General features: G+C 39.7%; 6 protein-coding genes across 11 annotated transcripts in view; 5 read left to right on the top strand and 1 right to left on the bottom strand.

The window, feature by feature from the left end:
• Positions 1–6,095, top strand: part of LOC131233349 (bifunctional UDP-glucose 4-epimerase and UDP-xylose 4-epimerase 1-like) — a 6,874-nt gene extending 779 nt beyond the window's left edge. The window contains exons 3-9 of the mRNA XM_058230039.1: positions 1,087–1,222; positions 2,359–2,460; positions 2,657–2,884; positions 3,977–4,058; positions 4,159–4,241; positions 5,383–5,474; positions 5,897–6,095. Of these exons, the coding sequence (XP_058086022.1) occupies positions 1,087–1,222; positions 2,359–2,460; positions 2,657–2,884; positions 3,977–4,058; positions 4,159–4,241; positions 5,383–5,474; positions 5,897–5,981 (808 nt within the window). The 3' untranslated portion in view covers positions 5,982–6,095. The remainder of the gene's footprint in view (positions 1–1,086; positions 1,223–2,358; positions 2,461–2,656; positions 2,885–3,976; positions 4,059–4,158; positions 4,242–5,382; positions 5,475–5,896) is intronic.
• Positions 6,096–13,948: 7,853 nt separating this feature from the next.
• LOC131233840 (uncharacterized) lies at positions 13,949–20,494 on the top strand. The gene is made up of 3 exons (XM_058230656.1): positions 13,949–14,232; positions 15,559–15,702; positions 19,941–20,494. Exons 1-3 carry the CDS (start codon positions 13,993–13,995, stop codon positions 20,082–20,084), a joined length of 528 nt encoding a protein of 175 aa, XP_058086639.1. The 5' UTR covers positions 13,949–13,992; the 3' UTR covers positions 20,085–20,494.
• A 13,668-nt stretch (positions 20,495–34,162) lies between these two features.
• Positions 34,163–40,956, top strand: LOC131232475 (uncharacterized). Of its 3 annotated transcripts, XR_009164860.1 has the most exons (3): positions 38,196–38,513; positions 40,364–40,480; positions 40,764–40,956. XR_009164860.1 is itself a non-coding variant. In XM_058228730.1 (2 exons), the coding sequence occupies exons 1-2, from the start codon at positions 34,245–34,247 to the stop codon at positions 40,905–40,907; spliced, it is 381 nt and encodes a 126-aa protein (XP_058084713.1). In that variant the 5' UTR covers positions 34,163–34,244; the 3' UTR covers positions 40,908–40,956. The 3 variants fall into 3 exon arrangements, 2 of the variants coding, with proteins under 2 accessions (XP_058084713.1, XP_058084714.1); XM_058228730.1 differs by lacking the exons at positions 38,196–38,513; positions 40,364–40,480 and adding an exon at positions 34,163–34,481; XM_058228731.1 differs by lacking the exon at positions 40,364–40,480 and having other exon boundaries at positions 38,303–38,513.
• Positions 40,957–45,950: 4,994 nt separating this feature from the next.
• Positions 45,951–54,322, top strand: LOC131232473 (protein phosphatase inhibitor 2-like). 3 transcript variants are annotated; one of them, XM_058228726.1, is made up of 6 exons: positions 45,951–46,104; positions 47,671–47,900; positions 51,281–51,393; positions 51,500–51,676; positions 53,587–54,048; positions 54,081–54,322. In XM_058228726.1, the coding sequence occupies exons 2-5, from the start codon at positions 47,896–47,898 to the stop codon at positions 54,015–54,017; spliced, it is 726 nt and encodes a 241-aa protein (XP_058084709.1). In that variant the 5' UTR covers positions 45,951–46,104; positions 47,671–47,895; the 3' UTR covers positions 54,018–54,048; positions 54,081–54,322. The 3 variants fall into 3 exon arrangements, with proteins under 3 accessions (XP_058084709.1, XP_058084710.1, XP_058084711.1); XM_058228727.1 differs by having other exon boundaries at positions 53,587–54,051; positions 54,083–54,322; XM_058228728.1 differs by lacking the exon at positions 45,951–46,104 and adding an exon at positions 46,188–46,257.
• Positions 54,323–56,084: 1,762 nt separating this feature from the next.
• Positions 56,085–57,219, top strand: LOC131232474 (uncharacterized). The gene has a single exon (XM_058228729.1). The coding sequence runs from the start codon at positions 56,162–56,164 to the stop codon at positions 56,780–56,782; it is 621 nt and encodes a 206-aa protein (XP_058084712.1). The 5' UTR covers positions 56,085–56,161; the 3' UTR covers positions 56,783–57,219.
• A 595-nt stretch (positions 57,220–57,814) lies between these two features.
• Positions 57,815–69,732, bottom strand: LOC131232472 (cell division protein FtsY homolog, chloroplastic). Of its 2 annotated transcripts, none has more exons than XM_058228725.1 (12): positions 69,259–69,732; positions 69,059–69,163; positions 68,763–68,836; positions 68,591–68,649; positions 68,311–68,348; positions 66,203–66,323; positions 65,986–66,054; positions 65,811–65,893; positions 60,756–60,824; positions 58,637–58,699; positions 58,340–58,464; positions 57,815–58,163 (listed from the first exon to the last, which is right to left on the bottom strand). In XM_058228725.1, the coding sequence occupies exons 1-11, from the start codon at positions 69,568–69,570 to the stop codon at positions 58,351–58,353; spliced, it is 1,107 nt and encodes a 368-aa protein (XP_058084708.1). In that variant the 5' UTR covers positions 69,571–69,732; the 3' UTR covers positions 57,815–58,163; positions 58,340–58,350. The 2 variants fall into 2 exon arrangements, with proteins under 2 accessions (XP_058084708.1, XP_058084707.1); XM_058228724.1 differs by having other exon boundaries at positions 57,815–58,245; positions 69,259–69,731.
• Positions 69,733–70,821: the final 1,089 nt, after the last annotated feature.

The raw sequence follows: 70,821 nt of genomic DNA, 5'->3' as shown, positions 1-70,821 counted from the left end.
ATTGTGATTATCATGCTATGGTCCACCTCTTCCACTTCTTGTATTTATTCTTAACATCCAACATGTTGGTGGAAAAGAAATTGCTGTATTGAAAGTTCACATACAGCTGCTGTATTTTATTGTTTCTCTTGAATATTTAGCGCATTGTGTTGCTTACATAAGGACTGGTTTATAGATTGAGGAAAACTATTCAGCACTCGGATCGATTCAAATTTTGATTAAGTTTTGGCAAGTGTTGTGTACACAGGAAGACCACTTTCCATTGATCCAGACCCATTGATCTGTTTGCCACACCTTAGATTGGGTGCTCTGTGAAAATCCTTCTACCAACTTGTTGTAGGTATACAAATGAATTGTATAAGGATGGAATGAATCCAATGTTCCATGGACAATGTAGTCTGTCCATTGTCCATCTATTCTAGAGTCTACTGGAAAGCAGCCTCCTCCTGTACTAAATGCTGATTGTGATGAAAAGGATGCTGGTTTGAACAGAACATTGAAACCATCCACCCGGATTGGTTGATTGGGAGTTGGTGGCTACATTGCGCATTTCTTGGCCTGATCAAGAAAGTTGGTAATTCATGCTAGCAATGTTTCCTTGCTAGAATTAGAATGACTGCATTCAAGGAAACTTAAGAGTAGCACCAATAGGTAATATGATGAGGGAAAGTAGTCTTAGATTGTTTGGACACGTGCAATGGAGACCAAGAACTTCCCTAGTTAATAGGTGGTTTGGTAGAAGTCGAAGGCTCTAGAAAAGTAAGCAACGGCCCAAAAGGACGTGGGTGGAGGTAGTAAGAAAAGACTTGACCTATGGTCTAACTGAACTGGCCCTTGATAGAGTAGAATGGCAGAATGTGATCCATGTAGCTGACCCCAATTAATTGGGATAAGGCTTAGATGATGATTGTGGTGATGAATCACACCATAAAAATTCCCCCCCTTTTTATTTCTTTCATTTAGCTTTTTGAAGATGGATTATCTGCTACTATTCTAATGACATTACCCACTACCCACTATGCATTATGTCAATTTGGTTTCAAATGTTTTGATAATCACGAAGGTGACTTTATTAAAATGTGACAGATTCGATGCTGTAATCCATTTTGCTGGCCTGAAGGCTGTTGGGGAGAGCGTTGCAAAGCCATTACGTTACTATGACAACAATTTGATTGGCACCTTGAATCTGATTGAGTTCATGTTGAACTATGGCTGTAAAAAGGTTTGTTACTATATATATATATATATATATTCATACTACTTGATGGTTCTTCCATTTTTTGCTTGTATCTTTTTGTTCATTTAAATAAAATTTGTTCACTTCCTAAAAGAAAAGGGAAAAAATGTAAATACAGTTAAGGAGATGTATATTGATTAAAAAGAAAAGAAAAGAAAAGAAAAGAAAACCTTCCTTTAATTAATGATCAAGAAAGTTTGCTTACAATTGCCCATCACATTTCATTTCCAAAATTTGTTAGCCCATCCAATAAGGAACTTTCCTTCTGAGTGCCGTTGAGTATAGTGGGAGAGGCTGTGGAAGATGCCTCTGAAAAACTTTAAGAAATATCTTATGATGGGAAACACCTATATGGACTGGCTGTGTTTGTGATTCCACCATCCTTACCTTTAAGACATCTTAGACAATGCAATAGCTGTTTTTTGTGGGATTTTAGGAGTTGGTACAACTAAACACAGCAATGGTGAAATGATGAATGCAGTCGCTCCACATCTATGTTTCCCACTGTAAGTAACACTATTACAATTTTACATAACAATGGAACTGCACTACTTTAATTTCTAGTCCATGTTAGGATGAAGTGACAAGCAAAAAGAGGTCATGTGCATGGAGCTAACTGTTGTGCCATTCAAAGGTCTGGAACAGTCCCACATAAACCAAATACAAAGCAACTGCATCGTATGATTCTTGGAGAAATTTCACTGTATGAATATCCATTAGGGAGCTAGATTCTTTTGTTTTGGTATTTGTTTGTATGTTATTTTCCATGTAGAGAAGTTTTTGCTTGTCTTACAGTCATTTTGATACAAAATGTTTGTGACTTCGATTTCTCTAATTTTTCCTCCCCCCTTTTCAAAGTCAAGCATTAATGGCTCTCAGATAATTGTTTCAGCATAATGATTTTCGTTTCAAATAAGTTCGAGTATTTTTTTTTCTTGAAATTTGGTATGTCTATGGTAGAAGGTTTTCAAAGAGGAAGGAAGCTTGTATTGATTTTCTCTTTACAGTCTTTTATCCTACAAAATTGCACTTATATCATTTATTTGGTGTTTTAAACCATATTCAGGAATATTTATGATCTTAACCGTTGTGTCTTGCATCTTGCTACTTTGTCTACTTAGCTGGTGTTCTCTTCATCTGCAACTGTTTATGGTCAACCTGAAAAAATCCCATGTGTTGAGGACTTTGAGTTGAAGGCAATGAACCCATATGGGCGGACAAAGGTATGTTCACAGTTGTTTATTCCTTAACAGAATTCTTTTCTTTAATTTCTCATCGTTCTTTTCTTTTTCACTCGTTCTTTCTTTCTTTCTTTCTTTCTTTTTTGTTTACTTGTTGAGTTTAGCATTTTGCTATGTACATCTTTTCACCCAAATTAGTAAAGCTTTTAATTCTCCATTTTAATTTTCGTCTTACTAGCTTTTCCTTGAAGAGATTGCACGTGATGTTCAAAAAGCAGATCCAGAATGGAGAATTATACTACTCAGATACTTCAACCCTGTTGGAGCCCACATCAGTGGTCAAATTGGTGAAGATCCAAAGGGTATTCCAAATAATCTCATGCCTTATATCCAGCAAGTGGCCGTTGGCAGATTGCCTGAGTTGAATATTTTTGGTCATGATTATCCAACAAAGGATGGTAGTGCGGTATGTGATTTTTTCCTATGCCCTTCATCACTATCTATTGTGGCTGCCTTCCCTTTCCCTGAAAGAGGCATGTCACTGTTAAAATCTACTACTGAATCCTTTCTGTGCTCAATTTTCTTTTGAAGATTTCTCCAGATTGGATGGCATTGATCCAGCCTGGAGAATATTTGTTAATTTTGATTGCTCTGCTTCCACTAACATTAACCAGATCTATATGAGTCTCTCAGCATGCTGTTATCTTTGCTGGAAAACCATACTCTAGTTCCATATGGGGTTACCCTTTAGGATGTTAGATGTTCAACCCAATTTAATTGCTATAATTTAATTCGATAAAGAGTAAATGACCAAAGCCCCATGCCGTTCTTGACATGGGATAATAGCTAACATCAAATCCAAACTTCATACACCAGACCAAACAACCATATTACTTTCTCATGTATATGGCTTGATGTTAATGAATACCTGAGGTTTGGAAACTCATTTTTGATGTGTACTAGAAGTGTATTGTTATGCATGAGATAATAGTTCAAAACAACTGTGTTAGATATGGCTCTGCAGGTAACTATTCGCAGGATGTTGCATGATGGATCTAAGTAGTCATGTTGCCTGAGATTTTGTTTTTCCTGGCAGTTAATCCTATTAAATACACCCAGTAAATCTGTTTGACATTCAACATATTTTCCTGTAATTTTTCTGGATTTTGATTGCTCAGTATCTAAGTTAATATTTTATTTGCGTGGAAAGCCGTAACAGGAATTCTCATATTTGATTTCTTTCACAAAACTGGAAAAGAGACATGTAAGTTGTAAATGTCTACAGCTTGTGCCACTTTATTCATATAGGAATTTGAAGATGATGTTAAAATTGTACCATTTCCACTTTAAGAAATTTCTACAACGAGTAGACATTCCATAAAAACAAATACTTTTTCTCCAAATGTTGCCTAAAATTTTGGTATGATTTAATTTGTTCTAGATGGATATGTATGAGTAACTGTTCATTGTAAGAAAAATAACTTGTATCAGTTGACAATGGTGACTGATTGATTTTTATTTTTATTTTTTTAATAGTTATGAATCTTTTGATGAACAGATTCGAGACTACATCCATGTTATGGACCTAGCTGATGGCCATATAGCTGCTCTTCGGAAGATATTCACAGCGGATGATATAGGTTTGTCACATTAAAATGGAAAATAAACTCTGCACAAGATTTACTGCAAAAAGACCCAGCTTTATGGTAATGATATTATTTGAGTTTTAATGGGTGCCAGGTTGTACTGCCTACAATTTGGGCACTGGATGTGGCACATCTGTGTTTGAAATGGTCGCTGCATTTGAGAAGGCTTCAGGAAAAGTGAGTCCCCTTCGCGTTAAATGAGGATTTCTGGTTGTTTATTTGTAAAGAATTTTGCTACCTGTTCACTATTTGCTGCTCTCCCTGTGTTGCTTGCTACTTGTGCCTTGCCATATGATGGTCCAGACATTTTCGTCTGGTAACTGCAAAATGAGCAATCATCATCATCATTGCTTTGTCCAGCTATTTGGGGCCGGTTTTATTAATCTGTTTTGCCAATCATATTCGAATCAAGAAAATTCGTGATTTTTTGGCAAAAGTTGTAAGATCTATTGCCCATGTTACAATGGGACGTGGATTGCGTCCTACCCCCGCCCGGACGGCAATCCGTCCATGCAGGGCTCTGTGGGGTCCACTGTAATGTAAGTATTTTACCCACACCGTTCATCACTTTTCTCAGATCATTTTAAGGTATTATACAAAAAAATGAAGCAGATATACATCTCCAGTGGACCACATCAAAGGAAGCTGCAGTGATAATGACACCCACGGTTGAAACCTTTCTAAGGGCCACCGTGATGTTTTTTTACCACCCAACCTATTAATAAGGTCATGCAGACTTGGATGAACTGAAAACACAAATTTCAGCTTGATCTGACACTTCTCCAGGTCCCAAGAAGTTTTTAATGGTGGACGTTCAATCCCCACTTTGTGGTCCACTTAAGCCCTGAAACTACCTCAATTTTTGGCTCATACCTTAAAATAATCATATAAAAATGATTAACTGTGTGGATAAAATACTTACATCACTGTGGGCCCCACAGAGCCCTGCCCGGACGGATTACCGTCCGGGCGGGGGTAGGACGCAATCAGCGTCCCTTACAATGACATAACCCTTTCCTGGGTTTGGTACGCGCCGGCTTATTTCTTCTAGACAGGGTTTCCATGTCCAAGATGCCATGCTAAAAAGTCCCATTGGTCAGTGATTCTCAATTTCCATAGAGAGTTATCATCCTCCTTTTTGTTGACAGTGTAGATCTTAATTTCATCAGCAGCCCATCCATGGTGGGACCTACTAGATGGATGATTTTTCTGGATCACCATGTGACCGAGCACAGGAGGCAACCAACAAGAATAAGCTATGGCAGAAACTTCCCTAATAAATATTTAGTTATTCACTGAGTATTCTTTCCAACTCCAGAAAATACCTATCAAATTATGCCCAAGGAGGCCAGGAGACGCCACAGCCGTTTATGCTTCTACTGAGAAGGCCGAAAAGGAACTTGGTTGGAAGTAAGTTTACACTACTCTAGCTCAACTTACACATACCACCCTTCCTTACCTGCCACCCTGTCACATGTACAGGACAAGCCGTGCAAACAATGTGTGACACACCTGATGTAGAAATCAGGGGACTTTGAGTCAGACCATTGGATGCCCATTTTCAATAGTGTGACTGCCCATTATCTGGATTAGCTTGATTTTCACCAGGCCAGCTTCATGGTGTTGCCCACCTTTTGCACGGTTTGGATGTTCTCTACACAGACTAACCACTATCTGATTGGTGTTGATAAAAAAAACTTGTAAAACCAATAACTTCATACTAGAGCAAGTTGTTGTATTAATCTTTGGCTTGTTTTGGTATCGATATATAGTCTTTGATTCTCAAGTGACCACAAGAAAAAAATAAAAATAAAAAAAATCTTGATTTTCAGGGCAAGATATGGCGTAGAGGAGATGTGCAGAGACCAATGGAATTGGGCAAGCAAAAACCCTTGGGGGTACCATTCCCAACCTTGAACCGAATTTATGGTAAATGCATAGAATAGAAATTCATGGGCATCTATTGAACTCTTATCTTATGGAACTTATAATTATCTTTTAAATGGAAAATAAAGCTTTTTGAGTTTTTTACCCTCTTGATTTTTTTTTATTTTTTTATTTTTTTTTATTTTTTACCCTTTTAAACGAAATCAAACTCATATCTGTGTGACATGACTGTTGATATACTGTTGAATGGATGGTTGGCTGTCATTTTGTCTTTTGACGTTTTCATATATTAGATGGCCAATGATGGTGGCCCCATTGGACTTAGGGCCAGCAATGGCTGGGTCAGCTTACGGTCCTGGCTTGATGCTGCATATGCTTGTAAATAAATGCCGAGAGGCTCTTGGAAGCTACATGGGGCCCATTGATATGTCTGAGAAATCCAGCCTGTCCATCAGCTTCTCTATCTCATTTTAGGACATGACCCCAAAAATGAGGCAGTTCCAAAAACTCATACTGTGGACCACACCACAGGAAACAAGTGGGGATGGAAATGCACACCAACCGTCCGGGACAGTGGGATGAACTGGAAGCACAAATATTATCCTGATCTTAAATTTCTGTCTCCCCATTAACGTTTTGACAGTAGGCATACCATCCCCACTGTTTTCTGTTGTGTGGTCCACTTAGAATTTTGGATCTGCCTCATTTTGGGATCACGTCTTAACGTGAGCTGGAGAAACTGATGGACATTTTGGTATTCTCACAAACATCTTGGTGGGCCCCATGTAGCTTCCTGGGATGGGGGCAGCCATAAATTCCCTAGGACGTTGCCTGGACCTGATTGATAAACAGGTTGGCCCTACGTAGTAGAAGATTCTGGCCCAAGGTTGGGAACAGACCCTGTTTAAGACACTAATAGGTCTGAAACTGAAGGCCCACTTAATGAACAGTCTGGGCCTACATCTGACTTTAGGATTGATTACAAAGTAGGCCACTATAATCATACTTTTGGATGCTGAATTGAGGATTATAACCAATTATTTGAGTTGGACGAATCTGCATCAGTGCTTTCACTGAAATCTGAAGGCGAATTTATTTATTCTTTTTGGGGTTTGTATGGCCTACTGATGAGAGTGTCTGTGACGTCCAGCTGTTTTTAAAAGTTGGGCCCCACCATGAATGTCAAATGGCAGAAAAATGGGCCAAGACACTGATAAATGTGCCATGCATGTGCTTTGGATAAGATCGGTGGTTGTAAATGATTGTCTTCTATATATTATACTTGAGACGGAATGAGTAAGGTGGGACCGGCCTCACCCAACACCGTGAGGCCCTGACTATGTGGCCCACCTTGATTTATATGTAGCATCCGTTTTTCCAGAACATTTTAGGGAATGAGACCAAAAATGAAGCGGGTTCCAATCTCAGGAAGACCACACTATAGGAAATAGTAAATAGTGGTGATTTACATCAAAAACTTATTATGGACCACCAGAGTTTTGGATCAAGCTGATATTTGTTTTTTTCATCCAGGTCCATGTGACCTTATTAACAGGTTAGATGGGCTCAAAAGTTTTTAATGGTGAGCATTCAATCGTCACTTTTTTCCTGTAGTGTGGTCCACCTTAGATTTGGATCTGCTTCAATTTTTTTGGGCTCATGCCATAAAATGAGCTTTAAAAACGGATGGACGATGTGCATATACTACACATGAATCAAAGTGGGGCCTCACGGTCAGGGCCGCACCTAATCCCACAACTTATTTTATTTTTATTTTTATTCCTGTTGGATGCTAAAGTGCAAAGGGTCGGATTCCAATCTTGGTCATGCCTTGAAAGCCCCGTAAAGCCAGCATCGATCTACTTTTGGATTCCTAATCAATTTGTTTTGGAAGTATGACCCATCTGCAGTCAGTCACACGGTTGAGGCGTTCAAATCAAATTAGGTGTACACCTTTACAATTTACCAATGTGTGTACATGTATAGAGTCTTGGGCGTGCTTTAATCTTTCACAGCTCAATCCAAACCGAATGCCTTGACCCCGAGCACAAAGATAGATAAAGGAACTGAGCAGTTGCTAATGATCAATAACTGAAGTAATTCCATTGTATGAGTAAGCGCAATCAAGTGATCTTAGAGGCTTCTAGTAAGTTCTTTTTGCCTCCTAAGCGAAACAACTTGTTCTCACCGTGATAATAGAGATGAACCATTGTATAACATATGAGGAAAAGAAACTCAATTGCATTGATGAAGTAAAAGATGGCATGCAAAAAGATGATTTCTCTGAATCTAAGTCTTCTTGGTACAAAGTCAGTCCAACATAGCAGCATAAACAGACAAGAATATAATTCTCATGGTATAAAATCAATCTAGTGTAGCAGCTTATGTTATACTAAAATAAGATAAAATATAAAATTAATATGCAGCATTGTGTTGTAAATCTGATTTAATATGTGTTGAGTTGACGAGGACCTAGAACTCTTCAATCTTCCTTCCATTTATAAATGACTACGATGAGAGATGTTTTTATTTATAGATGATTGCGATGAGAGATCTTTATAGTCACTTCTCATGTCCGTTGATATGGAGATAACTATCTAGACCCATATACAGTAGCGGTATATCAAATGACGACGAGTGAAGTGGTTGTTTGTATAGGTTGGCAATCAATTGCGTGCACCTCATATCCTCACTACGTGGATGATAGTCTCTCTAATTAAGCCACCACATGTGGTGATAATCATCTACCTGTTTTCATGATCGTAAATAAAATGTCATGATATTAGATCATGTTAGCATAATCACCATTCCATGTTCTAGATATCTTTCAGCCGTAGGAACCACACAACCTATCACGGTGGATTTGCTAAATTTGTCGCCGGTCATGACTACGTTCCAGTTGTAATCAGTCCTCAATCACAAGGCTTTTGCAGTAAACAGGCTTTTCCTAATATACTGGATATATGACGCATGTATTCTGATTTCTTTCAACGGTTAAAGTAGGCAAAGAAATTTTTTCTTTCTCCTGCAGAGATCTTGCTACCATACGGTATTGTGGACTACTGCAGTAATGGGTGTAAAATTCACGTCATTGTATCTTACTAATATTGCCAACTTGTCAAATCATATTTTTTGCTTTGAGATCACCAAAGACATGAATGGGCTAAAGTCAATTTAGGTGGCATAATTTTGTAGGCCCTACTATGATGAATATGTTATATCTATATCGTCCATCTATCTTGCATGATCATTTTATGGAATGAGATAAAAAAACCCCATGCAAATCCAAGCATAAATGTACCACACCACAGCTAGAAGTGGGGATTAAACAATCGCAGTGTGGTCCACTTGAGCTTTCAATCTTCTACTTTTTTGGGAAATACCCTGAAATGATATCCCAAAATGGATGGGCGGTATAGATATAACATATATAGACTAAATTACATCCTAAGTAAATCTAACCAGGGAAAGTACTTTACATTTTCAAAGGCCAGTGGGAGATGAATATTTGTGTACAGTCCCTCAATGATAATTAATACTCGTTTATCATCCATTATAGCATATTACGGCTGTAATCAGTAAACAAAACAGGCCCTAAGTAGGTAGATCGAATGCATGCGCATTGACCTTCTGACAAGGTAGAGTATCTAATAACTGCACTTGACCACGAGGCTCCCAATATTAATGTGGTCCACTCATCATGTGAGTCACTGTGTTTAAAAGCAATCAGCTGGCCAAAATTGGTCAAACATGCTATTGGTCATCCGTTTGTTTTTTTAAAAATTAAAAAAAAATAAAAAAAAAATAAAAAAAAAATCAAACTGCTGCTGCCTGATAAGTGGACCGACTTTATTTTTGTGCAAGGAATCTACGCAGTAGGACACGTCAAGGATAAGTGGCATGTAGCTCAAAAATCCTATCCATTTGAACTATAGTGAATATAAATTTGTTAACGGTCAAGAGAAAGCTACGGGAAATGAAATAAAAGTGACAGATGTGATCATCTAATTAGTATAGTTTTTGTTATGGGAAAATGCAATCCGACCACTTTTGAAGTCAGCTTGGCTCGACGAACACCCAACCTGTTCCCATGTCACCTCACGAATAGAAGTTGGCATCCACTCCCATGGCTACATTCTTCGGTAGAGCATGATCCCAAGTTTCTTCCCGCTTGCGCCCACCAAAGGACTGAATAATTCGGTAAGGTAAAGGGACCATCGAGAATAGATAGACCCAGTGAAGGATCAGTTCCGATCTACAGCTCGGATTGATTTAGTCAGCTCAGATCGTCTTCAGTCGACCAATAGAGCTCAGCTCGGATTATCTCCTATCAATCGGCATAGCTCGGATTAGATCAGCTTGGGTCAGGATCCCCTTTAGTAGCACATGATTCGAAAATAACCACCTGCGCCCACCTCTTGTGTAACCCTCCTTCGCATGATCCAAAGGTAACTGCCCACATTCATTACTCGTGCACGTCCCACCCAACGGCTAAGATCGTGCCTAAATTGACATACTACCCTACCCTATAAAACTATAAATAAGTGGAACATCGACATGGGAAGGTTTGCAAATCTCTCACACTAAACCTCCCAACAAGACTAGACCCAGATCCCTAGCCTGACTTTGACATCAAAGGATCTCCTGCTCTAGCCAAGGTCTCCTTTGTCTTCTTCCTATCTAGGTCTTGGAGGTTGGAGGAGAGTAGTCCAAATTTTTGCATTAATAGTTTTTTTATTTTATTTTTATTTTTTTAAGACCATCCATAATAAGGTCCGTTGGTTGGATAGTCTTAGATTGAGTGTAGACAAGATGGCTTAGCCATTATTCGATTCCTCTGGCTCCACCTCACAGGATATCTGGTGGCCATAGAGCACCGTCCAATAGCAACTAGCTTCTGACAGAGTCAATTGCTAGGACGGTTCTTTGTGAGTCTCATCATAATGTATGTGGTTTATCCATGCTATTCATCTATGTTTTAAATTATTTCACGGGATGATCCAAAAAATAAAGAGATTTAGATACCGAGTGGACTCCAACACAGAAAGAAGTTGTGATAAAATGGCTACCATTGGAACTTTTTTGAAGGCAAATAAGGATTACAGTTGACGTTAGGAAGTTTATTATTATTATTATGAAGTTGGCTAGTCAATCACCACTGTTTTCTATTTGTGGTCCACCTAAGATTTAGATCTACCTCTCTTTTTAGTGATCATACCATAAAATTAGCTAAAAAATGGATGAACAGTATAGATAAAACACATACATCATGGTATGGCCCACAGAGCACCGTCGAGTAGATAACGCCAGCCTCAGTAGGCAATCCGCGTCCCTCATCAACTTGTGCGGAGGATACCTCAGCTATTGATGATGGGGCAGGTGAAAAAGTGGTTACCATTAAGGTGATGGCAGTGAGGTAAAAATCTGGATCGCTCGCTTGCCAAAGGCTTACATAAAGCCCTCGATCGTTGTGAAGGGTAAATTCCTTTCTTCTCTTCTCATAACCGAAGCTCCCGACACATCCAAGAAATCTGGCCTAACCTAATCCATAACCCATCGTCTTCCGACTGACCTAACCCATCATCTTATGTCCACATGTGGTTGCCACACCTTCATTGTCCTTCATTAGTAGTCATTTATCTTGCCTGAGATGGCATGCCTTGGCCATTGGATTTTCTCTTAGTTTCAATGATCAAAACCATAGAGTGGGTATTTTGTTTCAGGATATTATAAAAGTTGGATCATTTTATTTGGCCCGGTTGATGCACTATATTGCCGAATTGGGTTGGACTGGGATAAATACGAGCTCAACTCATTTATCTAAATGGAATAGTTTCTTTTACCCAAGCCTATCTCAGCTTAGCCCAAACCTAGATTTATTTGCCATCCAACTTATTTTAAGGTCACAAGAACTCATCTAAAAGAAAAATGGAAATATCAACCTGATCCAAAACTTATTTAATCACCAGTACCACACTTGATCTCTGGATGGCCATTTCCTAAAATGAGCTGGCAAAATGGATGGAAGACATGGATAAAACACATACATCATCTCAGTGGGCCCCACAATGATGGACACCAGCGATATGACTCTTTTCAGTTCAGCGTGGATTACATATTCCTACCCTGCCAGTCTCCAGTTGGGAACGGGCAGGAGCTTTGAGTGGCCACCGTAATGTATGGGTCTTATCCACACCGGCCATCCACTTTTCCTATCATTTTAGGATATGAACCCAAAACTTAGGAAGATCTAGGTCTCAAGTGAACCACACCACAGGAAGCAGTGGTAATAATGATTCTTACAGTCGAAACTTTTCTAGGGCTCACCATGATATTTATTTGTCATCCAACATATTCATAAAATTACATAAACCTGAATGAAGAGAAAACAGAAACACAAATATTAGGCAATCCGCACAGCTATCTGAACGTGACCAATGAATGCTCACGACATGGTAGCATTTTCTGCCTAGACAGCCGGGTGGTGGTACCATAATAGGTGTTACCATGTTAGTAGGTGTTTCTTTGACTGTGGGGCCCACCTTCTTATTGTATGTGTTTTATATCCATGCAGTCCATTAGTTTTTTCAACTTAATTTAGGACATGGTCCCAACAAGGAAGTAATGTAAGAATCTTATAAAGTAGGCCTTGTTGATCAAGGTTCTAGATTTACCTAAATATTGGATAGTATGATCACATGCACCAGTGGGCCTTACTAAGTTGTGATACTCTGAAATTCATATAAGAGGTGGAGTTCTACAACTGTGATATCACACGCACACGGTATTTCAAAAGAACTGGGATTACCAATTCTACAGTAATCACATGTAGGTAAGCCATGTACCTCCCTTTGATCTCCATTATCTATTGCACACAAGATCCTATTAGTATTTCCACATCATGTTCTAACAAGTAAATCCTAATCTTTAGTGGTCACTGAACTTCCACTATTAAAAACTTCCTAACGCCCCCACCTTATGGGCCTGTTTGATTTCGAGGGAATAGGAAAGTACCATTAGGTCATTATTAGCTTTTCCCGTTTGAATTTTCAAGTGCATTTGTTTTTCTGGAAATTGGTCCGAAAAAGTTAACTTACATTTGTAGACCCGCTATGATGTGCATGACATATCCACACCATCCATCTATTTTATCAGAAGATTTTAGGGCCTAAGTCTAAACTTGAGATAAATGCAATGCTCAAGTGACCCATGTCACAGGAAACAATGGCCTTAAATGTTTGCCATTAAAAGTTAATTTGTTTATTGGGCCCATATTAATGTTTATATATCATCTAACCTGTTCACGAGGTCATAAAAACATTGATAAAGGGTAAACACAAATATCAGCTTCAGCCAAAACTTCCATGGGCCACATAAATTTTTATACGACAGGCATTTATTTTCCACTGTTTCCTATGGTGTGGTCCACTAGAGCTTGGATCTGCCTCTTTTTAGGATTCATAGTCTAAATCAGGATAACATATAAGATGAACGGTGTTGATACGTCAGGTACATTACTGTGGCCCATATATTTATTTGGCCGCCATCCTTGAATTTAACCTCAAAAAGCCAAGCAATCAATGCTGGCGCAGCAATCGATGGGTTAATTCTCGGTAAGTAATTATTACTTATTTACCCGATAATTATCATTTCCTTCAAAAATCAAACAAGCTCTTAATGTTTATTTCCCATCCAACTTGTTGATTAGTTCAAGCGTACCGGAATTGATGGACAACACAAATATCGATCTAAAACTTTGGTGGGCTCAAAAAGTTTTTAATGGTAGTCATTCAATCCCTACTGTGTGGTCCACTATAAATTTGGGTCTGCTTCAGTTGGCTTAGAATGAGCTAGAAAAAAAATGATGGACGGCGTGGATTTACACCACATGCATCAAGGTGGGCCCGACGGTCAAAGAAACACCTGCTCACTGCCATAGCCACACGTGACGTACATACGCGTGTGGAATCAGCCAACCTCACGAGCCCGCTACATAATCTCTCTTCTTTCACTAACATAACAAGGCCCAGGCCACCGAGAAATGGCGAAACTCCCCTCGGACGGAGAATCTGCATCTCCTCCTCCAAGCAAGCAGCAGATGCAGGCACTGGTTTCTACTACAGCGACTTTCTTGCAGACGCTGGGGCTCGATGAGGACATTCCTGAAGATACCAACAAGAAGGGTGCATACGATAAAATGATGGTCCGAGGTCTACTGAAGGTGGATCGTATCGAACGCGGCCGAATTACCTGTGTTTTCACTGTCAAGCCCTCACTCACGGCAAGTTTTCTGTTCATCCATTTGCTCTCCTCTCTCGTTTTTTCCTTTTTTTTTTGGTAACGGATTGGCTACTCCCCCTGCCACCAGGGCCGCACCATGATGTATGTGTTTCATCCATTCCGTTCATTCATTTTTACAGATCATTTTGGAGATTTAAAATGAGAGGGATATAGATCTCAGGTGGACCACACCACAGGAAAACAATGGATATCCACCATTAAAATTCTCCTGAGGCCCAGTGTCCTGTTGATTTGACATCCAATCTGTTGATTAGGTCAGACAGACCCAGATGAAGGGAAAAAAAAAAAGATCAGTTTGATCCAAAACTTTTTATGGTCCCGCTAGAGAAATAGATGGACGGCATGGATGAAACACATACATTATGGTGTGGCCCACAGAGCACCTACCACCAGCCATTGGCTGGTGGCAGGGGGAGTAGGCAATCCGTTCTTTATGCGGATTAGGTACGACCACCGATCCAGACAGGTGGATGCGGAGCTGACCATGGGGCCTACCTCGAAGTATTGTTGTATATCCACGCCGTCCATCAGTTTTTTTAGCTCATTTTAGAGAACGATACGAAAATCAACGCAGATACAAATCTCAGGTGGACCACACCACGGGAAACAGTGTTCATTGGATGCGCACCGTTAAAAACTTCCTAAGGTCCACCGTAATGTTCATTTGCCAGTCAACCTGTTTATAAGTTTACACGGACAGGAAAAACAAAATAACAACTTTATCCAAAACTTTTGTGACTCCCTACAAAATATTAATGGTGGTAATTCAATCCGTACTATGTGGTCCACCTGATATTTGTATCTTCTTAAATTTTGGAACCATGCCTTAAAATCAGCTTGCAAAACCGATGGACCGCGTGGATATTCAACACATGCATCGAGGTGGACCTCTCACCGTTAGGGCCTTACCCATCAGCCAGGATCCGGGGTCGCACCTAACCCGCGTTCCTCATTTGTATCGACGCTGATTGCCTACCCCCACCCGTCTCCAGCTGGGAACGGGCAGGAGCGTTGAGTGGCCACTGTGATGTATGGGTCTTATCCACACCGTCCATCCATTTTTTTCCCTATCATTTTAGGCTATAAGCCCAAAAATGAGGCAGATCTAAGCATCCACTGACACGGTAAAATGGTCATTTAAAACAACATGACGGCTGAAATAAAGGGCAATTCTTTTGGTGGAATGTATCCGCAAACTGGGGGGAGGTGTTTTTTACAATTTCAGAAAACAACGGGCGGATAGTTACAATTATCGCCTGATTTTTATACTTAATTTTTAACGTTTTTCGTGTGGTGAGGAATGCAGAACCCATACAATACGCTGCACGGAGGGGTAGTGGCAGCTTTAACAGAAGCTATGGGGTTGGCATGCGCGGGAAGCGTTGCTGGTGACAAGGACTTCTTTCTGGGAGAACTGGCCATGTCCTATCTGTCCGCGGCCCGAGTAAACGTGAGTTGAGCTTTTTTTCACAATGGAGAGATTCATAGCATTCTCGGTTTTTAGTTTGTGCAACTGGGGCCATCGTTCAGTGATATTGCCTGTTGATCTGATTTACGGATTTGGAAATACCGTGAAAAAATCCGTGTGTACAAGACTGTAAGATATACTGGCAATCCTACTCTTGGAATTTCTTTGGTTGAATGTGGTTTCTTCTCTTAACCGTACATTCTCTGTCCACCAATATCCACTAATCCGACTAACCGTCTGTGTCACTGGAGCATGGTCCCGACTTGTAAAAAAGAATTGAATTCTTAATACCCCTACGAGCTGTTTTTTTCCGCTCATAGGACAATCGACCAATTGGTGGTCCACACTTGAGAAAACACGGAAGGCCAATTGATTCACAAGACAGTACACGGTTTGACCTACTTGATGATAGGATCCTTTAATATCTTTGCTGATAGCTCACCTTGTTAACTTTGAGGTATTTGATGGTGTAGATTAAACTACCTCTTGCATTTAACTATTCATAAATTGATGGTTTGGAGTGAGGTGGGATTTGAAATTTGATATTGATTTGTTATTTGATCAAATTAAGCTAGACTTATATAGTTTCTCGTTCTCTTAATTTCGATTGATGTATGGGGAGGAAAACCTGATCTAGTCGAAGTTTACGTCTCTCCCAACTTAAGTAGCACTATTGAATCTGCGAATATCTCTGAAAAGATCTCTTATTTTAGTAGGATGAGAGATGGCTTCACTGATAATATTATTACTAGATATGTGATTAGATGTATTTTTTCAACTAATATTTTTATAGTCGTACCTCATTAATTGAATACGATAAATGTGACCACGTGACATATGGCGATCCATCTCATTAGTGTCATATATGTAATGGTAACAAATATAACAAAATGCATAACACTAAAAGGAAGATCAATTGAAGCTCTCTTCATATGCGAGTGCAACTTCTACGTGTGCCAAACATATAATGTTATCATGTGGTCATTTTTATTGAACCATGTCATGCGTATGTAAACAGCACCAAATATGATGAAATATTTAAATTGATTAAACATGAAATTGTTATCAGAAATATCATTAAATATAATAATATTTAGTAAGTAAGATGTCATCATTGCATATCCCAGTGCATATAATAACCTTGCAATTTCATGTCAGTGCCTTGAGAAGGAAAATGGAACATTTTCCAAGGTGGATATTTATTAGCTATTGTCTAAAACAAGGTAGCAGAAGTAACAAAAGGCTTAACACATGTTCTAGAGTTTTGCCCAGTACGCGAGCATGTGCTGTAAAGCTCAGTTGTACAACATGAGTATACTAGCATGGCATGATAAGTACGAGATTCATTTCATTCGTTCTAGAACGGTGCCGCTATACTGATAACCTATCCCAAGTCAGGTTGATCAACTGATCAGGTAGAGCACAATTTGCAAAACAAATCTATAACTTCGAGAAACTAGGCCAAAGTTTTCTAACTCATTCAACGGTTTCCAATATTGGAGGCCATATGCTGGTTAGACCAGATTTTACTTTTGGAAAAACATATACGAGGTTGAGCCAACGTGATGAATGGATTAGATCTCACACTTATGTGCCATGATAACACGTGTGCTCACATGTACATGAGCTTTTTAAACACGCTTGTGTGTATAGCAAAGCTCTAGGCCTTGCATTGGTAAAAATGCAAGTGCTGACAAAAGGCAAGGGTCTAGACTATTATAATCGACATCATCATTTAAATTCTTCCCGTGACGCTTGTATTGCTTGCACCCTTATTTAGACCATTGCAAAATGCACACCAGAATCCATCTCTCTATCTACGTCTTGATTAATTAACATTAACATTTAGATACCACCAAATAAGTTACTTTTTCTACTTATAATGGTAGTAAGTAAATTATTTGGGAAAAGTTATAAATTTGATTTATGATTAATTATAAGTAACTTTTTTTTACTTACAATTATTTAATCACTTTAACTTAATAAATAAAAATCAAGATAAGTTATTCGAGATATAAGTAGCCTATCTTAAGTAACTTCTGATCCAAATGCTCTCTAAGAGTTTAAACTATAGTTCTGGGTTTCAAAACATAATTCAAATTGTCACTTTAACTTAATAAATAAAAATCAAGATAAGTTATTCGAGATATAAGTAGCTTATCTTAAGTAACTTCTGATCCAAATGCTCTCTAAGAGTTTAAACTATAGTTCTGGGTTTCAAAACATAATTCAAATTGTCAATAATGGTGCAAATTGAAAAAAAAAGAAAAGAAAAGGAAAAAAGTATGTTTGTTGGCAATTTAGATGACCTTGGTTTTTATATTTTCTTTTATTATTATTATTATTTACAAACATGTCATGTCCATCACCTATGGGTACTCAAACCCTTGACCAGGGGTTGAAACCCTGAGAGTCTACCACCGGAGCAAGAGCAAGGATCTGACCTTTTTATTTTTATTTTTATTTTTTTAATTTTTGTTGCACACCCGCCCCACCCACGCCTAGGGAGATTTCACCGCCTATAAATTTCGAATCCGAGAACTCGTGTTGAAACTCCACATAGACTACCATTCGGGCAAGGACAGGAACCCAGGACCCAACAACCTTGGTTTCAATGGTTAACGTGGATTGCTTTTCTAGGCATCGGCGTTGACCCGGGTCTTTAAAAATTAATATTTAATTGATCATCGGTCGCATCTTACAAGGCAGTCCTATTTATCAAAATTTATTCACTGTGTCTTACCGAGCTTGGACATCCATCAGATGGTTTAGATTATTGAGTTTACGCGTATCTTCAACCATTTCCACGGTAGGAGAGTTAAAGAGGAATCGGATTTGGTATTGACCCCTCCGGTACTGGTTGGTGCTGTGGGCCCCACAATGATGTAAATATTTTATCCATGCTGTCCATCCATTTTGCCAGCTCATTTTAGGGCTTTATCCAAAAAAGGTGAGGCAAATCTAAATCTTAGTTGGAACACACCCAAGAAACAGTGGTGATTGAATACCCACCGTTAAAAGCTTCTTGGGAGACACAAAAGTTTTGTATCAAGCTGGTATTTTTGTTTTCCCTTCATCCGGGACCGTGTGACCTAATCAACAGGTTGGATGGCAAATAAACATTACAATGGGCTTTAGGAGCTTTTTAATGATGGGTGTTCAAATAACCACTGTTTTTTTAGTGATGGGTGTTCAAATAACCACTGTTTCATGTGGTGTATGTGTTTCACCTGATATTTGGATCTACCTCAATTTTTGATCCATGCCCTAAAATGAGCTGGAAAAATGGATGAACAGCTTGGATAAAAAACATACATTATCGTGAGGACCACACAGCTTTTCTAGCACCGACCAGGAGTGACTACTGAATCCGAATCCAGTTAGGGACGCTCACACATGATAAGGCATCTTGGCACCTGTACCGTTGGGTAGGTGGTTAGGGTAGATGAGAGAAAAACTCTGTTGCTCTGACTGAGTGTGATGATGATATGCAGGCAGGAAACGTTACCCGTGGCCTGCAAGCAGACCTTAAACCATCCAAGACTTCGCCCTAACTTATGTGGTCCACAAAATTTATACTGTTTTAGAGTCATGACTTATGATTTGTAGGCTTTTAATGGACGGTTGAAATTAGAGTACAGTTGATGAATTCTACAAAGAGAGATGAGCCGGTGCTCCGAGAGCACTAAACTTATATAGTCCTCATAGTTCTAGTTACATTGAAACAGTCCAATTGATTGATCTAGACTGTCCATTAGGTCCAGCACACATTTCATGGGCTAACATGCAAATATCAGACTGATCTGATGATCTTAACCATCTGATCAGTGGCCTCCAATATGAACGATCAAGATCATTTATACAAAAAATGATCTAACCAATGATTTGATCCATCTATTTTCCATTTAAACCCTCGCTTAAATTGTCAAGGGAGCTTATCTGAGCGTGACTTACCTCAACCAAGCCATTCAAATCCTGGGCCTCATTATGGCTGGGGCATGATCCAAAAATTTAAATTGAAAATCGGATCCTAACCATCCGATTGTTGATCATTAAATGGGCGGTTAAAGTTTAGAATAGGCAAATGTCGAAATTATACCACCAAAATAAGTCTAACAAATGAAATTTCATTTTCTTCTGAGTTTTTGAAGCACTATAAAATTTTCTTGGAAGATGTTTTTCAGTCGCAGCAAATATGATATGAAATCGTTTGTTTGCAGGAGGAAGTAGAAGTGGACGGATGCATCGTAAGGCATGGAAGAAAAGTGATTGTAACATCCATAGAATTTAGGATGAAACAGAGCAGGAAGCTGGTGTATGGAGGCCGTGCTACCTTCTACATGATGCCTGTGGCCAACCTGTGAAAACCACATTGTGCAAGTTTGTAGCTTATCTCGTTCATTGGAATAAATCAAAACCATCATTGGCGTTCCAAAAGACTCGATTCAAAACACGGCTGAGTCAACTCGACTCGGTAAGATTCCAACTGAGACACCCAGTACTGGGAATGACTCGGCTCTGGACACTGAGCCTTGAATCGAGTCACCCACCTTATGAGAGTGAGATTTGAAACCCATCTTAACCATGCACCATCAATTTCAAGCCCTGAAATCCGATTACTGAGTTAGCACCCTTAGACCTAATTCTTAGACCTGAAATTGGAGTTGCAACTCGTACACTGTGTACATAATTTCATCAATTGAATGGTTTATTCAGGAGCAAATATTATATCCATTCTTAGTTCCATTCAAATTCAATTATCATCATCCATATACATTGATTTAACACTAATCATCCATGGACTTTCAACAATAAAAACCATTCCAACCATAACCATTAGGTATCAGCAAGCAAAGCAACTTACTATCTGAAACTTATTTTAAATCTAAGCAAACCAGTAATTGAATCTTAGAATTCAATGCCAGCATGCAACATAAATTGTTGCAAAAAATATTGATTTTTAAATATATTTTAAATAAAATATAATATATGTATTATATAAAAGTTTTGAAAAAAACTTTTTGGGAGGTTTTTAAGAATCGTCCCACATGAGAAAGGGAAGAGAAGTTTTTGTGGTTTAAATGAAAACAGTGGAGTATTATAATATTTAATTGCCTAGTCCAAGGACTATGGACCTTGCGTGTTCCAGTGTCATGTGTTCACGCTCGGGCTCGGGCACGGGCTCAATATCGGTCACGGTCACGGACTCGGTGCGAGGGCGCGGGCATGTGAGGCAATGTGTCTGTAAAGGTGCTAGTAGCGCACTTTGCACTTCGCACGTCCGCAGCAAGTCGCGGTGTGACTAAGTGACTAAGGCAAATGGCTAGGGATGAAGACAATCTAGAGGACTGACTGAGAGTCCCTCTGAATATATAGAGAGCTGGAAAAAGAGCTGTTGCAGCAAATCTGTAACAGCTTTGCCATTAGTGTAGGGTCCAGCAGTAATTGCTGCATGACTAGCCTAACAGCTAGAAAATGACTAATTGCTGTCTCACAACAGTCAGCATGTAGCAGCTTAATGGCCCATGCACAACAGTCAGAAAATGGCCATAAAACGGCTAGTTTTCTCCAATAGCTAGAAAACAGTCATGAAATTTAATTCCCTGGACCATAACCTGCAGCCACCATAGCCTATAAAAGGAGGGCCTGGATGGGTTTCCAAATAATCTCTCAACCCACTCCAGCAGACCTATACGAACTAAGATAGTCCTCCACTCCTCTTCAGTAATTCCAGCAAGACAGCAAGGGTTGAACCTTTGCTTGAAAAACAGACCAACGGTGTGGTCTAGAACGATTCGACTGAACCAGTGGCTGAAGACTTGACCAGTGCGGTGGTCTAAATCACATATTTTCTTCTCTTCTTTCTTCTAGGATTTTTCTTTTATTGTATTTCTGCCAAATTGAGTGTAACAAAGTTCCAATAGGTAAGCCTTCGTGTTTGCTGAACGCAGACCCACACCAGGCTCGTCGTATCCTAGAAGTGGTTTGCTTGTAACCTATCAGCATACTCAATTCACTTGAGTAGGGGCAAATAACGCTTTAAGGACAGCGTTTCAGACATGCTTCAGCCTATTGAAGCTAATTTTATTTTTTGGTTTTCATATTATACAGAAATTATATTAATCTGTATAATTTTCAACATAAATTAGTCAAAATAATCCTTTCAAGAGAAGTTGAAAATAATAATCAGGGACGGTCCACTGCAGCTAGTTTCTCTTTTATCAGGTATGGTCATATCTCACGTGGGTGGTGTTCGAGCTCAACGACATTTTCTAGTTTTTGCGTCAACTCAGTTGCTATTCTTTCACCTGTACAATATTTTCATTATTGAAAATATAAATTAATCGGGCTTAGTGAGAAAATCTAGTATGGTTCATGTACATTAAAATTAAAATAGTAAAGAACATATAATGCAAAATGGTTTGAATATACATGATGTATGAATGTATCAAATGTGATGATCGTCCATTTATTTGGGTTGGATAATCATCAACTCACATCCACCCTTCGGGTAGGCTTCCCCCTTTCGATAAGCATGGATATGGCCTGCATCTGCTAACGATTCTATTAGAATTATCATTCATCTAGAGAGGTCTCCTAAGATCGACAATGCAATATGTTTATGTAGTGGATGATGTATGGTTTCACCATTTCATAAAATATTTATCTTAATCCGAATATAAGCATGTGAATTCAATGTACAAATTATCATGATTTAAGCAATTAAAATGAGAGCATAGATTAACCTGTGACACACAATTGCATACATTAACATCAGTCAAATCAATAACATCGCAACAATACATCAATCAATCAACAATACAAACAATTCTATTTTAGTTTCAATGAACATGAAACACGTTTGGATCATTCACCTGTGTTTGATAAAGAGGAATCCACACAATATTCAGATTGGTTTGACTTTAGGTTCCCTAATCATCATATAAACTAAGTTATTGTTTGGTCTGATTAATTTACACAGTGGACCAACTCTTGATTGAACCAAGGTGACTAAGCCTAATCATAAGCAATCTACAGTATATAAACTATGTGTATTATAAGCTCATTAATCCAATTACTGAGGTTCAACTTTTGACAATTTGATCTAGGAGTTTATTGAGTGAACCCATAAATCAATCGATTCTAATCGAAAGGCCTTCGATCGAATTGAGCATTGATCGATCAAATTGAAAAAATAGGAATTTAAACAATTTGGTCACTGGACCATTTTCGGCATCATTGATCTAACATTTTGATTGATCGAGTCCGATCAATGATCCATCGATCGAATCGAAGAATTCAAAAAATCATAGTGGTCATTGGACAAATTTTGATCCCTTCGATCGACTGAAGCCCGATCAAAGGTCAAATCAACATGTGATAATTTGACCTAATCTTTATAGTTCGACTTGAAAATTTGAGAGTTTTTCTTATTCGATGATTAATTGACAACCCCAAATGCAGGGCTATTATGCATTAATAACTTAGTTAGACTAAGGTTGATCCATAAGGAATGTGAGAACACAACTAAAGCTAATTTAAAATTAAGTATAAGATAATGAATTCCAACAGATTATTAAGGGTTAAAAAGAATAATAACAAAATATTATGGATCCAGGGATCTACTTCTAACAATTACAAAGCCTAGTTCATCAATTTACTTTGACAACTTAACCAGAATTGAATTCCAATTTATTCGAACATGAAAATCAAATAGTTAACCCAATTTACAAACATCCAGCAATATATGAATTTAATCAAATGATTCTCTCATGAATCACTTGGACCTCAATCTTAAGGGGAATTCAATCATTATTGTGCTTGGAGTTCATTAGATTTTACATATCGATCAATAGATTATAGGATTTTACATATCGATTCCTTCTTTAATCATTTATTGTTGAGGGCGTTGTTTCTGACCATAGAAGGCATATTGCGGAGTTTGAGAGGAGGCTCCGAACAAGGTTTGTCTTTGTTCATATCCGCGTTGTTTCTGGCCATAGAAGGCATATTTTGGAGTTTGAGAGGAGGCTCCAAACAAGGTCTGTCTTTGTTTATATCCTTGAAGGAGAGATACTAACTCGGTATAGCTTGGACGTGGATGTTTGAGCATCGTAGTGGCAAAGGTCTCATAGTTTGGACCAAGACTTGTGAGCAGAGAAAAAACCTTGACCTTGTCCGTCACTGGGCAACTAATAGCAGTAAGGCTATTACACAGACTTTTGAATTTACGAAGATGTTCAGCCAGAGAGACAGTCTCATCTTTGCGAAGATATGTGAGTTGCTGATGAAGAGTATACTCCCTTTCTTGAGAGTCCTGTGCGTAGGCCTCCTTGAGAGCATCCCAGACAACTTGTGAAGTCTCTAAACTAATGACTAAACCGAGAGCTTGCTCAATAAGAGTGCCTAAGAGCCAAGCTCGGAGTAGCCTATCAAATTTTCGCCAAGCAATGAATTCTTTTGTAAGATCAGTTGATGGTGATGGTTTGAATTTGGTAGGAGCTACTGTTGCACATGTGAGATGTCCGACCAGATCCTAGCTTTTAGCTAGAGTAAGGGCATGCTCACGCCATAATGGGTAGTTTTCTTGGGAGAGTTTGAGGGTGATGAAGTTTTTTACGTTGAGTGAAAGGGACGTCATTGAAATTTGTGCGTAGTGGGCTCTGGGTACTCACATAGCTCTGATACCAACAAGAAAAATAGAATAAAGGCTAAAGTGTAAAACCTTTCTTATTAATGATGAAAGTGAACGTGAGTACAAGATCCATATGCTTTTCTTATTTATAGGATGTCAGTACAAGATATTTTTTAGATAGTCAGAGTGAATAGCGGAAGTCTTCCAGGATCTTCCAGGATAGACGTTCGCATTACGTCTCTCCTTTTTTTGGTCACTTGATAATTCTTTAATTGGTCATTTGAGCTGTGCTTCTTTATATAATTGCAATCTGACTGGTGAAAATCCTTTATTTGGTTGCTCGAGCTGTTGATTACCTGTCATACTCCTTGCAGATTTTGTAAGGTTGTACTTCCTTATTTCTCCATCCATCTTCATCGCTGAAGCTGTTGATGAGTCACACTGAAGCTATAACACGTGGGCTTCTTGGGAGGAATCACGCTAGTCATTATGTTCATGTTTTGACATGTTAACAAGAAGGCTATCATAACCAGCTGCACTATTATAGCTGGAGTTCCAAGAATAGGACTCCCCAGTTGTCTCTAAAGAGAGGGTGCACCAACATGTGGCGTTGCCCCATCCAACACTACAGGACTGCGACCTGAGCTTTACCCACCTAACAACACTATAAGGACTATGACGAACCTGAATAATTAAGTTTAATTGGACTATGGCAAGGATATAAAGAGATCATCTTGGAGAGAAGGTAACATAGCGGGTGCATAGAGAAAGAGGAGATTACCCCATTCTTCTTGAGAATAGTAAACCCCAAAAATTTTAATTTACCACTTTTTGAAATGGTATTTAAAAAAAATAGTAAATTTACTATATCTAAACTGACATAAACTCTCTCTCATCACTCATATAGTTACTTTAAGCTCTTTGTAACACTTCAAACCCTAAAATATATTGAAATAGCTAGAACTTACTTGAAAAAGTAATTTTTAACTTGAAACTAAAAGAAATGACCTAAAATGAGTTATTTTTGGAAAATGATTTTGGCCTTTGACATTCGTTGAAATGTAGAGCTCGCAAATAACTTTACAATGACATATCATATGCATGAAATGAAAAATTAGTCTCAAAATAATGGTCGTTGGAAGCTATAATCACGTTAGACCCTTAGATCAAACTTTCACTACCTATTTCTTTAAATCCTAATTGTCCATGTGATTATCCTTGACTTTGTCTTACATTAGATGTAGGAGGAAATTGAGAGAATAACGTCAATCCAACGTGTCATTCCATCAATGATATTAGGGCGTGTTTGGCCAATCCAATTCCATGGGATTCAAAGGGATGGAATTACTAAAACACAATCATTGCAAGATGTCAGTGGATATCCCAAGATTGCTAAGAACATCGATTTGTAGATGACTTGTTTGGATTAGTGAAGTTATTAGAGAGATCAGAGATTTTCATGCCATGTCATGTTTGAATTGCTCATAGGAATTTACAAATCCTATCGGCTCAGGGACTGTACACGTTTGGCGTGGATGTGGGTTTCAGTCGAATCACATGGATATGGAATATGACTATTTGGAAGGGTTGATAATCTGGGACGTTAAAAAGGTGTCTCTCCACATGGAGTGCAGCCAACGTAATTTCAAGAGACTAATATTGATCTGCATCCTTGTTCCCAAATGAATTAAAACCTGTTATATTTTCAAGTAAGATTGGGTCTATTAACTCTTAAAATTTCAAATTTTCTCGATAGGATCGTAGATATTATGGGAAAATATAACCCAAATCACCTTCAAGGTCAGATCGGCCAGACAAACGATTGTTCCTGAGATCTCAACAGAATGAGATCTCAAACTACTGGACGCTCACACTTGCTGAGAACTAGATGATCTAATTTGACCAAAGGACCGTCAAAGAATAGCCAAAGCCAACGAACAAGTTAGGTATGAGCCATAACTTGGGCTGAGATAGGCGCGGTTGGATCAGCTCGAACCATCTTCAGCTAAGTGACCAAGTCAAGTTTTGATGAGCCTAGCCTGAGTTGTCCTTGATCGATCAACAGAGCTCGACTCAGAGGAGCTCGGCTCAAATCGTCTTTGCTCGACCAGGAGAGTTCGACCAGATAAGCTAGGTGCACCATCTCCTCTAGTAACGTTGACAAAAATAACCGCTTGACCTACGATTCTTGGATAACCGGCGACATCATCACCCACGCACGTATCGCCTAATGGCTGAGATCGTGCCTAAGATGACGGGCCGCCCTGTCCTATGAATAGTATAAATAAGGGACTGACCTACAGGAAGAGGTACGCAAAATCCCTCACCCAAAACCCCCCTACCCTATCAAACCCAGATTCTGAGACTGATTTTAGCATTAGAGGTTCCCCTGCTCTAGCCAAGGTCTCCTTTGTTCTTCTCTTATGCAGGTGCTCAGAGATTGGCTAGGGTGAACCAGAGTTTTACATCAACATCAACAGTAGACATTTTTAATGGAACTGAAGAAACAATCCAACAAGTAAACCCTGAAATTTGAGTTCTTATATAAGATTCTAAGCCCCATCAAGATAGGAGTCTGAGTCCCATCACCGTTCCCTTCTCAATCAATCACCAGAGAAGGGTCCATTGATCGATTGACATGAGACACTCATATTTTTTATAAATCTAAATTAAAAAGTTGAATGAAAATCAAATCACTGTTGTCCACCAATCAATTGGTTTGATTAGATAATTAAGGATCTTATGTAGTTTAATCACCGCTATTTTATGGACTGATATGATCAGATTGAGTCTCACATGTCCAAGGAATTCAGCACAATTTACAATTCATAATAAATCTAACATGTGATTCAGATCGTTTTGTCCCACCTAATGATCTGATCATCCAAATATTTGAGTTCTAGATATGTTTTGACCCTGGTAGCTGGATGAACGGTGTGGATCTCATCCTCCACATCCTGGTGACCCATCCCGATCCCAAAAGACAAAATCCCTTATGTAGGAATTCGGATTCTTTTTATTATACATTACAGACCTGTCAATGCAACAAGTGTACGGCCGATCTAGTACGTACAAGAAATCTCTGAGTAAGGAATACATTAAAGATTCCACTCTCTCTCTCTCTCTCTCTCTCTCTCTCTCTCTCTCATATTATATGAGCAACATAAGTATGGAGAGGCTGCTTGCATAAAGCTTATAGAAACTAAGCTTTACATGTAAGCACAAAGTGGAGAGGGTGAGAAACCGTTTCATATCTAGAAATAGTACGTGTGTTTCAATATGTATACCAGTCCACCACCACAGCACCCGAAGCCTTGTAGTTCAGCACATCCATTGATAATCCTTGTCTAAAGTCCCTTGCTACACAATCCCAGCAAGGCCTAGGGCTTTTTTGGGTGGCCACTGGAAACAAATTTGAAATTAACTTGTCGGAAAAAACATAAAACAAAAATCAAGATTGTGACATTATCTGACCATCAGATTGGTGGATATTCATTGAATGGTTAAAATTGCAAAAATCTAACAAACAACTATACATGAATCCAAGGTTAGGACTGTTCAAAAAATTGGATTTGGACCATGATTGATCAACTCTGGGTTTGAAAATTTTATTTAGCTTGAGTTGATGTCTGACACATACAATTTGAAGTGTCTACATACATTTTGAGCTTCATGCACAGCTGTAGTATCAAATGACTCCAAAAGGTTTTTTTTTTTTTTTTTTTTTTTTTTTAAAAAAAAAAAACAAAGTAATAGGATAAGGCACAGGTGGACGTGGAGTGCATGGTGACTCTGCTGCCACGGACCTATGTGATGACCGGACATGGTGGGATTTTATTGAGCGACATACTGTTGTTAGATAAGGTGCAGTTGAATATGTATTCAATATAAAAACTCTTCAATATGCTTTGCATGGGCCTTATCCTTGACAGCAGCATGTGACCCAATTAAATCCTGCCACATCAGAACACTATAGAGATCCGTGGTGGCAGGATTACCATGCAATCTGCGTCCAGCGCAGTGAGGTAAAAGCACTTCTAAGCAAAGCAAATTAGGAAGGGAAAAAAAAAGGCTTTGAAAGTGAAAATAGATTTGTTAACATATATATATATATATATATAAACTCTGATTGTCGAATTTCAAGAAACAGGCACGCCTGACTCAGGAGTTAGGATGCTTCCAACCCATCTAGCTTTTGTAATGTTACTTAGAAATAATGGATTCTATCATTTAATCGACTGGATTTCAGTTAATATACGTCACATGTTCATTAACTATCTGCGTATCAAAATCATCCACCACCTATAACTCCGACAAAGGCCACTTGCGCCCATCCTATTCTAAAGTTCCAGTAGGGTCTCAATGGGCCAGGTTAGCTCATCGGCTCTGGGGCTTGGTTGGTTAGGGCTAGGCTTGGGCTGAAATACTAGGCCAAGGGCCGGACCCAGGACTAAAATTTAAGCCTAAATGGGCCGGACTTGGGCTGGATCTAAGAGCCCGTCAACCTGACCCTGGCCAGCCTAAGGTTTGAAGTATGTTTTTTTCTTACGTCCTGCATGAAAGATGGTGGCTGTTCTTTGGCTCCAGACGAACTCACATCGAGGCCATGCAATACTCATCATGTCCGAGCTCAGGCCTGGGCCAGACTCAGGCTTAGGATATACTTTGGGCTTGAGCAGACCTCAGGCCAACCTGCACTAGGCCCATTGACAGCCCTAATTAGGAAATGCTTTGCATACGTGGAGTAAGTGCCTAAGAGGGTAACTCTTTCTAACGTGGGGAACCACTGCAGCCATAAGGTTCAACACCCCTTGGTTGGCCTCGATCCCAAAATCAGGCTATTCAGCATGATTAGGTAGGCCCATTGAGTTTAAAATTAGACAAAATGCTGATAGTACAGGCCACTTGAGTTTTGGAATTCTGGGATTTCTGGGTAATCCTTTCATCCTCACGAGGCACACTAGATGAATGGATTTGATGGCATAGAAACCCCACCATGGGCCCTATACAAAACTAACGGTCAACATCGCATCCCAAATGTCCCCAACGGTGTTGCACCGAGCTCATCGTTGTTATTGGCTTCCAGGATGAGTATGACGCGGCTTACATGATGGACAGGTGGGCTCGTTAAGTTTTATGTGGCGCTCTGTTAGCGGTAGGAGAGGTGAGTTACCTGATGCAAAGCATAGGCATGATAGTGCAGTTTTACCAAATGATTTTCCAAGCCTATTTTTTTTTTGTTTTTCATCAACCCACTGTAACACAAGCAGGGATTACCCAATCGACATTATCCATTAATTTTGTTAGATTATTTTCGGGTATGAGCCCCGAAGAATGAGCGTATCCAAAGTTTAGATGGACCACACCATAGAAAGCAATGGGGATTGAACATATACTGTTGTGGGGAAATCCAACTCAACAAGTCAAGCTAGCTATGGACCTTGGAGCTCGGAGGGGAGACCTCGGAAATGTATGAAGGATAAGTAGGGCCGAGTCCTCTCTCGGCCCATCTCGGCTCCGAGCCGACAACGTTTAAGAACTCAGCAAAACGGTCAACTTATGTACCAGTCTTAGTCCGAGGCTTGGAACCAAGGCCATCTTAGTCCAAGGCCCAGAGCCGAAGCAAAGGGTATGCGACCAATCTCGACTACTAGCATTCGGCCTCAAGTTGGATGAGGTCGAGGCTAAGGCTAGATGAGGATATTCTAAGTGTCGAACTAGGAAACTATTTAAACGTAGACATAACTGGAGATCTTGCACAAGGATACGTGCCCTTAAGACATGATACACCGTACAACTCAAAGATTGCGGATAATATCTCCACGATCACAATATCCGCGTGATTGAGTAAATCGTGTTGAGATCAACGGACGCGATCCTCTCTACCCATAGGTATAAATACCGGGGGACTCCATTGCCATAGGTACACAATATATCGCACTCTCTCTATACATTACGTGACTTAGATGTAAATTCCCCAGCCTGACTTAAGCATCGGAAGGTCCCCCGACTAAGTCAGGGTCTCCTTTGCTCACCCATTTGTGCAGGACAAGGGTTTGTTGGAGGTTTGCAGCATCACATCTAGTGGAGGGCGGTTCAGATTTTGACCTCAACAGGACTAGCAAAATGCTGGTTGGGGGTTGTGTTGAGGGTCAAATATTGCATATTAGACCCAGTTATTGCATAGATTTACAATCATTGATACCGTTTAATAGCCTGATTTAATCGTGTTTGTGATGCAGAGTGTATTTACAAGCATGAACTGAAAAAGGGTGCTTAAACCATGGATTTGACGCTCTGATGACACCCAAGGCAAGGGACGGATTCCAGGGGACCAAGATCGATGGAATTACACACCAGGGATCCGAGAAAATCAAGTTATTCACGTTAAAGAGGCCCGAAATTGGTGAAAAATGCAAGATCACATAGTTCTCGTCATCTGATTGGCTCAAAACTTTATACATGGCCTGGGGGCCATAAATTAACCGTACATATCAAATTTCAGCCCTTGGATCACTCTGGAAGTACCCCAACTGACAGATCAGCCCATAAACCGTTGATTCTGGGCCCACCTGATCTCTGGATACTCCTCATCTTCGGTCTCAACGCCTTAAATCATGAGAAGAATAAGATGGATGGTGTGGATTTCTCATAATCATCATACAGTGTACATAGTACACTTTTTGCACTAAGACTGCATGGCAACACGTCTTCTTCTCCAACTCAAACACGGACAGCGTACTCACGCCGTCCGCCGGTTCCATGCAGTGGGGCCTAGTTTGCATCCAAATCATAAATCTGGACCGTCCATTGAATCCAGAGGGAGGGCGTGACTCTCACCTAGGTGGAATTTTCCGGAAAAGTAACGTGGATCGGATTTTAACAGTCTAAAAGCAGGACGGACGGTAGGGAGAAAAATCTATGGACCGCACCAACGGACGGCAAAAACCATACCTTCCTGACCGAAATTCCGAGGGGAATCTGGTGGATGGAGTGGATTTCCCAAAAGTTATCTTGAGTGGGCCCCACCAGTACATCAGCGTAAGCCGATTTACGCAGGCCCTGTTGTGCGCGCGACCAAAGTTCCGGGCCGTTTTTGCAACCGTGGCGAAGATCGGTCTGACCATATGAACGGCTCGAATCACTCCTGTGGTGTGGCCGATCAGAGATATGAAGACTGAACGAAGCAGATCGTCCGTTCATATCATTACACGGCGTCAGAACAGGGACGTGCGTTCCTGACCGCGTAAACTGATTCACACAAGGAACTATGCACATCTACAGCAGGACTCTCTCCATGCCTCCAAGTCCTGATAAAAGGGGAAAAGAAAGGGAGCTGGGGGATGGGGGAAGAGGCTGGAAAAGCTTTGGAGCTTCAACGTGGAACGTGAGAGAGAGAGAAATATATTAGTTTTTTTCTTTTCTTTTCTTCTTCTTTTTGTTTTGTTTTTGGTTTAAGGGATCCAGTCCATTCATGTTGGGCTGAACCTCTTAGCTAGGGCTAAGAGGTGAAGCCTGTAGCGAGATGGGAGATCCTACTTTGTGCCTTTAATTTAAACTGAACTGATGTTGATTTTATTTTAATTAAGGGAATGCTTTTGGTTTTGAATGATGTCATGTTGAAATTACAATGGGTCTGATGGCTTTGAGTATTTCTTTTCCTTATTTTGATTATGACGTCGAAGCCCTGTTGTTCGCCATCGCTCTCCTGGGCCTGGTTGGATGGCGGTACCCTTCTTAACCTTCATAATCATCCGATTGGTTGGTAATTAGTTTAATTATTTTGTTTCTGTCTCCTGGGTATGGTTTGATGATGGAATCCATTCTCGATTCATATTCCTTTCATCTCGTGAAGACTAAATCAAGTAAGTTCATTTGATTTCCATGATTCTTAATGCAGCATAAGATCTCCCGATCTCTACAAGTGGATCCTCTGAATCCCTAGTTTCCCTTCCCTGAATTGTTTAAAGTTTTAGATAATCATTCCACAATTATTCCTTAAATTCTATTTGGTTTAGATTACATCTTAGTCTAATTCTAGTTCTACTTGGTTTCAGATAACGTACAGGTATCAGTCCCTGTGGATTCGACCTCGGTCTTACCGAGTTTATTACTACATCACAACCCTATACGTGGGGAGTGAACAATGTGTATTGAGCTCTTAAGTAAGGCCCATGGTGTTGTATATTAGGCCCTTGTGCGAGCCATGGGTCCACTATATTTTTTTGGCTCATGACTTAAAATGATCTCTTTAAATGAATGTGTGAGGTGAATATAACATATACATCATGGTGGGACCCACATAATTTGGTGACGTCCACATGACTTGGATCCTTACTCTTGCTCGGGTGGTAGGCTCTCACGAGTTTCAACACCCGGTCAAGGGTTCAAGTATCATGGTGAAATTTCACTACGGCGTGAGTGTGTGGTGGTGTGTGTGCGAGGTATCTCCACTCACTCTGCCAGTTAGCTATGGATCTGGGTTATTTTTTTTTTTTTAAAATTCACTGACCAATCAAATTCTGGAACGCCCACTCCGTGCGGAATGGTACCGCCCAATTTGAGTGGACTGGAGACCTCCATTTGAGCCTTCTTGCCTGGGTGCGTGGCATGATGAAATTTTATCGGACAATAAGTCACCATCGGAGATGAGATGAGAGATGGGGCGGTGTGAATGTTTACGTCTGACAGCAGCCCTATGTGAAATCAAAGCCGGCGGAGGGAGGGAGGGAGCTGGTGCACTTAGCAGCAATCCTCAATCCATGCCGAGGAAGTACCCAAAACATGTCCCACCCATATGCATCCATCTACAAAGCTTTGCAGAGGGTCAGTGGACTATAATCAGGTGGTGTTGCCTAGTGGTAGTGTTGGGATATGTTGGGCACTGTGGGCCCACCATGATGTGTTATCCATGCCGTCCATCCATTTTGCAAGTTGATTTTAGGACGTGAACCAAAAAATGAAGCATATCCAAAGGTTGAGTGGAACACACCACAGAAAACTGTAGAAATAATGATACCACTATTGAAACCGCTATAGGACTATGTTATGTTTATTTGCCATCTAACTTGTTAGATAAATTGACGCTGTCCCTGCTGAAGGGAAAACTCAAATATCAGCTTGATAAATCTTTTGTAGCTGGTGGGGCGTTAAATCATTACTTTTTTCCTTGGTGTGGTCTACTTTAGCTTCAAATCTATGTGAATTTTGGTTCATATCTTAAAATTGGATCGCAAAACGGATGAACGGCGTGGATATAAAAGATATAGACGAATATGGCGCCCAAGCGCCCAGCACATCACAACACGGCAGGGTGTTTTTGGCAACACCACCTTATCCGCGTCCAGGATCGACTGGTGCGCAAAGGGATAGCTTTTATTTTTACCTATTTTTTAAAGTTATTAGAGCTTTGCTAAGCCGACACGCGTGTGCAGTAAATCTTATGTACACACAACATATGTCCCAGCATGGAAAAATAGGCTGGGATCCATTCCATCCATCAGCACAGAACCACTACATTTATACCCGAAACCAATAATCAGATTTATCCACTCAGCATATGGGCCACAGTTTTCAAAATAAATATACGGTTCTAAAAATCTTTGGCTGAATTTTCAAGCCCATTCACATGTTTCAATATTGGGGCCCACATATGACCAGATTTTATTTTTATGAGTTCGGAACAAACCTTATGGATGGATTAGATCTCACATGTATGTGCCATGCTGGCACATGTACACGAGTTTGATTTCACACGCGTGTGCGCTCGGCAAAGCTCGGGCAGGGAAATAATTATTGATAAACCCACAAAGGGCGTAATAATGTGAAAAAAATCATTCAGCGAAACATCGCACGCCTTTCCCTTTCGAGCCCCTCAGGCCGCAGAGAGATGGTGAAATTCCCATCGGATGGAGATTCCTCATCTCCTTCTTCGAATGAGCAGCAGCAGGCATGGATTTCTAATACCTGGACGTTCTTGAAGAGGATGGGTATCGAGGATAACATTCCTGTTGTTACCAAGGAGAAAGGTGTCTACGATAGAATCATGATCCGCGGTTTACTGAAGGTGAATCGCATCGAACGCGGCCGCATCACCTGCGTTTTCACCGTAAAGGCCGCACTCACGGCAAGGCTCTCTCTCTCTCTCTCTCTCTCTCTCTCTCTCTCTTGTAGGAATCGGATTTGGTATGACCCTACAGTCGGTAATGGTCGGTTGTCCGTGGGACCCACCATGATGTGTGTGTTTTATCCACGCCGTTCATCCATTTCTCCAAGCTCATTTAGGGCATGAGTCCAAAAATGAAGCAGATCCAACTTTCAGGTGGACTACGCCACAGGAAACACTGGTGATCGACCGCTCACCATTAAATGGTCTGCCTGAGCTTTGGATCTGTCCCGTTCGTGCCCCAAAATGATTTCGGAAAATGTATGGACAGTGGGGATATAACACATACATCATGGTGGGACCCACATAACTTGGTGACGTCAACACACCACCGAGGTTGGTAGTGTGTAGCACACCACGCAATCCACTTCCTTGCAGCAACCACTACCGAATCCGAGTCCCAGTTAGTAGTTCGCTGGTTACACACGCGTGTAGAACCGTACACATCCACAATCTGGCACACGTAACGTGAGTGAGATCAGAGCTTTTCATGAGGTAAGACATACCGCGAAGATCTTTTACCTGGATCAGACAATTTCACTCTTCACGTGGGCCACAGGTTAAAAACTAAATTATCTGTTGAGATTTTTGGTTTAAAAATAAAAAAGAAAATATTTTCTATATATATATTTTTAAAAAAATCACCTTTCCCAACAAACTTTTGATAAAAAACAAAGAAATCAAAGTTTTCTTAGTCCTGCATCTCATTGTACGAGAAACTTTTGGTTTATAAACTACTAAATATTCTTATTTGAAAATGGCTTGGATTACTTTACACTTCGGACATGCTCGTGTGAAGAATGAGGGGTGGCTTGACTTTATAAACTGGTGGGAACGGTCGTTATTAAGTACAGCTATTAGCCTTGATGATTAAAATGGTCCGAAGCTGCCAACGATCATCTAAGTCCAACCAAATAAATCAGAATATGGTTTGAGCTCTAAAAACCAATTTTCTTTTTTAAGATAACTCATAAATAAGCTGAGTTGCTCAAATTTCGAGTCACTGAGTTCGAGCACTCAACGAGTTTGCCAGAGTCATGAACGGTGTCAACGAGTTCTCATGGAGGTCTCTTCGTAATTGTTGCACGCAGAACCTTATGAAGGCTTCACATATCTTGGAAGCGATTTGCTTATAACCATGTCAGCGTTCTCAATTCTGATGGGGTTTTTCCTCAGTTCAGAGGAGAGATGGAGCAGCGGGTTGAAAAATTGGAGTAGTTCACCGCGCTGCTCGACCGGTCGTGGGTGGCGCTTGACCAGTCGAGTGGGGCTCGACTCAAAGTCCAGCAACCATCCAATGTTTTTTCTCAGAGGTGCTCGACCAGTCGAGGGAGGTGCTCGACCGGTCGAGGAATCGGCTCAACCAGTTGATGTTACGTAGATTCGATTCCGGATCTTGTGCGGACTGAGAAAATTTGAGGCCTTTCGCGACATGGTGTGGAAGGGAGTTTCCTAAACTGTAAATAGGGGTGCCTGCGGTTTTTCTAGGTAATGCAAGAGGGTTTCTTAAAGCTTTACAAGGGTTTAGGGCTATCAAAGGGGTGTGTGTGTGTGTGTGTGAGAGAGAGAGAGAGAGAGAGAGAGAGAGAGAGAGAGAGAGAGCTTGTGGAAGGGAGGTTATGCTCATGGAGGTGATCTACTATGCAATCAACATCTCAGCGCTTCTACGTCCTCGTGATCGGTGAGATCTCTCCGTTTTTCTTTTATTATCTTATTGTTTATCCACTCCTGCGTGGGTGAAGAAGGTTGTAACGTTCTACTTCATAGTACGAGGTCCCATGGTTTTTACCTCTTTAAGGGTTTTCCACGTAAAAATCTCCTGTGTGGTATGGTTTGTACTTTGATTTATTTCATTGCTTTATTATCCCATAATTCTGGTGTTTTAGGAGGCTAAATCCTAAGATTTTGTGCAACAACCCCTAACAAAGTGGTATCAAAGCTAAGTTCATTAAACGGAGTGGGATAGATTTTGAATTATGGAAGGTGGCTCATCGAGGATGATCAGCCTCAATGGTTCGAACTGGATCATATGGAAGACTAATATGGAGGACTTGCTTTATTGCAAGGACTTATATTCTCCAATTTTAGGCATATCAGCAAAATCCAAGGATATGTCTGATGATGATTGGAAGAAGATGGACCAGAAGGCGGTGGAGTTTATTAGACAATGGTTGGATGATTCTGTATTCCACTATGTGTTTACGGAGACCTCAGCTGCTAGCCTATGGTTGAAATTGGAAGGGTTGTATGAGAGGAAGACAGCCGGTAGTAAAATCTTCATGATAAGACGACTTGTGAATCTCAGGTTTAAAGATGATGGTTCTGTGGCCGAGCACATCAATGAGGTCAGCAATATAGTGAACCAACTCTCCGCTATGAAGATGGTCCTGGATAATGAATTGTAGGTTTTGTTATTGCTTAGTTCATTGCCTGACAGTTGGGAGACATTGGTGGTGTTTCTAAGTAACTCCGCATCAGACCAAAAGGTATCCATGAAACAGATAACTAGCTGTTTCTTCAATGAGGAGACAATGAGAAAATCTTAGGAGTCTACTCAGCAAGAAGCCCTTGTGACATAGGAATGGGGGAGAGGAAACAACAGAAAGGGCGTGAAGGCCCGAGATAAATCAAGAGACAAGTCGAGTACCAGGAAGGATAGTGAATGCTGGAATTGTGGCAAGAAGGGCCACTATAAGCATGAATGTCGTAAAAATAAAAATGACTAAAAAGGAAAAAGGAAGGGAGAAGGAAGATGAATCAGATTCTACTGCGGTCGCTTCAGATGACGACGTTATAGTTATTCTTTGAGCAGATCACGATGTATGTGTGTGTGTGTGTGTGTGTGTGTGTGTATATATATAAAGATGAAGAAGATGAAGCCTTTTGATCATGTGTACCCTAACACGAGCATGCCCAGATTCAAAAAGGAAATTGGATTGCACACTGAGTTACTCGGTATGCTTTTATCGTACTGAGTTAACTCTCTTGGGCCGACCATGAACCTACCGTCCGTTTTTCCATCTCATTTTAAGAGTTGACCACAAAATTGAAGCATATCTTAAGCTAAAGTGTAAACTACCATGGAAATATTGATTTCCACCATCGAAGCCTTCCTAGGGCAAGGCCTTATAGTGATGTTTATTTGTCATCCAACCTATTTATAAAATCACATGGACATGGATGAAGGTAAAACACAAATATCAACTTGATCCATAAAAAACAGATATCAAAACTTATGTGGCCTTCAAGAAAATTTCAATGGTAGACATTCAATTCATTCTGTTTCCTTATCCATTCAATTCATACTGTTTTCTGTGATGTGGTCTACTTGAACTTTGGACACGTTTATTTTTTGGCTCAAGCTCTAAAATTATTTGGTAAAATGGATGGACAGAGGGATTAAAATAAATAAATCACGGTAGGCAGAATTTACTCCGTACGCAGTTAGCTTCCTTGGTCAGCGCACTCATGAGGTGGACTACACACATACGAGTAAAGTGGACAGTTAACAAAACCCACCAATGACTTGGGTCCGTATTTAAATGTCCAAATGGAATGCCAATCTCTAGGGCCGTGTATATACGTGGACCCTGGATGAATGGCTTGGATCTAGCAGAGTGCACATGTGGACCCGAAGCATCTACATCGACGCTCTTGAGTAGCCATAGTATCTCGAAATTCATCTGAAAGGCACACGTATAAAAATTTTAATTCCCATAATGAATACAGCTACATCACCTCGCACGATGTACACGGGTCACCAACGCTAACTAGCAGGGTCCATACAGAAGAAATACGAAATCCAGACCGTTGTTTATTGTCTGACTTTCTCCGATGATGGGAATGCAGAACCGATACAACACGTTGCACGGAGGGGTGGTGGCAACGATAGCAGAAACAATGGCGCTGGCTTGCGTAAAAAGCGTTGCTGGGGATAAGGACTTCTTTCTTGGAGAAATGGCCACGACCTTTCTGTCTGCCACCCGAGTCAACGTGAGTGGAACTTTTTCTTTAACAGAGTTGCATACCATCCTCGGCTTTTCTGTTTGTCGCAACCGGGGCCCATTGTGCAGTGATACTGATCGTTGATCTTATGTATCGACTTGTATATCCTGGCCATCCGATTTTTGGCTTGCCTTCGATTGACTGTAGAGGGTTGCTCTGTTTCTTCTCTTAGCCGTCCATTTACAGTCTACCAATCGAAGGGAATGGTCCATTCACGATAGGGCGCATCAGAATAATGATCTGGATCGCTGCAAATGGCCCCCACTTATTAAAAAAAAAAGAAGAAGAAAGAACAAGAATTCAACTCTTTTGTTTCAAGAATATCATAAAATTTCCTTTTACCATGTTCATATATGCCTACATGCCAGTAATGCATCTGAGCCGTAAAAAACGTTGGCCCAGCCATGAAATTCCGTGGGCGCTCCACCAATTAGTAGGTCACACTGTAGAAAACACTCACAGCTAATTCGTTTACACGAGAATATCGTGTGTGGCCTACCTGACGAGTGGAGCCACCTGATATTTCTACCAATGATCATAAAGTTAAGATACCAACCTCCTCAATGGCTTGGATAGCAATTTGAAGAATGTAGGTATTTGCCCCAGTTCAAAAAATGGTTAGATATTAATTATGATAAAGAATGTTAGATATTAGAGATTTGGACAATCCATCAGTTGGGGTTCACTTTTGATTGTGCATCACTTTCAAAAGATACTTTGATCAAGTGGTCTTAACCATTCTGTTGGTGTCTAGAAAATTAGACAATTCATGTTGGTGATAGTAGAGGAGGTCTGGTGATTAAGCTGTGTTGTCCGGGTGGAGTTTGCCTTTGATTGTCAATCCCTCATAAAAGATAACTTTGATTCGATCATCCTCGCCATCCTATCATCATATAGAAAATATAGATTGTCCATGGTAATTATAAGGAGTTTGTGCAAATAACTATCTAGATGATAAAGCATTTGCAAATATCAACATAAAATAATATATTTACAAATAATTATAAGGAGTTTGTGCAAATAACTATCTAGATGATAAAGCATTTGCAAATATCAACATAAAATAATATATTTACAAATAAACACATAGCTAATTCGTGGTTATTACAAATACTTACTTTTGGTTAGTTTCTCCTAGGGCTGTACACGAGTCAAGCTAGCTCGAAAAGCTCGCTCGACTCGGCTCGACTTAGCTCAGTTTGACTTGGCTTGAAAGGCCGACTCAAGGCAAGTCAAGCTTGTTTAGTTCAAGCCAAGTTCGACCATGGTGTATTTCAACTCGACTCGAACTCGACTTGACTCGAAGCTCGAGCTCGAGCTCGACTCGGCTCGAGTAATATATTTTAATAATATATATTATATTAATATTAAATATATATAATATATATATTTAAGTTTTTTTTTAAAAAAAAGTTAAAACTTAAAAGTTTTTACTAAAAAATCCTACCCGACCCTACCTGTCCCCATTCCTTTTTCTTTCCCTTACCCTACTGAGGTAAACTCGACTTGACTCGACTCGAACCACGAACTCGACTCGAAAGCTTTGGCAAACAAGCCAAGCTTCAATGTTGAGCTCAAGGCTGAGCTCGAGCTCGAGTATAGCATGGACGAGTCAAGCCGAGCTTGGCCCACCTCGACTCGACTTGGCTCGATGTACAGCGCCTACAGTTGTTAACCTTTTTGAAATATTTTAAGATAAAGATGAAACTACCCATACTCTTAAAACTTAAAACCTCTCTCCAACCAAGGGGAAAAAAGAAAACGAAAAAACATAATTTAAATTATTTTGTGGCATAGTCCATGTGGAGAAGAATTAAAGGGTTTATTTTCTTCTCAAGGAGGAGAATTTTGCAGGGCTAAACCAACCTCAGAAAGAACTATTTTAAGATGCATCTCTCTTTAGTTATGCGCAGAGCTAAAAATTGGCAACAGAAGTTATGAAAAACTAGCGAAATGTAAGTATTTGCAATAATAATGAATAAAGAGTGTGGTTATTTGCAAATTGTATGATGTTACATGGGTATTTGTAAATTCCCTTTGTTGGGCATTGGAACCACTTCAAAATCCTGGACTTTGGAAGCCCGAGGCTTGGCCAAGGCCTGGGACATTGGAATCCATGTCCCAGAGAAGTAACAAATGGACTTCCACTCTCCCTAGTATTTGAAGCACTATGTATACAGTTTCATTGCAGATGTTGCTCTGTCGCAGCATATATGATATGCAATCCTTTGTTTGCAGGAGGAAGTGGAAGTGGACGGATGCATCAAAAGGCATGGAAGAAACGTGATTGTAACATCAGTAGAATTTAGGAAGAAGAAAACGAGGCAGCTGGTCTACAGCGGTCGTGGCATCTACCACAGCATGCCTGTGGCAAGCTTGTGAAAACCACATTCTCCAAGTTTGTAGCTCGCCCTCCCTCTGTAAGAGTAAAGGCACTGTGGGTAATAAAGCTATTTACACTGCACTGAATTGCAATTTTACTGAATGCCATTCCTCCCAGTCTGTTTACATTCTCGGAAGAATAGTGATTCCTTGTGTCAGTCTTTAAGAACTTGAAGATCTGACATAGGATCGGCCAGATTAATCCTGTCGAATTGCCTCAATCTATTGGTATAACCAAGAACTTGCGTGGTGTATCATCAAGAGAGGCTTTACCTCTACGCTCCCAAGGGCTGTTTGGATTCATAGAAAGGAAAATGAATTGATTCTTGTGAAGTCCTTTTTGTGGGATTCTGTGAGAGTAGAAATTTTCTGCTTTTTTTTTTTTTTTTTTAAATTTTAAAAATCATTAAATTATTTTTTTTCACCTCCATTTCTAAGAAAGACATTTTCCCATGAAAAGGGAAAAATGAGTTTTCATGAGTTAAAACCCAAATGTCCATCCACTTGTGATAGTTTTACATGTGCCACATTTGCCAATGTAACCCTAACATGATATGGTCCTTGTAATTTGGCCAATGTCACATGCACCAATGTGCAATTTACTACCTATAACCCCTCCATTTGTCAGTCCTTGTAATGGCATGAAGATAGACATGCCACTACAAGTAACATGATTTAGACAATGCCATTACAACATCACATGCATCAACACGTTATTTCATCCGTTTTACCCCTTGCATTTGGTAGTCATTGCAATGGCACGAAGATGGACATTGCCATTACAAATTGTATGATTTAGATAATGCTATTACGGTCCATTACAAATTATGTGATTTAGATAATGCTATTACACATCACATGCACCAATGTGCTATTTGATCTCTGTAACTCCTACATTTGGCAATCCTTGCAATGGCATGAAAATGGACATTGCCAATATAAGTAACATGATTTGGATAATGCCATTACAACATCCCATGCGCCAACCTGCCTTTTAGTCTCCATGACCCCTACATTTGACAGTCCTTATAGTGTCACGAAGATGAACATTGCCATTACAAGTTCTGTGATTTGGGCAATGCCACTACAACATCATATGCTCCAATGTACTATTTGATCCTAGTAACCCCAATCTTTGTAACGGCGCAGAGATGTACATTGCCATTATAAGTTATGTGATTTGTGCAATGCCACCATAACATCACATGCGCTAATATACCATTTGGCCCTTGTAACCTTTGCATTTGACTGTCCTTATAATTGCATAAAGATGGATATTGCCATTACAAATTACGTAATTTGGATAATGTCATTACAATGTCACATGGCGCCAATATGCCATTTGGTCCTTGTAACCCTGCATTTGGCAATCCTTGTAAATTGTAATAGCATAAAGACAGAAAATGCGATTATACAAATTACGTAATTTGGACAATGATATTATAGCATCACATGTGTCAACGTTCCATTTGATCCTTGTACCTTTGTATACATGATTAACCTACACATTGTAGTCACCATGGGCCATCGTAAACATCTTTCTTCATTTCCTCAGCATTTCTCGGACTGTTTAAAGCATCAAACAAAAGCACGTATGTGATCATGGCACACATTGGGTGATTTGGGATACTCATCTAACTGGAGCCACTGTGACATGACCTAACCTAAAATCAAGCCTATCTAATCATCAGGTGTGCTACGCATGTGCTGAGCCGAGACAGTCATTTTGTTGGGCCACTGACTTGCTCAAGTTTAAGTTAGTTCACTCATCAGGTGGGCTACTCAATGCACTTTGAATAGAAACTGTTCATCATCCATTTCAAACTATCCATTATGCGAGTGTGGTCAAATTGCGAGTAAGAGTTGCTTGATTTTTTGAGAACGCTCAAATTGGCCCACCCCATGAATGGTGCCATGAGTGGCATCTTCAGTATCTCCTCATGCGAGTCACCTTATGCTTCGCTTTCTTGGAGTTTTTTTATATGGTGCATCTTATCATATATGAGGCAGCAATGGGTCGTGTTGGGGAACACGGATTAGGTGGTCAGGCCTGTACCACCCTCAGAGGTGGTGTGGTGACATGGCGAGATGTGTTTGGTGGGGTAGTACGTTGTCGGAGATGGGCTGAACACATACTCAGCCGAAACACCTCAAAAAAGACCCATGCACATTTTTGACGGTGTACCCCACCAATCACATCTCACCACGTCACAAACTGCTGAAGGTGACATCGGTCAACTACCCAATCTGAGTCTTGCATTGGGGTGGGGTTGGGTTGGGTGCAGTTAGGAGCAACATATATATCAATGGGACAAGGATTCAAACCTAACACTTGTAAAATGCAAGAAAAGCTCAACTCATTCACTATATTGATCTATAATAAATAAATAAATAAATAAAGAGTTTGTGGCCCAAGCAGAATCGTTATTTGTACTCAAATGGGGCTAGTTATGGGCCCATGAGTCTATTTAAAAGGCTTAATAGATTTCAATTATTATTTTTTCCTTTTATTTGGGTTCCCATGGTGGGACCACATAAAAAGCTCTAACCCCGGTCATGCACTAGAAGAGAAGGCTACCATCACGAGCTGCACTATTATAGCTGGAGTTCCAAGAATGGGACTCTCCGGTTGTCCCTAAAGAGAGGGTCCACCCTCCCTAGTTCAGGTGGCAACATGCTCCGTTGCCCCATCCAACACTACTTGACCATGGCCTGAGCTTTACGTTTAATTAGACTAAGGCCGGGATACAAAGAGATCATCTTGGAGAGAAGGTACCGGAGTGGGTGCATAGAGAAAGAGGAGAGATTACATCATTCTTCTTGAGAATAGCCCTTTAAATCATAAGGATAGAAATCTATAAAAATAAGAAATAAAATTGATATTGTTAATGAAAGTAAGTTGATAAAAGCATTTTATATGACTTAAATAAACTCCAAACTTTAAAGTTTACAACTTTATGAAATGCAAAAAATTTTCAAAATAGTAAATTTACTAAAGCTAAACTAACTCAAATTCTTTCTCATAATTTAAACAAGTACTTTAAGCCCTTTTGAGACACTTCAAACCCTAAAACAAATTGAAATAGCTAGAATTTACTGAAAAAAGTAATTTTCAACTTAAAACTAAAAGAAATTACCTAAAATGGGTTAATTTTGGAAAATCATTTTGGCCTTTTGACATTCGCCAAAATGTAGAGCTCCGGAATAGCTTTTAAAGAGAACCTTGGACACTCACTCCCTAGGCACGTGGAAAAGGAGGAGAGAGAGAGAGAGAGAGAGAGAGAGAGAGAGAGAGAGTGTGTGTGTGTGTGTGTGTGGAAACTTCATCTCCATCTCCATTATCTTCTTCCTTGGCATGTGTTATCGTGTGGTCCACCATTGTGAATGGTGTTTGTCGACCTTGACACCTACAAGAAAATCCATAGTGTGTTTTTTCACCTCTCCACACTGGGTTAGATGAGAGAGAAGCCTCTTGGGTTGGAGGACCGTCGGCACAATGATCTTACATCTCAGTCAATTTTTGCAACAAGTGATTTAAACCCTTCTTATTTAGATTACTTCGAAATTTAACATGATCTTATACTGGTGGTCTTGGATAGACGAATTGGGCTTGATTCACTAGAGAAAAGTTTGATTTCGTTGTGCACTTTATTAAAACCTACACTTTATTAAAACCCATCAGATCTATCGTAGATGAGAAGTGGAGAAAACCTCCCATACATCCCTATAATTGGACTAAGGACTTGTGACCAGAGTCGTTTATTAGGTGGACCCTGCATGTACGGATGTATGGATGGAAGAGGAGTGAGGAGAAGAATATGATACCTACGTAATATAAAATTTATCATTATAGTACCTTCGTTAATGGAAGTTGGCATCGACCTTGCGGGTAAACGGGTCAATGACTGAGGCAGGCTCCATCATGATGTTTATATGAAATCCACATAACTAGCAGGTGTGTCACCCAATGTTAAGGCTTAGGGACCAAAAATCAGCCCCATCCATATTTCAGGTGGACCACATGTTTGGAAATAGTGCATGCGGCCACCTGTATCCTCTAAATTGTTTCCCCTGATGTGGCCCACTTGAATCATGAATAGGCTTAATTTTTTAGACCATGCTAAATTTGATGTTACATGTAATTGTTGGAGTGGAGATTTCAAATAATCATTCACAATGGACCTTATAAAAGTCAAGAGTGGACGTCTCTCTCATAACTATTTCCTTTGGTGTAGCCTACTTCAATCACATGTTAGTTTTATTATTATTATTATTATTATTTTATTTAGGCTTAACATGGGATTACACATCTAATGATAGGAGTGGATCTTACATACACATCACGGTGGGCCCGACCAAAACTCAAGGGTTGGTGTCCCATAAAATTTCCTTAATATATTAGCAAAACTTGGCAACAATTAAGAGAGGTACCCCACCTTTGAATTTTTTTAAGGGCCCACGGTGAAGTGTATGTGAAAGTCACTCTTAACTTAGACTCAAAGCCAAAAAATTGAAAAAAAATTGGAGAGAGATGTCAACCTTTGATTATTTATTTATTTTTTTCACTGGGCACTATAATAATTACAAAAAATTTACTCGAACCATTGGATGCCACGCGAAAATTTATGCGATGCCATGCGAAAATTTATGCTTGGAGCATAAAAATCTTTAATTTAGGTGGACCACATTAAGGGAAGCAATTTGAAGGGTGAGCATCTATTTCCAATAGTGCAGTCCACTTAAATCAGGAATGAGTCTGAATTTTTAGTTTTAGGAACAAAATTGGTGAAACACCTAGCGGTCCAAGTGGATTTCACATAAACATTATGGTGGGGCCCACTAGCCCGGACCCCTTCGCTCTAGAGAACCTCCAGTGATAAATAATTAAGTTAATGAGGTAGCTTATTGAAAGCTATTTTAAATAATGTACCCGAATATTCTATATTAAGTTGGGTTGTTATTATTATTATTATTAATCTTAAATTGCATATCAAGAAACGAAAGGGTAGGTTGGATATTACGGTTAAAAGCAGGGTCTGTTTGGACAGCTTAAGTTGAAATACGAAAATGATGGTCCGTGCGCCCTGCATCGCTTTCTTTATTCCTTACCTCTTTGGGAATTACCCTCTCGTTGCTCTCTCGAATCTCTCCCAATCCGAGTATCCTCATCTCGCTCGATCGACAGATATCAATTCATGTTATACTTTTATCCAAAGTTTTTAATTTCTTCTTTTTTTTCAGTTATCTCATTTATATTGTACTGGTTCTTCTCCCTTGAAGGGTTTTCTATCATTAAAAAATCTGTCTTTGATTTTCTTTTCTTTTCCCCTTTTGGGATGTGAAAGTGCTGGTAATTTTCATTTCATGCTTTGGAAATAATATCTGTTGTTTTTATTTTATCCATTCCTTCTTTTCTTTTCTTTTTTATAATAAAAGCTGACATTATTATTTATTTTATTCTCATATTTATTTGCATTTTCATTCCTGGGAAATGGGTTTGGTTCTTTATCGCTTATTATTGAATTCCAGATGTTATAAGTAAGCATTTATCCGGGTTATCATGTCCTCGCTCGGGAAATTTTTGTTTACTGGATTTGGATAGCTGAATATGCCTTTCCTTTTCTGTTTTTTGGTGAATTAGTATGTTTGAAATTGTAGGGTTTCTATGAACGCTTGCAAGTGGTAGGGATCTTACTGCCTGCTAGTCATTGTACGAACTGTGTTTTTTTTTTTTTTCCTGTTGCTAATTTTCCTCAATTTGGAATGTATATGCTTTTGTAAGGAAGCTGTAATCTTTATGTTTGTTTATTTGTTTGTTTTAATGGAAATAGGAATCCGAGTTTGTTTTGTTTGAGTTGTTTGGAAAATTTGAGATTCTTGCATATGAGGTAGGGATACATTGTGGTATGAGTTTTCTGCTGTTTTTGAAATGATAGCAATCTGTTCCATAGTGCTCTAGCCATACATGCATATGGATCCATTTGAGGTCACACGAATGGGATATTCTTAACCATTTTTTTTCCCCATAGAATTTGTGTTGTAGACCATTTTTATTCCAAACCATCCAGTTGATGGGCCAGTAATTGGCAAGTGGGGATTGTTGTTATTAGTTGTTTTTGTGGGCTATATTCCAAACCATCTGAAAAGAGGTTCACCATTTGAATGGTCTGGATTGACATACATGTATGCTGCATGTATTGTTGGACAGTTTGCTGCCTCACAAATGGTCACGGTGGTAATCTAGGGGAGCAAACTTTGGCAGGGTATTTCAGTTCTTGTTTTCACAATTATTCTAGGAGAGAAACTTTTTTTATTATTATTATTATTATTTTTTATTTTTTTTGGTGATAAGTAATGGGATACTTTTAAATAAGAGGCAGTGAAGAGAACTTGGGCAGCTTCTATTTACAATATGATTTTCTTTTTCTTCATTCATCACTTACCTTGAAAATCTTTGTTTATTTATTTATTTTAAATCAACAACACCATTTTCCATTTACTCAGTTTTTTCTCTAAGACAGCCTCAAGTCTTTTTCTTTTTTTTTCACCATTCCCTATTTTGCCTTTTCACTTGATGAAGCCATGATCTTTTGTTGTGTGGCTTTCCAGGGACTGTTGCTTTCCTTTTTTAATTAGATCTTTTGTTCATATATCAGTGTTTTTTTTTTTTTTTTTTTTTTTTTTTGAGCTGATTGTAAGTAGGTGGGACAAGGCTCTGATGATGGCCATGTGAATTAACATTTTTGCTGTTGTATTGTTGCAGGTCAGACATTAAGGTTTCTCTGCCTCGACTCTTTTGTAGTTTGATCATAATCCAGCAAACGTTTGAACTTAGTAATCTGATATATCTGTTGCCATTTCTGTAATTCTACGAGAATACAATCATTACCCAGGTAATCTGGATTATCGGTCAGTGGTTTCTTTTTCCTGAAGGAAGGTCCGTTTGCTGAGGGTGCTTTGGTCCTTTAATGCGATATTTGCTTTAAAAATGAGGTAATTCATGCCATTTACTAGAAAAGTGTGTTCTTTCTTATTTATTTATTTCTAATCATCTGCCTTATCCCAACTAATTGGGATCGGCAACATGAATACTGTTCCACTTCCACCATTCCACTCATCATCTTCTTCGTTTAGTTTTCAAATTATGCTGATTATATTTGCAATCCTAATTCTTTTCTGCCTTTTTACTTGAACTTCTTAATGAAACTGATACACTAACTGAATAGATGGGTTAATGGCATAATTAAATTGAGGGAATCGTTAAATGATCTTATTGCATAAATGAAAATGAAGGGCTAATAAAATTGCCTTTACTGATAAAAACAGGAGCCAATGTATTTACGTATGCACTTCCTAGTAGACAATGTTTTTAGCATAAATCATGCTTTATATTATATATGCACTGTTTGATAGAGCAATGTGAAAAGTCCAAATCCAAATCATGCTTTATTTATTATATTGACTCAACAGTTGGTCAGTTTAGGTGCAAAAGATGGGTGTGGCTCATTATCAAATACAACTTAACACACTGAAGTTTGGGTAAATATGTCAAACAAGTGATCCTGGGACATAAAAATGTTTTCTTTCTTGTGTAAGGACTGTACTGGTATTGAAATTTTTTTTTAATGGTGCAAAAAAATGGAAGGCTAAAAATCAGTTGCCTCCCCTGCTCTATTTAAACACTGGTGGTGTTTAGATCATAACTTTTCACTCTTGAAGTCGGATTTGCTTGAACTTGTTTGTTCAAAGCTTATACAATAGGCTATCTGAGGGTTTTGGTTTTGTTCTGAAGTGTCAACCATTGGTCCATCAATTTTTTAAAGTTTCAAGGATGAATTCATTGTCAGACTGGGAATTCTGGATGTATACATTTTCAAGTAGCTGGATTTTGATGTGATTGTGGTGTTTTCTTATAACTAGATTTTCCTAAATTGTCTTTTTTTAAGCTTGACAAAAAGGTTAATCCTTGCCCGAAGTGAGTAATGCGGTCCTAAATTTATCATATAAGCAGTTCAGTTTTGACCCTATTGATGGAATTTAGAGGCTAAGCGGGCTACAGTGGAATCTCAGATAGAGCTCCAAGGGGTTACTGTTTGGGGTTCTAAGTTCCATATTAGAGGTTTGAGCATTTTGGTATTTAGGAGAGAGGGTGCCTCCTATGAAACTTGGATCCGAAAGAGGAACACCAGAGTTGGATGCTAGGATAAGGGGTCCATATCCTATTTGCTAGGATTTGGAATACTAGAAGTTTGTAGTGAATCATGCTAATTGGGCAGGAAATCAAATTCTTGATATTGTTAATGAACTATTTCAACGTGGTTTTACTTATCTACAAGTGCTTGCTCCCTATAGGTGAGGGTTCGATTCCCCTCCTTGGCTGTACCCGATACACGTGGTTGTGGGTGATTGCGTGTATCCGTAGGGATTAGTCTCACTTCAAAAACGAGGTGGAGACCCTGTGTCTTCAAAAAAAAAAAAGGTTCCTCTCTTGGAAGTGCTCCTGAAAGAAACAAGAGTTTTTGTGATTGTTCAGCTGGATTGGAAGAATTCATTAATGAATTGGCTTTAATTGCGAACAGTTCAATGGTTGTTTGGGTTTGGATCTCTTAATGGATCAAGGCTTGGTGAATGATAATGGTGTGATTTGTAAAAAATATATTTCCACAAGCAGTCCAGCATTGGCTGGAGGCTTTATGTTTGCACCTCCTCCTCTGGCAACCCCAGGGCATTCCATTTTACGTGGAATTCTTACAGCTCAGGGATTCTAGTAGGGTCATTGATGATTAAAGATAATGTTTCTAGGCCCTGCAGGTGCTCAATATTGTACTGCAGTGGAATCTACGGTTCTTAGAAAAGGGCTCCCTGCATTTTTGTGCTTCGCTTTCTGGCCCCATTTGTATTAGAAAGTGATGCAAAGAATGTGTATTTCTTAGTTAAAGGAAGCGTATTTAGAATCATAGCTACCTGCCTTTGATGAATTAGAGAGTTGTCTTCGAGGTTGAACATTTCATTTTCTCATGTGTCTATATTTTAGAGAAGCTCATTCTGTTATCAGAACTCATGCTATGAAGGCATCATCAGTTATCACTTTGAGTGGAGACCTTATTCCTGCTTTCCTAATTTTGTTTCCTCTTTTATTTTTTAGCGGATAGCATGAAAAGAATTTGTAAGGAATGGGGTCCACAGATGATTATTATTCGAGCTTCTTGTCAAGTTTCCTCTAGTTAGCCCATTCAAATTGGGGTGTGCAACACCCAAGGACCCTTCATCATGTCAAGTGCTTCACTGCTACACTACAATGACTTGACAACATTTGATTTATGACCTGCATAGTTGTCAAAATCCTATGATTTGCAACTTACAATTTGAGTTGAATCTTAAGCACAACGATTTGAATCCCACCTCATATCCCTTTTTAGATGAATCCTGTGATTCTACGATTTCAATCCTACAATTTCGATTCAAATTGCACTTGTTATTTTCTTTTTAATTTAGGCTTTCATTTTATGTTTTAAATTGGTGGGGGCTTTAAGAATCGTTTAAAAAAAGTCAATTATTTTTTATTTTATTCTTTATAAGAAAGAAAAGCTATGTGTTTTGATATTGAAAAAACCCCAACCAAAGAAATGAAAGCATTTTTGACTTTGGTCAACAAAATCAAGTGATCCTACACTCAATAAAGGTATTAATGGACAATTGTATATTTTTTAAGGTAGTTTTCTTGAAAAAAAAAATCATAAAGGAAAAACAAGTCTTTTTTTCTTCTTTTTTTTACACGTGCACTTACACCCCCCACACACTCGCACCAGTGGATTTTCACCACAATGGCTACTCGAACCCATGACCTAGTGTTGAAACTCGTGTGAGTCCTACCACTGAGTAAAAACAAGTTCTTGAACTCTATCATGATAAGCAGATCGTATACAAGCTCTCAATTGCCAGTATCATGACATATATAACTTTTCATGATGCAAATTGATGGGAAATAGATTATTGATGTGTTCTTAATTTTTCTGATTTTTCAATATTTTAAGAGAATCAGAAAAAATATTATGATTTGCGATTTGTTATGATTCAGCCTAGTATGATTTGCGATTGGATATAAGTTCTCAATTGCATATCATTACATGTATTACTTTTCATGGTGCAAATTGATGGGAAATAGATGATTGATGTGATTTTAACTTTTTCTGATTTATTTATATTTTTTCGGATTTTTCAATATTTTAAGAAAATCAGAAAAAATCTTATCATTTGTGATACGATACAATTCAACCTCTATTACGATTTGTGATATGATAACGATTTCAAGAACGTTGACCTGTGACATTTTTTTTTTATCCTAATGACTTTTCATGCTCATTTGCTATTAGTGGCCGTGTAAGGTGGAATGAGGCTAACTTAGACGAAATTGAGGCAAATAAACCTGTAAGGCAGAAAATCACTGAGCCTAAGACTCCATATCACCGTATGATTGATGAAGATGGTAATTTGACGTGGTCTTTCATCATGCTATTTCATGTCCTTTGCATTTGTCAATTGTATCGAGCAAGCACAATCACTTCTCCATTTGATAAATTTGATTCTTGTAGGTTCTTTGTCACCTATACGAGATTTCAGTGAATCCAAGGGTAGTTCTGCTCATGCAGAAGCCATCTGGACTGCTTTGAGTGATGCAGCTTCATCAAGTAGAACTCGGCATTCCAAGGGAATTGGGGATTGGGCATCTTCTGAAGATGAAGCAGATGGCATGGAACGAGATGATGAAGGTTGCTAACTTTACCTAATAGTCAGACTTCAACCATGTGATTGTCTATATGATTGGTTTTTACCTCTGATTTTACTTTTTGAGCTTAATCTACCATATGATTCTATGTTTTGTTTGAATGAGCAAATTATTTCATATTGATGCTTATAATATCTATGAATTCGCAATGTATCATGCACTTTATCAACAATGGGCCACGTAAAGAACAGTTTCGAGGGCGTTTGTGCCCACCCTATCTTTTTGTGCTTGATGTAGCTGGCCAGTCCGCTTCAGGAATAGATTAGTAGGAGCTTAATCCATTATCCTTGTGCTGAATTTCAATCAGGGAGTTCTAGTGTTATGGCTTGCTGAATACCACCTATAATGGATTGCTCACGAATCTGTTACTAAATACTCGGCTGACTAAATGCCTACTCATGCATATATCCATGTGGAGGAAAGTTTAGTGGTCTGCCTGCCATTTTATCCGAGAGGAATTATAGGATACACAAGCCAAGCGGTCTTGGAAAATATCCACGGGTTTTCAATTCTGACAACTGGAGCCCATCTTTCAATCCACTAGTCTGTTTCATCCACCATGGATGGATGATGCTTAAAAAGACCTTGATGGGACAGTGTTAACTTCTTGATTTGAGGGGTACAGATAGATGGTAATTCATAAAGAAGATGATAATAATAATAATAATAATAATAATAATTTTAAAAAAAAAAAAAAAAAAAAAAACAGAAATGGTCCACATTCAGCTGAGAAAAGTCCAAAGGTTGGTAGATAGGATCTTCCAATCTTGGAGGCTTTGCAGGCATGATCCATCATGGTGTGATACAGTGGAATGATGGGCTGGATTACTGAAGCATGGACTCCACTTGTCAGAATCGAAATTCTGTGTATACTGTGCAGAAGCCTCTGGCCATTTATAGTAGAATTCCACTTTATCCAATCCGTGTGTTGGGATCTACCACTCTTTAGATGATTTTTCATTATCAATATATTTGTCACCTGTCTAAAAGTCCTCATTTTTTATAGCGTCCACAGATGAAATGTTCCTCCTCTCTGTATCTCCATTCCTGTTCATGTTGATAAATAAGTAGGCCATGCACTTGCTTTTGATGTTATCTTGTAATTCTTTCAAGCCCTCAAACCAATATACTTCTGCCACAATCTTTGATGTGATTTGACACACACACACACACACACACAAACAAAGTCCCTAATAAAAGATTGTGTGAACAATAGTACTAGAAAAGACTACCTGTGGTTTAACTGAGGATGTGGTCTGTTGTGATAGGGTGGAATGTCGGAACAGGATTCAGTGTAGCTGACCTCAATTAGTTGGGATAAGGCTAAGATGACGATGATGATACTGGTTTTGTAGATAGTCTGTGCCTGATGATAGTTGTTTGATTTAGAACCTGACTTGAATCTGCCCAAATGGAGATTTGTTCCTTTTTCTTTTCTTTTCTTTCTTTTTTTGGCCCCAGTGGGAAAATTCCATTTTATTTCTGGAGCAAAACTGGAAATGCAACCCACATTGGGCTGACTCCTGTTTCCCTGGGTACTGAGTTGCAAGTGGTATAAAAAAATCACTCCCAACTTTGGAGAGAGGATCCCGTTTGCCATAGGTTGGGCATCTTCCAAACAGACTGCTGTATCCTCCAAGAGGATGGTAGGAAATAAACAGCAACATGTTGCTCAGACTACAGAGCTACTTACTGTATTTGAGTTTTTTAAATAATTATTTTGTCATAACCTTTCTATTGATTTCGTCTCCAGCTGAAAATGCTCATGATACGATGCTTTTATCGTTATTACCCAATGGCAACTTGAATTGGAATTGAAATTGAAATTGAAATTGATATGAGGTTATCCTGTTGTTCCATCTTATTTAGACATTTTGTTTTTTAATCCCACAGATTTTGATGCCAATGGAGACGGGCTGAGTTTTAAGGAGCAGAGGAGGGCCCACTATGATGAATTCCTCAAGGTGAAACAGCTCCAGCAGAAGGGATCTTTACTCAATGACGAAGATGAGGATGGTGATGTCAAGGAAAACAAGCAAGAGACAGGCAATTCATCCCAGTCCTTGACTGGGGGTATGATTCCAATAGACATTAAGGTTGGTGATGCTGGGGGTATGATTCCAATAGACATTGAGGAAGGTGATGCTGGGGGTATGATTCCAATAGACATTGAGGAAGGTGATGCTGGGGGTATGATTCCAATAGACATTGAGGAAGGTGATGCTAGGGGTATGATTCCAATAGACATTGAGGAAGGTGATGCTGGGTGTATGAGGTCAATAGACGTTAAAGTAGCTGATGCTTCATCTCGGCATCAACAATAACAACCGCAGCAGCGACAGGAGAGATCCCCCCCCCCCCCCCAGCACGCGCACACACACGCACACACACACCATTGGATAGCCTAGATACTGGCAAACAAAGCTGACCCATCGAATTGTCTGTCTGTCTATCTATCTATCTATATATATGGTGTAAAATGATGATTGTATGGTTTGACATGCGTTTTTATTTTTATGTTTAAATAGTTAACAGAGCATGTGAAATTAGCGTGTTTGGATGCACTATCCAATTAAGTTGCAATTCGTGGCCAAGCATCCAAATGGTTTGGCTTGCACATGTTAGATTCCATTTGGGTGTCGATTTGGATTGTCCTTGCAGACCTGTTCACCATTCATGCCTGAGGTCACAACTACTATAATTGTTGTCCTAACCATCATACTGTTGGACAGCAAAATGGATGGTCTAGATTAGTTATGGAAAGAATGGCACAATGTTAGGTGGATGTGTATCAACCTCTCATCAGAGGATACTCCCATGGCTTTCAGGAACCAATTTTGTGAGATGATCTTAACCCCCACCAGATTGCAAAACTAAGACTGTCCATCCATTGTAAGATTAACCTATTTATCCTATCCATCTTTAAAATGTTTATATGCATTTATGCTTGGATTGTTCTAACCCATTAAATATCTGTAAATATTTTTTGCAGACGAGCATATATTTTAACCCGATCATCTGCCGGATTGCTGCACTACTTTCATGAATCTGTAACTCACCCCTTGAATGGACGGTTGAGATCATTGTCCTTGTCGCCACCTCTACTACTGAATTGTTTCCAAACCATACTTCAACTGTGGATCAGGATGTTAATGGTCCTGATCACTCTACACGTTCTTCGTGCTCGTGGGAGGTTGCAAGCTGCTAGTCCACAACCCGAAGGCTACTTAGCTGCAACCCTGGAACCAGTGATGTCGGTGGGTGGGACCCTTACAGTGGAGCTTACCTTGATGTATGCATTGTATATCCGTCCATCCGTTGTTTTGCCAGCTTATTGTAGGGGTCATTACTCATGGCTCGGTGGTAGATTCACATGACTTTCAAAACAGAGGTCATGGGTTGGAGTACCCATTTGTGGCCTGCGGTTGCGGTTGTGAGTGTGTCACAAAAGTTTTGGATCAATCTGATATTTGTGTTCCCTTCATCCACATCTGTGTTACCTTATCAACAGGTTAGATGGCAAATAAACATTACGAATGGACCATAGGAAGTTTCTAATGGTGAGCGTTCAATGACCATTGTTTACTGTGGTGCGGTACACCTGAGATTTGTTTCTGCTTCATCAACGCAAACATTTCCTAAAATTAGCTGGAAAAATGGATGGGCGGTGTGGATATACAATACATACATTTAGGTGAGCCGCACGGTCAGGATCCCACCGACACGTGGATTGGCTGGTGACCGATTCACCAGGGGTATCTGACCCAACGGCAGGATTTGATTGGACCACGGGCCCGCGCAAAGCATGTTTGAAAGATGGGTGCTCTGTGGGCCCATCATGATATGTATGTTATCCACGCCATCCGTCCATTTTGCCAACTCGTTTTAGAGCATGGCCCAAAAATTATTTGAGGCAGATCCAAATATCAGGCGGATCACACCACATGAAACAGTGATTGAAAGCCCGCAATTAAAAACTTCTTGTGGGTCACAAAAGTTTTGGATCAAGCTGAGGCATGTGTGACTTAATCAATAATTTGGATGACATATAAACATTACAGTGAGCTCTGGGAAGTTTTTCATGGTAAACATTCAATCACCATTTTTGGGCTCCTGCCTAAACGAGCTTGCAAAATGAATCAACGGCGTGGATAAATCACATACATTATGGTGGGCCCACCCGAGTAGTACACATGACAGCAGCTTATTACGGTTCAACAACCTCATTATTTTCGGGCCACACAGCCCCACCAGGTCGAGATGAATGGTCTATTTTCGTGTCATGGTTGCATAAACATTGAGCCCTATTTGATGAACGGCTTGGATCCAGCACGTGTGCCATTACGCGCAGTTGTAGTAGTTCTCGCTTTAACGCGGGCCCACAAAGAAACGCAAGAAAACCAAAAGAGGGAGAGGATAAGAAAGAGAAGGAGAGGAAAACTCGCAGAGCAGCAGAAAGGAATAAGATATGGCCGCACCATCCATGTCAGAACTGGCCTCGTACATTTGCAGCAAGCTCCATTCGGTGTTCTCGCGAGCTTGCGAGAGCACCGATGGTGCACCAGTCGCGCTGGACGTTGCGGTCGAAGAGATCGCCGCTGCTGCGAGCCGCAAGGGCCGGATCTTCGTCCATGGAGTGGGCCGTGAGGGCCTCATGATGAAGGCCCTCTGCATGCGTCTGGCCCACCTCGGCCTCTCTGCCCACTGCGTTGGGGACATGACGACCCCTCCCATCATGCCACCAGACCTACTCGTGGCCTCGGCTGGGCCAGGTGGATTCCCAACCGTCGATGCCATCTGCGGGATCGCGAGGTCCGTCGGGGCTAGAGTGCTCCTGCTGACTACCAAACCATCTTCGGGGTCTGCGTGTCCGTACGCCAGCGCGATTGCGTTTCTACCAGCACAGACGATGGCGGACGAGCCAAAGCAGGGATCGGATCCGGATTCGGGTCTGGATCTGTTGCTACCGATGGGGAGCGTGTACGAGGGTGCGATGTTCGTGCTGTTCGAGATGGTAGTTTTCAAGCTGGCCAAGGTTCTTGGTCAGAACCCTCAGTCCATCACCGCTCGACACACCAATCTCGAGTAGAGTTTGGGATCCTGAATGCTAATTCCATGCTCGAGCACCAAACACAAATCCGCCATACGTGCTAACGTGGCACGTGTGTGCAGGGACATGGGACGTTCATATATGGGCCCCGCTCTGAACGTCGATCGAAACCAAAAATGTCTGGCCGTGCCACGTGTGTATAAACGAATGGTCAGCTTAGATGAACGATCACCAATGATCAGCGCTGAACGCGCACGCGTTGCTGCTCAACTGACGGTGGCGCACACCCTGTGAACGTCCCAGATCCCGCACACGTGCCACATTGGCGTGTCTGTGGTATGTTTATGTTTGGTGGTCCCATTTCCTCTTTTCCTTTCGTCTCCTTTTTAATATCCAGTGTAAGGCCTAGATTATATGTACACTTAAGGGGCAGTTTATAGAACGAGTTTACCATAATGTATCAGTTTAATATACAACCTTGTTAGTCTTCTGAGTTTTTATTGGCAAATTCTAGCTGTCCAATTGATGGCTTCTGAATGTATGGATGAAAACGAAATTGATTTATGGGCCATCGGCCATTCAGAATTGGCCCACTAACATGAATGATGGTTTAGATCCTGTTCACATATGCCTACGTCCGAAAAGAATTAAAAAAAAAAAAAAAAGAAACGGCAGGGGGTAGTGATCCCAAAGGAGAAATGGCAGCATGAAAACCGAAAATCAGTGTTCTAAAACCAACCAGCATTTGTGGGCAGTTTGGTCCAACCAAAATGGCTGGAAACCTGCTTATCTAAAATTATAAAAAGAACACAGCAAAGAACTAACCAGCTTTAGCGTAGAGGTTATAAGGCGTCTCAGCTTTTCTTGTTGCCAGTCTGCCCTCAATGACCATCCTAACCTCTCCTGTCGACTACTGTACGTTTGCCAATTGAATGCATTTGAGCCTGTTTTTGGTTCCAAGATTCGATTTAAGGTCGTTTGGGTTGGGGTCCATGACAGATCGAATTGAACAGTGCAGGCGAATCGTCATCTTAACAGATTGCTGGACTTTGAATCCATAATGTGGTTAGGAAAACTTAAGCCACCCATTCGCATCCATTCATCCATCAAGAGAGAGTATCCATGGATTCTTCATCAAATGGCAGGTTTTCATCCGCATGAAAAATCATAAAACTTGGGTCAAACAAAAAGTACAAATTTCTCAAATACTGGATTTGTACCGCCCCTATAGTCACATTTTATCCAGAAAAAGAAAATTGTTTGGAAATCCTTGAATAATATTCAACCAGAGACTTTGCCGGCAGAAGTCTTTCTTTCTGTCCTTAGAGCAGGTGTAGTTCACCATTGCATTCTTCACTTGTAAACATGATGGGTGCTTATCTTCCTTGCCAAGCTTTGTCAACTCAAATTTTGTACATAGCTGAAAGCCGATCACTATCCTATCTTAATAAACAGCATTTCATGCTTCTGTAACTTCAGAATAATGTATATAGAACAACTTTCTGGAAGCAGGCACGGAACCAGGGAATAAGTGGACAAGCTATTCAAAAACTGTATACAGAAATGATAGGAGATGCAGAAAATGAGGATCCACACCTCTTCAATTTTCAGGAGAAAATGGCATCAACAAAGACCTCTGCATCAAATGGCTGAAGGTCATCCACCCTTTCCCCAACGCCCACAAACTTTACAGGAATGCCAAGTTCATCCACCACACTCACCTGCAAGCAGAAATCAGGTGTTTTTCTGTATGTTGTGTGGAGAATAAATCACCTTTTTTTTTCTTTTTCTTTTTTTTGAACAAGAATAATTCAGTGCTCTTTTTGTTTGACCATCTAGTCCACAATAATGAAAAATGAGAAGAACAATTAAGTAAACAATTCCAGGTCTTACCACACAGCCACCTCGAGCAGAACCATCAAGCTTTGTTAGGATCAAGCCCGTGATTCCAACTACCTGTTGGATTTTTTCAACCACAATCAACAACTCAGCCATCAATGTCTCTGCATAATGCTCATACTTGCAATCCTCTTATGAGGATAGTCTTATGATGTCAGCAACTTCCATTAACTGGGGGGAAACCCAAGTAAAATCGGAACTGAATTTCGGATTTAATACGATGCTACATGGTAACCTATGTAAAATGGACATGATTGTGAAAGATATGGAGTATTAGGCACACTGGCTTTTAAGAGCTATATTTTCTGAAATGCATGTACAACTATTTAAAATAATAAAACTGTATTAAGTTTACTGTGAGCAAGCTCCGTCAGCATTCCATGCTGTCCACCTTAACTTCTCACGAATTCCCCTTTTGGGCAACGCCACAAAAGTTTTGATGAAGTAATCGAGCATGCTCTTTCAACTTTTGATCCCATGGGAGTACATGTGCATGTGTTAGTGCCAACTTGGGTCCCTGTGTTTATTATCTGATATGAGAGAACCCACCCGTGTGCCCTCATGGTCCACAATTTCCTCTATGATCCACCTTGGCAAGTATATCTGTGACAAGGCTTAGTTGCACAGACAATGAGGCAAAGCAGAAGTGACTGCAGGTGCGAGAGTAGGGAAGCATTCATTTCAAAATGTTAGCAAGTGCAGAGTCTGCGAAGCAAGAGAACTAGTTTGCAGTAGCAGCGCCTCCTTGGAAGAATCTTGTAACTAAGGGCATGAATAATGAGGGAGTTAGATATAGAGACTTGCTGGATCCAGGTTTTCTTGTCCCATGACTTTTAAATAGCAGTGACTTCTACAAGCTCACCATGACTGGAGCAGATCTTTCTTATTCAATAAGTCCATCAGTGAATGCATGGAACAGAAGACTCAGCCAAATGCATTCGAGGTTTCCTTGGAATCCTTGAATAGATTATCAGACATCCAGAATGAGGTATATTCTGTCTTCTATTACTAGATTCAAAGACTCTCGGACTTCACATGGAGAAACTGAAGCAATTTGATAACTGATAGAAATCCATTGATCACAAGAGACCTTTTGAGTTATTTATATTTGTTGGTGTTCTTTAATTTGGTCATTCTACCAATGCATTAGCATTTTAAAAAAAAAAAAAAAAAAAACAAAACGGACCCTTTTATCAAAGAGAATGCATACATTCTTCATTAGCTATGCGAACTCACTTCAAATGTTTTACTAATTTATTATTGCTTCACTAAAAATTATCAGCTCAGTTGGAACTTCTCTACTCTAAAATAATTCTGCATCACATATGCACACTTGTGTGAGACTGCACACACATACTATATTCATAACCACAATATTGGTGGTATCCGCTCCATCAAGACACTTGGACAGTCCATGCAAATGTACCCTGATTAGATGATTTGGTCCATCAATAAGATGCCCTTCTTTTATTATTGCCATCCATTTTCTAAGGCAAGGATGGGATGCTTAAGACTGTGATTAAAGATTCTTTAGAAATACAAGCAATCTATAACAAGCCCCAAAAAATAAACAGCTCAAATTCTTGGTTGGACCTATTTTTACATAAATGATCCTCACGATCAATTTTATCGGTCAATCGGGTGGTTAAAATGGTCCGACTGGGGCCAATTTTTGCATGGTAGACCATGAAATATGTGGTGGACCTAATAGACGGTCGGGATTGATTGGATATCCAAGTGGCCCGATAGTGTCTCAATACCATCAAATGTGAATGTTTCCCATACATGCATAGACAACTTAGAGAGAACAAAGCAGAAAGCATAAGACCAATTCACATCCGCAGTTTTATTGTATGGACCATAAGCTGTTTAACTTTAGGGCTTTAACAAAGCCTTTAAAGACCAATTATTGAGAAGGAACAATTCTATTCTAACAGCTTAAATCATTTAATCATAATTAAAAAAAAAAGAAGCAAATGATATTAAAAGAAGTCAGATATAATCTGCATTTATGAATTTACAGCTTTGTGGTACAGGAAGGAAAGGATCAACAAATATATGAATGCTGACAATAGAAAGCAAGATGAAAGAGAATTAAGGGTGGAAACATTACTTCATTGAATTCCCTTGCCTGCGGGAGCATGTTCAAGCCAGTTGTCCCATCCAAAACTAGCAAAATCTCCTGCAAAGATTGTAAAATGGTCTTGGATAAGCCAAGCATATTAATAACACTAAGGTTAAAGATTTTGATCTGTGGTTAGGATTTAGGAATTAAGTAAGTCCATTGACCGGATCACACTCAGAGGTCAAAATTTGTATACAAGAAGTATCCATAATACCTATAGCTTCCAAACAGGTGCAAATAAGACGGGACATATATTCAATTCCTCCAAACTAAAAAATGCTACACCCAAGAAAACTTGATTTTCAAGCAAAAGCATATTCTACGGAATGAAGAAGGGAACCTTAAAAGGGCTGCAGTGACAAGCCAAAGAATTGTGGAAGAAGATATGCACCAACATTTTCTCAAGTCCAAACAATCATCATATGGTTGCACAAAGTCAAAGTGTGAAGCAAAGTGACAACAGATTAGGCCTGAGGGAGAGGGGAAGCATCTGTTTCAAAATGTTAGCAAGTATAAACAGCTCGGAAGCAGGAGCAGGAGCGCGATTTGAAGTAGGAGCAGAGCATATGTTTATTGAATTTCTAAACAGAACCAAAGTTGCAAGTCTGATAGGTTCTCTCTTGAGTTGTGACAAATATAAGCCTCTGTTTAAATGATGTGAAAAAAATGCAAGTTTGCTTGCATCCCTGCATTTCTTTTCTTCAAATACACAATAAATAATTGATAAGGGGGCGAAGAAAAAGTTAGTGAGGGCATTGCTATTGATAACTCCGAGTTCAGTTGACACATCTTCAGTATGCGGACAATATGCTTTTGTTATGTAAGGCTGATGAAGACTTGGTGGAGAATCTGCACATGATTATAGTATGCATTGAAGGAGCTTCAGGGCTCCGAATAAATATTTCAAAGAGTGAACTATTGGGAGTGGGAATATCTAATGAAGTGGCCTTTTTTGTGAGTTTGTTTAGTTGCAAGGCAAGTTCTTTTCCGTCCACTTATCTTGGGCTTCCTTTGTGTATAGGTAAGCCTCCCAAGTGCGTAAAGGGATAAGGTGATCAAGCATTTTCAAAAGAAGCTTTTACAATGGTGAACTAGATCTTTATCATTAGGGGGGAGGATCACACTTATCAAGGCGAAGTTGTCAAATTTACCAGTGTACTACATGTCTCTTTTTAAATGTCCGAAATTGGTTTTAGAGAGGTTGGAAAAAATCAGGGGAGATTTCCTATGAAAGGGAGCGGAAAACAAGCAGAAGTTCCATCTTATGAAGTGGGAGGAAGTTTGCAAGTCATAGGATCAAGGGGGTGCCGGTTTGAGGAGTTTGGAGAGAATAAACGATGCATTGATAGGCAAATAGGTTTGGAGGTTCTGGGTGGAAGAAGAGTCTTTTTGGAGGGAGGTAGTGGGTAGGAAGTATGGGGTTGATGATGGGGGCTGGTGGACTTGTTCCTCATCGTTGTATAGGTTTTCCTTGGTGTGGAACGCGGTAGCTAGGATTAGGAATAAGGTGTGAGAAGGTATCGGTTTCTCTTTAGGTAACGGATTGAAGATCAAGTTTTGGGATGATATCTGGGTGGTGGATTAGAAATTGGGGGAGGCGTTCCTGAGAGTAGCTAGGCTGGCACTGAGGGAGGGGATTGTGGTGGCAGGTTGCTTCTTGATCCTAGGTGATGATGTGATCTGGGCTCCGCCGTGTAGGGGGAATTTAGACAATGAAAAGGTCAAGGAGTTAGTTAAATTGTTGTCCCTTGTTGCTAAGGTGAGGCTGGTATCTTGTTGTCCCTTCTTGCTAAGGTGAGGCCGGTGCTATCAAAATCGGATTGATGGTGTGGTTGAAAGAGAGATCTGGAAAAAAATTAGTTAGATCCTTTTATAAGACTTTGGAGGGAGGTGATACTAGTAGTGGAATATGTCCGTCTGTTTTTGTATGTTATGGAATGCCCTCAAAGGTGACGGCTTTTGCATGGCTAGTAGGGTATAGCAAGGTTCCAATCGATAACCTCAGGAAAAGAAAGATGATTCTCCTTGATGTATGCGTTATGTGCTTTCAAGATGAGGAATCGGTGGATCACTTATTCATCCATTGTGTTTTTGCGAGGCAGCTGTGGCAAAAGTTTTTTAACCTCTTCGGAGTAATGTGAGTCTCGCCATATTCCGTTAGTCAGTTCTTCTTTTTTGTGGCACGAAGGTATGCATAGGAACGCAGGGCGAAAAGTGTGGCGACTTGTGATGCTGGCCGGTTTATGGTTTTTATGGAGGGAAATGAATAATAGATGTTTCAAGAATCGTGTGAGGTGAGTAGACAAAGTCTTTAAGATAGTGAAATTGCATGTAATAGAATGGTCAGTGGCCTTGAAGGCTATAGATCTGTTTCTAGCTAACTGGGCTGAGGGCTCTTGGGGTGTTGTATAGTTTTTTTTTTTCTATTCTATATATTTTGGCTTTTACCTTTTTCTCTATAAAACTTTCGTCTCATCGTTCAAAAAAAAATAAATTGTGACAGGATTTAGGGCTATATTTATCATTCAAAAAAAGTTGTGGGTTTAGTTTTTAATCCTATGGTTGATAGTATTTTCTATTTTAAACAATTTTAAAGAGGAGTTATTAGGTCCAAGTCATATTTATTATTATATTTAATTTCTTTTTCATATCACCATTTATTTTTTGGGTATTTCTTAAAGAGTACTAATAAGTTATTTAGTTGGCATTATCTTTCGAAAAGAAGTTACTCCATTGGGATTTCAAAACAAATTTATATCTAGTCGTTTCCTAATTTAATTGGAAAACTTTAGTCACAAATTTAATCTTTAAAAAAGAAAAAAAAAAAAAAAAAAGAGAGAGTCAAAAGTTTGTTAGTGTAGGTTTCCTAGAATAGTATGAAACTTAAGGGATAAGTTATTAATCCTTCTAGTTAGAAAAGTTATTGGGCATCTTAAGAGTTGAGACTAGATAAGATGGATAATCGAGATTTATTAGGAACTCAAGGTTTTGAGTGTTTAATGTAAATACAAGCTTTTACATGCCACATAGCCATATCATTGGAAAGAACCTACATTTTTAAATTTCCCTATTTCTAGTGACTGAAAATTCTAGAAGTGAGATGCTTCTACTAGTGTCATACAACGCTACATGAACAACTGGCATGGAGTGATTTCAAGCTATCCCATTGATGCAAACCCCAAAGGGGAATGCAAATAGATCAAAGAAAGAAGAAAGAGATTGTTGGAAACAACCCAACAATCCTCTAGCCAAATGACCGCGAAAAAAACCCTCTCCAAATCTTCTACTGAATAAAACTAAAGAAGGAAACCTAAAAACTGAATTTTTATTCCATAATCATAATAATAATGCATTATGCCTCCATAACATAGCCTTATATAGGCTTAAAACAAAAAAGAGAATCCCCAATAATAAAAAATTACCAAAGTGCCCCTAAATCCCGTCACTACCATGTGGACTGGACCACAACTCACCCAAACGGCTCCAGAATTACATGATCTTCAGATCGTTTGAAAGCTTATTCAATAGGCTTTCAAACGGGACCAATATCATGTCATTCAGACATCGTTTAGTGCAAAAGTGGCCTGCCAAGAGAGTGACAAAAATACAAAAGACTATTATCTAAATCAATTTTTAGAGGTAATGATCAGGACAATTTATTAACTAAATCATGACTCTATCTCATCCTTAAGACTAATTAAATAAATAAAACCTATGAAATTGATGACCATATGATTGATCCCATGGGCCCCTCAACTTAAGTTGACCGTTGACCTCATCTAAGTTATTTAATAACGGTAACGGTGGCCATAACAACCACCGGTGTTACCGTTATGGTACGAGCCATAACAGCCCAGCCGTTGTGAACTATTTTTAACATAATGATATTTACTACCCTATAAGGGTAACGTGTCACGTAACTGTTTTTTAATATCTTGATCCTATCCAATTGATCATCAAACTGTTGATTTGGTCTAGATCATCAATCAAGACAATCTGAACAGTTGGATTGATTATAATTTTAGATCAACCAGCTTGTGTGGCCATTTGGTTGCATCACTGCTCTATTCATAGCCATCCATCTTCTCAACCCTCCAACTTCCAGTCATTTACATTGGTTTCAGCGGTAAGAGACTCCTACTTTCCCTTACACATGGACATCAATAGTTGCTGAGTTTTACCAATTGTCCTACGTCAGTGATTGAGCATATTTTCAAAATAAATAAATAAATAAAATAAAATAAAATAAATAAATAAATCTTAAATCTTCAACAAGCATGGTCTGCCCCTGTGGAGGAGCCATGCATACTGTACAAAACACTTCAAATTGGGAGAAGTTGGGACACTTATGTGGGCTCCAACATTTAGAGATTACTCGGGTATCCCAGGGTGTCTGCGGATGGTGGTGGGATGAATCTCACATGGGTTTTCAGATCTTCCTTGGGTGCTAGGATGCAACTAAGGATAGTTCCTTATTTGTTGAGCAAGTCAACAATGCACAAAACTCTCAGCAGCAATGTGATTATTTGTGTGCAAGGTCAAGTGAGTTGTTGCAGGCTATTGTTCTGCAAGAGGTGCACATAAAGGTTGATGGTAGTAGGCTCAACCATGGACAAGATGCTTGTCCCTGACTCTACTACCAAATGGCCCCTGAGGGTTTTCCTTCTCAAGGAGATTCTTAAGGAGCTTTCGATAGGTACAGCTGGGTATGTCTTTCAGTGTGCAAGGTTTTGGGTGGTGAAAGAAAAGGATCATAACTATCAGAAAACAAGGGCCAATAGCCTGTTTAAACTCTCAATCAATTGTTGTTGTCTCTCAAGAAGATGTTTCACAACTCAGACAAAATAGCTTCTTGACAACAGGATACAAGAATGGATCAGAAGAAAGATGCATAAATAAAACATGCTATAAGGCTTTACTTATTGAATACAATCCCAGTATACTGAATCAGGCAAAGTAAAATGGTGACTATTGTTGACTGGAAAGAATGCAATCCTTTACTAGAGAAAAATGAAACTCAGATGAACTGATAGCTTGGCTCACATTAGGTGCACCAGAAATGACTTTAGCAACAGCTTTTTTGCAAGCAAGCAACTCTTCCATCAAACTGTAGTTAGTGTGTAGACCTGAAATAAATTACTAAGGACATTAAAAGCACACTAGTGAAAAACAAAAAGAATATAACAACCAATATTCATAAAAATAGTTTGATACATACGTCCAGAAGTGTCACATAGAACTACGTCAAAACCTTCTTCTTTCCCCCTTTTTACGGCCTTGGAAAGAACTACCCATAATCCAAATCAAGATGTCACATTAATCTACCACTGAGAAAAATGTCACATTAATATCACAGCATGCAAATCTACAAGGATTATCTGATTTCCAGAAAGCTCATCAAACAGTTTCACAGTTCTATGTAGATTAGCTCATACCTGATGATGCTTTGACCTTCTCTCCTTCACCCACAACTATCTCTGACCCAGTCCTCTCAGCCCAAACTTCCAGTTGCTCACTCGCAGCTGCTCTAAATGTATCGCCGGCTGCCATTAATATCTGGAACAATTACAGAGCATAATTTACAGTTAGCAATATCAGATGTATGATTGTATGATCCCCCCCCCCCCGCCATATTTTGGGAAAAGGAAAAAGAAGCAGGTGACAGTGAATATGATTCCACCCATGCATATTTTGGGAATCAGATCCTTTTGGTGCATACCGCAAAATGCAGATTGCAGGATATGCTGAATGCTCCCATATGCAAAATGCATCATGGAAGGAGAATGGATTGGTAATTATAGGAACCATCCTCATTCTGGGTGGTAGACGAGTTTCCACCTACATTCTTCGATACCATCCGAGTTGGTCCTTAATCTGCACTCAAGTACAAGAATCTAAAAGAGGAGAGCTATAAAGGGAGCTTCTGATTATTGTAGATTCTTGTTGTGGGGAATATGTATGATTTGTATCAAGAATAAAACATATTCAGGTTTGGCAATAAATTTCAGTGACAAGCAAGGCTCCTTGTAATAGAACCAGCATCTGTTATTCCACAGAGGTAGTGTAGATGCCCCACCTAATACTATGGTTATCAAAACTAATCAATCGAACCGGACCAGAATAGCCTATTCCTCAACTCCTACTTCACAAGAAATCACAATCGTTAGGTTAGGTCAGGCCTGTGCCTAACCAATTTCAAACCAAAAGGCCCCAAATCTTAGTTACAATGCAATAAGAGAAACAGGATCCAGTCGTATTGCCGACCTGGTCCATCACGTTTTTTTTTTTTTTTTTTTTTCTTTTTCTTTATCTTTTTCTTTTTCCAAACATGTTGCTAGTAAATTGCATCACACATCCACCTGTGACATGATGCAACCCCCTTCCAATTTATTTTGACCCTTCTTGGTTTCCTAGGACCACCAACCCCAATTCCAACATTTTCAAGAAAGTGTCATCCTTGTACTTTACCTATCATAAGGGCTTTTGAATTTACCAAGCAAACCTACTGTAAAGCCAATGAAACAATGTCATGTGTCCTCATGCATCAGAGGGCAAATAGGACGGTGCCATGTGTCACCCTCAAATTACCCCAAAATTAACAAAGAACCATCTCCTACGTTTATAAGTGCAACCATTTGCCTCACTGCATGGGGGCTTTGGTTTTTCAAACCCCTAGACTTTCTCTACAACCACCCCCTCATCCTCTCCCTTGCTTCTAGGAAAAAACTTACAACACCCCCATCTCCTAGAGTTTGCACCATGTGAGGAAAGGGAAGAGGAGATTCTACGCTTTAAGAAAAGAGAAAAGGGTCAAGGAACTAAGCCCCTTAAATCTTCCTAGAGCAATTGACAAGGGTGGGCGCCTCAACCTCATGGTTTCTAAAAACAGCTTCCGAACCATTGCTAGGTGGATTTGAGAGTTCTTCCTTCCTATTTGAATTTCTAGAATCAAGGCCCTCCATGAGATATGCAGAACATTTCTAGACAGATTTTCTTATTCGCTTACATGCTACATTTCCATCTTCCTTACACACCCTTCCTCTTACTACTTTCCTTTTGTCATTCAATTGAAGGTTTTTTTTTTTTTTTCTTTCCTTCCTAGAGCTCAATACTAAAAACCTTGAATTCCATAAAGTAGAGATTGTACATACGTAAGGGCAGAGAAGGTGCTTAACACCTTCCTTCTATGCAATCAAGGCCCTTGATTAGATCTTTGAAAAAGATAAACCATATTGGAGTTACTCTAACAAAATCAACCCCTTCCTTATATGTAACCAAGACCCTTGATTAGATCTTTGAAAAAGATAAACCATATTGGAGTTACTCTAACAAAATCAACTTTTAACTCTTGGTTTGGTTCTACGGATTCTGGCCTATTGTTGATTCCAGAATTTTGGCTAGTGGAGAGTCTTCATTTTTTATGAAATTTTGCCAGTGCCAGTCTGTTCCACAGGTAGGTACCCAAGACAAGGATAGCTATTTGATTTAGATTAGGGAGAAAGCAAAACACTCAAAATCAAAAAATCAAATAAGAACATCTCACCTTTATCCCCTCATTCTTTAATCTATGAGCAAGCTTTCCTGCAAGGATTAAAGCAACCAAGCTATCAAAGAACTTCATTCTCCTTTCACTTTCCAAAGAAGGCCCAAAGATTGAAATAGCTTAAACTCAAAGATTCAATTTTTCATCAATGTCAATTCATGTTCCAAATATTATTAGAAGAAATTATCTCCCAATTTAATAACACGATTAAGTGTACTAGTCTCCATATTTGATACTTGAAAAGGAAAAGTAATAGTATGGTGGCATGCCGATATCTTACCGAGAGATGTCGTCTTTCCACCTCCATTTACACCAACAACCATGATTACTGCCGGTTTCCTGACGATATAAGAAAAACAACATTCGAAAGTGTCGCAAATTGATGTCATTTCAGGGTTTACCACAAGAAAAGAAAATCGCAAATCCAAAACCTAGAAATTAATAAAACTAACCTGAACCCCAGTTGAAGTTCTGTCTTTTTTGCTTTGCTTGTCAACAAATTAAGTACGCTTTTCTTCAAAGCATCCTGGCAGCATTAATTTCCAACATACAATTTACACTAATATCCAAGGCTGTGTTTGGTTGAATTGTGATTACCTTCCTTATTATCCATATGAAGGACTACGAATTGAATTGCAATTACCTACTTTCAAGTTGGACTTGAAAGGGCCATAACTGCAATTCAATTCAACAGCGCATCCAATTGCACCAACGTAGGAAGATAACAGAAACCGCCCATTATCTGCACCTTAATCTCACTTCCAGATTTAAGCTTTCCTGCTAAAATATCGCTTCGCAAGCTATCGACGATTTTGATAGAAATCCTCGGCCCAAAATCAGAGACCAGTAAAGCCTACACAAGACGGACCAGATTGCGAGCATCGGTATTAGGAGTAACAGGAAAAAATGGGAGATGGACGGAAAAAAATTGGAGCAGAATGTACTGACCTCCTCGAGTTCATCAAGGACACGGTCGGTGTCGGCGAGATTCCAGTAGAGGAGAAGCTCGTCGATGACGGCAAGATTGTCTCGGGTCTTTGAGAAACCGGAGAAGAGCTTCTCCACATCGCTCTTGGCTTTCTCCTTTATCAGGCGGCCCAGCTTCGTGAAGAACCCGGCCTGGCCAGCAGAGCATTTGAACCGAGGGAACCGGTTCTTGCTTAAGGGAAGTGAGGGTTTTGGCGGGAGATGAGGGAGAGGGGGTTTGGATGGAGAAGAAGAAGATGGGAGGAGAAAGGATATTGGAGAAGGAGAAGCCATCTTCTTCTCCTTCTTTCGAGCTTGTTTTGTCAGAGAGGAGAGAGGGGATTCGAAAGCGTCACTGCTTCATCACCTCATCTTTTGCTCGAGGCAGAGGCAGATTACGAAAACACTCGCGGGTTTTCACAGAACTACGAAAAAGCCCCTGGCATGAAGGTTTTCTGGTGATCCAGTCCGTTGCTATATGAAGGTCCAACGCGTGGATAGGCCATTCAATCAATGGACGGTTTTAGTGGATAAGATCAGAAAAGCTCTGAAGAACTGTACAGTCAGAGTTGTCCAGTTGCTACTATTTGTGGGCTATGTTCCATCCACATGGTGGCCCACCAGATCAGCAGCCCTACGTGGAAGATTAAATGCATGCAGGGACCATCTCCTTTTTTCAAACGTCACACTTGGATTGTTGGTCCAGTGGGCTAGAAAATGATGGACCGTGCAGCTAAAAAATCATCAAGACTTCATTAACAATTCATTATGTTGGCCACATGTGAATGAGAAATGTACAGTTGAGAGAACCTTCATATCACAGAGGTTAGAAAAAGGGTGCATCTGTTAAACAGGGTGGCTGACCAGATCAATGGGAATTCTTGTCATGGCCATTGATTGAACGGTTAGGATCATCAAATCAAAGAGATTTTTGAGAGACACTGCAATTGAAGGTGTGGCCAAGTTAATGGACAGTCTAGGTCCATGATCAAACACATTTTCATAAATGATTTGAACTTTGTTGACTGTTGACTGGATGCTTGGATCATCTTCAAAATGATTCTTGATAGCAGGGTCTATATGATGAACTTTTGTGTCATAAATGATTTGGACCATCAATTTTCATAGCCATTGATTCAATGTAAGATCACCATATTGAAGTGATTCTTTGAGAGTGGGACCACACAATGACGGGCAAGTTCATGCTAAAAAAGATTTATCAGAAAATATACGAAATTTTCCAATGATCCAATGTCTTGGATCATCAGGATCAAAATGACTCTTGACATGTACGGGGATAATGGGTTGGGACAACAAGATGGAAGTTCCAGGTCCATGATCAATCCTTTTCTCATACTGATCCATACTGCCCATTTTGTTGGCCATTGATTGGGTGGTTGGGATCATCATATTAAAATGATTCTTGAGAGGCATAAGGTATTAGAGGCGGGGCCCACATGAAGGATGGTCCAGATTCATGAGTATTTTTGTCATAATTGAATTAGATTATCAACTTCCTTAACCATTGATCAAATGGTTAATATC

Source organism: Magnolia sinica, chromosome 18 (genome assembly GCF_029962835.1).
Source record: "Magnolia sinica isolate HGM2019 chromosome 18, MsV1, whole genome shotgun sequence".
Lineage (NCBI taxonomy): Eukaryota > Viridiplantae > Streptophyta > Magnoliopsida > Magnoliales > Magnoliaceae > Magnolia > Magnolia sinica.
Note: the sequence above shows the minus strand (reverse complement) of the source record. Positions and strands in the feature narration are given on the sequence as shown.

Excerpts from the sequence above, each read along its gene's own strand:
- LOC131232472 (XM_058228725.1), bottom strand. The coding sequence starts at position 69,570 with ATGGCTTCTCCTTCTCCAATATCCTTTCTCCTCCCATCTTCTTCTTCT. Across the intron at positions 69,164-69,258 it reads TCCTTGATGAACTCGAGGAG|GCTTTACTGGTCTCTGATTT; the intron begins GTCAGTACATTC and ends CGTCTTGTGTAG. Across the intron at positions 58,465-58,636 it reads CTGCTCGAGGTGGCTGTGTG|GTGAGTGTGGTGGATGAACT; the intron begins GTAAGACCTGGA and ends TTCTGCTTGCAG.
- LOC131233840 (XM_058230656.1), top strand. The coding sequence starts at position 13,993 with ATGGCGAAACTCCCCTCGGACGGAGAATCTGCATCTCCTCCTCCAAGC. Across the intron at positions 14,233-15,558 it reads CTGTCAAGCCCTCACTCACG|AACCCATACAATACGCTGCA; the intron begins GCAAGTTTTCTG and ends TGAGGAATGCAG. Across the intron at positions 15,703-19,940 it reads TGTCCGCGGCCCGAGTAAAC|GAGGAAGTAGAAGTGGACGG; the intron begins GTGAGTTGAGCT and ends GTTTGTTTGCAG.
- LOC131232475 (XM_058228730.1), top strand. The coding sequence starts at position 34,245 with ATGGTGAAATTCCCATCGGATGGAGATTCCTCATCTCCTTCTTCGAAT. Across the intron at positions 34,482-40,763 it reads CCGTAAAGGCCGCACTCACG|GAGGAAGTGGAAGTGGACGG; the intron begins GCAAGGCTCTCT and ends CTTTGTTTGCAG.
- LOC131232473 (XM_058228726.1), top strand. Across the intron at positions 51,394-51,499 it reads CCGTATGATTGATGAAGATG|GTTCTTTGTCACCTATACGA; the intron begins GTAATTTGACGT and ends TGATTCTTGTAG. Across the intron at positions 51,677-53,586 it reads CATGGAACGAGATGATGAAG|ATTTTGATGCCAATGGAGAC; the intron begins GTTGCTAACTTT and ends TTAATCCCACAG.
- LOC131232474 (XM_058228729.1), top strand. The coding sequence starts at position 56,162 with ATGGCCGCACCATCCATGTCAGAACTGGCCTCGTACATTTGCAGCAAG.